Here is a 70,307-nt window from a genome sequence, read left to right as displayed (position 1 = left end):
AACGCTGTTGAAAATCCACCTTTATCTTGTACTGAAACTATAACAACGGGCTGGATGAACAGCGATTCTGCGAATCAATCTTACCCCGATGCTTCAAACCAAAGTCAAGTTTGCGACGTTTATCGGCAACCAGCATGTCACTACAATTGTGGGAACGACAACATGGCGGAGATTGCGAACGTCGGGGACAATTTTACACCTTCGTCTGCTTCCGGCTACGCGACATTCAACGATTTCAAGGGGCTATATCCCAGCTCTAGCAGCAGAGAATCGCCATTTTCCGGATACTACCCATACGCATCTGAGTATGGATCCACGCCGCAAGCGGAAGACCTCACTGGGTTTACCGCGCTTGAACGGTTTGCCATGTCCAGTGGTCAGTATCCACAGCCTGGAGTTGGCTGCCAGAAAACTCGAATTCGCACTAATCTACGTAAGCGAGAACGGAATCTGAACATTAACAAGGCGTTTGAGGATTTGCGTGGAAAGATTCCGAACCTTCCGGCTGATACTAAGGTTTCCAAAATTAAAGTTCTGCGTCTTGCAGCCGACTACATACGGCATCTAAACCAGGTGCTGGAGGAAGCAAACGAACAGGTTCGTTATGTGATCACATTATGTATACGGTATAATTTGTTTAATCAAGCAAGTATTCTTAAAACTTTAAAATAACAAATCGAAAATTATAGATTCGGGTTTTCAAGTTACTCCACACCAGTACCCCTAAAAACGCCTGACGTAAATACTTAGAGTTAAATTGCAGACACGGCATAATAGGTTTATCAGTTGTGTGTAACTATGGGTTTTATGTTTAGGATCAGATTGATTCGGAAACGAACCTGGGCAACATGGTTACACCGCAAACCTCGTCCCCATGTGGTGACGCAGAGTCAGGAAAACGTTCTCGCGACGAATTTAAAGTCGACCCAGATATTGTGACAATCAAAAGGAGGAAAATTGACTGGGTAAGAATTCATAAAAATATTTCAAACAGATAGGCTTCTGCAGTGTTGGCTGTTTTTCGCATCTGTCAAAAAAACATTAATTGTTAAGTTCTGTTGTAATTGGGTCAAGACCGCTTGTAACACAATATTTGTCTTGTTTTGTAGGGTCGCATTCAAGAGGAAATAGCGCGGCACCAGAACACCAATAAGTCGAAGCGCTCGACAAAACAACAGAGCTCGAGTTCAAACGAGGTCACCTTTTCCAACACATTTCCATATCAATGTGTGCCCAACGACGTAACCTACCCACAACCCATTGAATGTCACCAGTCTCAGAACGATTTTGGTTTTCACCAAGCGGTCGCTCATAACGCCGATGTTTATCCGCTTGGTGGCGCTAATTATTTGAACACCGACGCGTCGAGTTCTCCGACCTCGTTTTCAAGCTGGGACACCGAGTAAATGTGTCTTCCTGTCTGTTTTTCGCTTATACTGTGGTTTACTGTGTTTTCTTTCCGACGGAAAAATATATTTACCTCAGCTACAAACACGAGTGATGCAAATCAGGATTGTGCATGGGAGTTTCTAACATAAAATATATCTGAAATGATTCGCAACTGAACGAATTTTCGTTCTGAGTCAAAATAAAACGTCTGTTTACGTTTCGGTACATCAGCATTTTTTATACATTGATACACAATCTTTCAGCCATAATGTGACTTCGTGCAGTTGCCTTTCTGGAAATGAGCTGATAACTTGACGTTGATTATTTCTCAATTAAAACAGTACTTAAATCTAGCACTTCCTGAGTGGGGATCGAGATTGTTTGTCAAACAAGTCATCTTTGTTTACATGTAATTAAAATTATAATTTCCTGTCTGTGGTGAAATATCGAAGTCATGGAGTCATGTTGCGATTTGTCATTTGACAATCCCCAAAATGTCAACAAACAAGGTTTGTAAATAAAACTCGGAAAGTCCAACCAGTGCACTTACAAATTCACCTGGCAACGTGACCGCGGCTCATCGGATCATGTAGGCTAGGTTTTATGTGGGCGGAAGCATTTTTTACCCTCACACAATCAAATGGACTCAGACTAATTAAAAGAAATGAGTGTAGTGACGTGATTTTGGTTCACTATGGTTGTAGATAAGTGTGGTACCGGGCATGTTTTCAATGTCGATAACTGAGAAACGTTCCATTGAATACATCTGGACGCCAATATGAAGAAACTGTTTTTTTGCACAATATATGTATATCTTTGTAGAATCGCGTTTTAAGAGATTTGCGCGTTAATTCCTAAAGCTCCCAACGCCCAGCAAGTATTGTATCAATTTTAATACGTCCGCTATCCAAAATTCGGTGACTTGTTTTGTCATGCACATAAGAACAAACCCTTTCCACGTGATTCACCATGACGACACCTTTAGCCTGTCCCCTCCCCCCAATCGCCCACACGACACCACCATGCCTTCTCGGCAACGACGCGGGCGAAACGGGTCGGGGACGTGGGGCCCACATCGACGTCGGTGGTCCAGGGGGACGCTACGCGTGGCGCGGCACTCGAAAGAGCTTCGGCGCGAGGTATGCATCGGAAATGACTGTGGGTCGTTCGCTCCCTACTTGACAGCGGCGGCATCACGAAGGGAGTCTAATGAAAAGCGGCAAATCCTGTGGGGCAAGAGTAAAATGTTAAGCGCCCTTGACGGCGTTCATTTATCAAGGGAGAAAAGTGGATAGTCCGACGTTAATTAAACGAATAAGAATACAGCAAAAGATGCTAGCGATGCTTAATAATGTCAAGTTTACAGCATGCCTTCAAATGATTCGTGCATTTTCACACAAACACAATGAAATCGGTTTGCAAATACAGTACGTACCACAATGTATGTAAGGAGTTACCAAATTTCCAAAAACCTCCAAAAAAGGGAAAAACACGCAAGTAAATAGAGATGTGGCTTAGTTCACTTATGCGCGCATTCCGTGATGACCTCTGCCAGTACATTCACATTCCTTCATAGCGTGAAGGTTCAAGTTCACAAACCGTCTTTCAAGCCATACACTAAGACTTGGCGATTGAAGTATTAAGACGAAAAGCTGTGCCCCATAACAGACGTCGCCAACCATAGGGCCGTCCACCGATCCTTGTCCATGAATCATTTGTTACCGGTCCCTGCAGAAAAAATAAATCCTTATTTTAGAACCCTACTCGCACGCATTTGTACATTCATGTACACCTGAACCAGTCCTAATAATTGTCGTGGGTTACGCATGACATTGTTCTTCAAAACTATTTCCTTTAGAGTGCATTCGATAGCTTGCTAGTCGGCTCGGGGAAATGGCACCTACGTTATACCAACGTCAGACAAAGGTCAGGATTGAATCATAGTTGATTGCAAGTCGCGTGATGTTAGCAAAAGCTATCGTGAACTGAATAAACATTCTGTAAAACATTAGAGTGGGAGTAAACCATGTCTGAAACTTTTCGGTGATTCATAGTAATTTACAGGAAGATGTTATTACTATCTTGTTATAACCTGTATGACCTTCACGTATCTTAGAAGATTTCAACCGAATATAACCAACTTTAAACGTCTTTGCAAAGGTGTTGCGTGGTAAATTTATCATCACAGATTAGACAATAAATGAAATAGGGTAACGTGGCACTGTGTGCTTGAATTCCTTTAACGCCCGAGATTCAAAACCACTAGGAATTAGGTTTTGCTTTGCATGTTTTCACTGTATAACCAATTAAGCAAGCAGTTTGTGGCCAGATCCCACCACACATTTTACCTCCGACGAAATATGTTTTTAAGTTTTCTCGTTCGCTTGAATCGCGTGCGGAGGATGCGTGAGCTAATCGAGAATATCTACAAAGGTATTGGCTTACAATGGAAGATGGAGAAAAATGCACCAGAGTGATCTCTGCCCGGCGTGGCTTTTGGCCTTCAATTAACTCTTCCGGTGGAAACGGCCTGGGAAAGGAAATGTGAAAACGCCTGCTTGTCACGATATTTTTTGCTGGAACTTCATGCCGTGGCCTTAAAAGGAAAATTCAAAGTGCACGGCCTCAGTGAGATATGGATGTTAAAAAGTTAGGTGTTATACCACACAATTTTAGCAACGGTTAAAAACCAAAAAAATTAAATTGTGGAGCCGTGACACGCACGTCACTAGACTTTTATCGATTCATAGGAGTGGAAAACCAAGTTTACCGCAAAATAACCTGACGTAATGTCTCTGACCCTAAGATGTATAAAAGCCCGACTGTATGCACTTGTTCATATCTCGGGACAAATACATATCCCAATGCGAGCTAAATTCCTGGAACTGCAGGAGAAAGTAAGTAGCATTGTAAACTAAACACGTTTCAGCTGGACAAAACTGCTTCAGGCAAAGGAGTCAAAGATTTCCATACCATTTGTTTTCGCATTTTGAGGTCGTCTTTTTAGTGCAAGAACTCCTCTCGTTGTCGCGTAGGCTTTGACGCTTTACCAAGAAGAGATTGGGAGCAATTAGATTGAGTGACAGGTTGGGATATATGCGGGTAGTTTGAATTTGTGGAGTTGATCGCTTCTTGGAGGCGGTTTGAAGCTAGCAATGAAAGGTGATAAGAAGGACTACGTGATTTGCGACTGTCGTTTTGCAAGGGAGTTCTGTATCGATTGGAAAACAACAGGATGGATATTTTATTGTTCTGCAATTTTTGCATCATTTCTCAATGTGATTGGTGGTTAATTGATCACAAGTTAGCTTTATAAAAAGCTTGTGTTCTGTACTTATTAAAATGTATACCTTCGAATAATGCCCTTTTAGTAAACCACAGTTAATTATTCTGCGAAACCAGCATTGTATCTTAGTACAGAAACGCACACATGGATTTTAAATTTAGAAAAAAACATTAACGCATACACGCAAGTCTTACTACGTTTGAACATGTTAAAAAACTGTGATCACAATGTCGGCAACAGTAAAAATGTAAAATAGTGACACAAGGTCCCGCACAAATCGCGCTATGAAGCAACGCAAGTAGCCAAGTTTTGAGGGATATAGGCGATTGACGGAACGTGCTTTTACTTCGTTTGGCCTAAACGCCGGCCCCAGATCGCCCATGGGCGAGAAGGGGCGTCGACGGACGTGGACCCCAAATGGCGCGTGGTACCAATTTTTGATAGTCAGCATCCGCCTGGGTGAAGGGGTCTGTCGTCGACCAACGGTATCCCTGTGGGGTGGCTTTAGTAACGCTCAACACTCTGTGAGGGTGGGTAAGGCTGTGGCTTACGGGGTCATCCTTTTTCGAATGCTTGTAGCGGTGCTGTGACGAAAGCAGAGCAACGGCAGCAAGCCTTCGAAGTTCAATTGGCCGTTTAGTCTGTTGTAGCTATGGCAAGTGCAGCTCTTTGCCCATCATGGGCCTCTGTTGTTCGGCGAACTTGTGCGCGCAGGGGACGACATTTTTTCTTGGCTCTACACGCATGGCGTATTTTCCTGTGCCGCTGTCGATCTTCCCCTGATTCGGTAAGCCTGGTAAACTGAGATGAGTGGTGCCTTGAGACTAAAGTTTGTGAGTTATGAGTACAAGGTTGTGTTTATGCGCGCTGCAGGTATGCAACCACTAAAGCAAGCACATATTTTGGTTTGTTACTTAAAATCTCTAGCTCATATAATAGATTGAATAGTCAACTTTACGAATCCACCAAGAAAGATCGCGCGTTCATCGCGTTGTCGATTACGTGCTTATTTGTGTAAACTTCTAGGTAGCCTTGACTAATACCCATTGGAAGGTGGAGCATCAGTGTTACGCGTCTGGGGCGATAATCGAATTCCCTCGCTGTGTTGTATTGATGCTACGCAAACATGGATCACATTGTAGTCTGCTCGGTTCAGCTAGTTTTGACTTAAGTGCGTAAAATTACTGAAGTGCTTGTGCAATTTGTTACTTCTTTGAGGTGGGAGAAATGATTAACGGAAGCATCAGTTAGAGATGTTTGTCCATTTACCTACTTCGTTGTACTGTGATGATATTATTACATAGTTAGCTGGATTTGTGTAAAGACGTGATTGGGAAAGAGCTGTTGCATTTACATGTTATGGCTAATACGTGCTCATGTCGCAGTTTACGGTAAATACGTACCAACTTTACGCAAAGTGCACAGACGGTAAATCCAACTTTTGTCAATTGATTCCCGTGTTACTTTGCGATACGCAAATGTTTTTGATGAAAAAGCAAGAATTAAATATACGAAAGGTCTGCTGTCCGCCAACTATGTATTTCCCGGTCGCTTAGCCAGACGCAATCTCGGCAGTCAGCCATTTTCTTCAGACACCCGTCACTGTTTGGCTTGAAGGCCACGTAACACGCTTGATTGCCAAGTGAAGTCCTTGCGTACGAACTCATGTATTTGCGAGCAAAAAAGCGTTGTTTTGGGTTCAGTTATTCATACTTAAGCACAGGACATTTAATATGATAATAATCATGTGTATCGTGTTTTACAACTTGCGTAACAACTTTATATCATACGACGCAATGCATATTCATCACCGCGAAAATTTAAGTTTTGTAATGAAAAACGAGGAATTGTTGAAATGTCTTTTTTACTTTATCCCGTTCTTGATATCTAAATTTTAGGTGTAACAAAGTACCTTCACACACGTAAAAGGGTCAAGAAACACCTCCGCCATATTGTTTTGACGAGTTTTGAGTTCGGTTCCCGACCAACACAGGTAAATATTTGGGAGTGGTTCTATAGTTTGCAAAAAACGTCTTCCAATTTGGAGAAAAAAAATCATAATGTGCTCTCAAAAGTATTTTCGTTCCGTTTTGTCAAAAAAACACGTGATGCATTGTTTAATTTAGGGTGTACAGCAAATGGTGAATTTTTACATTTTATCTCATTTCTAAAGGAAACAAATGAACAAAATAAAAAAATAAAAAATGTTTTTGACTGCAAATTATAGAAGAAACCGTCACTATTACATATAGAAAGATGTTTAAAAGGACGTATTGGCCATAAAACAAATGTTTCATGCTTGTCCTTGAAAATAGTTTTTTTTCATGCAAGAAGAAACTTTTTTAGAGCGTCTTGTTTTTGAATAAATCTCTTTTTGTATGCTTGGCAACAAGGGGAAACCGGTAGCGTTACGTCATTTTTGCAACGATTTACCACATATAATATATTAAAACCTCAAAAATGTACAAAAATACCTCCCAAGGTGCCATCACAATTCAACGACAAAAATCAATCAAAGTCATAAAAACTCAATTTTTTTCGTCATATTGTGTTATTTTCGTAAAAAAAACGAAGTTGCCTTCACCATTGGCCAGAAAGATTGGTTTTTAAGGAGAAGTGAATGATTCACCTCGTAATACGCCCAGTTCAAGAGTCGAAAAACAGTTTGAAAACGGCAAAAAGAATGGAGAAGAGGTTTAACCTTACGATTTGCATCATTAGGAAGAACTTTTAAAGGATCGCGTATGGAAATTCACTGCCTTTCGCGCATTAACATGATGCCGCCCAAAATCTATCTTAACGAGGTGAGAAAAGATGCTTATGGTAATGGTGACAATCGAGTGGTTTTATTGTGCTTAAAAATCAATTTGTATGTTGGACGTGTAAATCGTGAAAATCACCGACAAAACCGCAAGAGAGTTGTGACTTTTTTGTTCGCAATACTTTTTTAATTGGGCGGGTTCGGCCAAACTCGCGACTAACCAAAGCCGAAAGTCCTCCGGGTTGAACCACATTAAAAGCGCAGGTGCAAAGGTGGCCAAAGTGCGCCATGTTTACCGCCGGAATCCCATCAACCACCCCCCTGGGCTCACGAAACACGGGTGCGGGACCACGGCGTAACCCTTCTTCGACTTGACCTTTCGGCAGTTCGACAAATCGGCCGCGCAAATGTCGCACAATGGACGCTTTTGTGGACGCCGCTTGGCACCTGTGTCGCGAAATACGTTGCTTTTAGTCAGTGCGCAGCAAATGATCTACAGTCACAAGCTCTCAACAACTTCTCTACCGATCTGAGGAGCGTTCCCGTTACTAAGGGTTACGGAGAGAGAGTGCTGGGGACTTTGTTTGTCATACGGGTTGACAGGTAATAGTAAACACATCGTGCGCTGCTTCCGATGCCACCAGTTGTACAAAGGCGGCCAACACCCATTTGTGACTATACTGGACACTCCGCGCGCCTTAGTCTTTAGATTGGCCATTTTCTTATCACTTGTAAAGTAATTTGCTGAGGTGATGCGAAATCGAGTGTTTAAAAGTTCCCAAACATGTTTTTTGAACGCAGTCAAGCGTTCCTGAACACATGGAAGGGCCGTCACGCTTTATGAAAACACGCAAAACGGTGCAACTGGAGATGGGTGCTGATGCAAAGGAAAATGCATTTTAGTGTCCCTAGGCACATGTAGCGTTGTTTTCACATGAGTTAAATTCACTTTTTTAGTTTGGGTTTAAATGCTGCATTTTCCGTCAAAGTTTAATAATTATGACGTCCTCGACAAGCTTTTCATGCAACATAATCTTTTTAAGATTTGTAGCCGAAATTTTTCAAGGTAATATTAAGTTTTTTTTCAAGTTTTTGTTTCGAGTATTCGCCCCTTTCTCCTACATCCTTAGATGATATCCATGATGCCGTATCGATTCTGTCGCATCTTCTGGTGGTCTATACACACCCGTTGTTATGATTGCTTCTGCAAATACGGACCCTTAAAGCTTTCCTTGTTCGGTTTGTGGAAATCAATACCCTCGAATCTCTCCAAGCCAAAAATCATCGTTAAAAAGCTTTTCAAAGCCTCTAAAATGACACGCTCCATTTCAATTCAAAAACAGCTTTGTCGGGTCAAAATGTCTACGATCTCTTTAGCGAAAATGCTTCGTGTCATTACGAACAAACAGAGAAGTTTGATTAAATTAGTTTCAATCACTTAAAACTACAGCGACGAAAATGGCCTTGGAAACCTCTTACCCTAGCACGTAAACTATTTAGCCTTTAAAATGCCATATTTCCTTTTTTGTGTGACAAAATATAACGGCGGGAAATTGTTTGTCACCACAAAACGTTGCGATGCCATTTTAAGCCAAAAATGCATTAAATTTTGCCTAAAATCTTGTTTATACGCTAGACGACCGTATTTGGAACATAAAATGCACATATAAATCACACAGTAATTATTTAAACTGGCTCTTATGAAATGCGAAACATGGCGTCCGTGGAAATATACGTGATCTTTACGTACTGCGTGGGTAGAATATCATCACACACTTGTTTCCAGAAGTGAGCGCTTAGAGAAGGCGCCAAAGTCGTTTAACGGCAAATTAACCGCGAGGAAGCGTCGTAGGCACAGGCGTCTGTCATCACCTCCATTGTTAGCTTCGGCATCTCTGTAACCCGGACATACAACAGCTCTTCCGACACGATCGCAATCAAAAGCTGTTTATATACGCTCCAATTGAATACACGTGTCGCCGCCCGCTGCCATTTTGACTGGCACAAGACTCGTTGGTTGGCATTGTATACCGTGTGATAAGTGGTACTCGAAACTGTTAATACGTTTATCTCACACGATGCTGTTGTTTTGATTGCGTTTAATGCTCTAGGTTTCCCAAAGTGGGGGTCGCCGAATTTTGGCCGAATAGTTTAAATGCTTGGTATATTGATAGATTCCGGTTTGAAAAACGTCAATGTCAAATGTTTTTGGACGACAAGATATTTGTTGAAAACACGCATTGTTAGTTGCGAGTGTGTGTTTGAGAAGAAATCAATATCAATTCTAGCAAATTTTTGACGAAAGTCCTATGTTCGATATAGGACACTTTAAGCGTAACAGAAGACAAAATTTTCCTCGCGTTGCGCTATTTCCCCCAAAACGCGTCGCGGAAATTGGAAGATCACAAAAGATCGCGTGTTATTTTTAGCTCACAGGAGCTTGGTCGACTGCATCGATGCCATTTTGGGCACCCGCAACAATGAATTTGCCGGCGGTTCCGCGCGGACGATATGTTCGAAGGAAGCGGGTGTTTTAGTGTCTGTGCAGTATCTTGCGGCCGAGTAGGCAATTTTCGCCCCTGAGTTGTCTGACTTTCATCTTCCAGCGCGACTCGATGACAAGAAACGCACACAAACACAAATAAATAGCTGGATGGCGCTTTGGCGGAACACCGTGGAACGCCTCAATTTCAGTGAATCCCACAAACGGGAAAAGCCATCTGTTTGTACTCGAGTTGCCATCGAGCGTTACCCTAATTAAACGTCGTCACGGTTCTGCAGAGTCTCAGGACCGCTTTACTCAATATTCGCGCGCGGCGTCGATTCAATTATTGCCTTTAAGTTACCGCGACCGACCTGCATCAGTCGGCGCCCACCTTTTACAGCAACGCTTTAATGCAACAGGCAATTCGATTACCGGTACAAATGCTTCTTTGCATGACATGACTGTGCAAAGTGCTTGAGATGTTTGAATAACGCGGTGATAAACTCTTCGTCGCGATTTGAACGTTTGTGTCCAAGCACACAATGTAACGCTTTAAACCAAATTATGTGGTGTGACTAGAGTATGTTTTTCACGATGTGGTGTCAAATGTTTAGGCGTTCAAGGCAACTGAAATAGACACTTAAGAAGAAAGGCGCATATCCGGTGCGGGCGCCGCTAAAACTACAACACGAAGTGTATTAATTGGTGGACTCACCTACAGCGACGACTAGGCATGACCTTTTCATTTTGCGTTGCTGAACCGGGGTCCTTCATCCAGCACCTCGCGAATCGGCCACGATTAACCGAACGTGACAGACGTCCGAGGGAGGAGCAGGGCCACGGAGCGCGGCCCATTGGGGCGCACAGACCGTGGCCGTGGACCAAATCTGCGCTGATGGAGGAACTATACCACCGGGTAGCCTTAATGTATCCGCATAAGGAGCCGATGATATCTAGTTACCGGTACGCGTGTGGGGTCCCGTGCCGACAGTAGGTAGCTTTGTAGTGCTGCCAATCCTGCGTAAACATTTGTTTTGCGCGACGACTGGATGCCAAGCGAGGAAACAGTGTCAACGCCGGGTGTTAAAAACGCGTTTTTTCCTTTACACGTACATCTCCCGCACGCAAACATTTTGTACACGCGAAGTGTCATCTGTGCAAGAAAAGTGTGCAGCACATTTTGCACAGAACTGAAAACCGAAAGTTTTTCAGCTACCGAAGTGTCATCTGTGCAAGGAAACTGTTTATGGCAGAAAATTTTACAACTAAAAATGGGATTTACTATCTATAAATTTTTTGTAGTTATTTAGCTATGAGGTTGATTGCATAGTTTTGTAGATAAGTATTCTGCGTTGCAGAAAAGCAAGCATGGGAATAAATACAATATATTAAAGATGCATCATAAGACAATAAAATCTTGGGAACAAATTTTGTAAAACTTGTCAAATTACCCCTGAGGAGACAAATCGATACCAAATCACACCAAAGTAAATTTATTTTTTGTGCCATGAGTGTCAAGAAATAGTTAAGTGTTAAAGTGTCTCCTCTATTAGGAAAGAAATGCACGGTTAATACTTCCCGTATATTTAGTCCTCCCTACGTTAGGATTGACAAGAGAAAATACGCGTTTTATCGCTGGACGGATGGTAATTCACACGGTTCACCAAACCGCAGACCTGACGGATTTATCTCCAATTATTAGCCTTACTTCTATTGCTAGTGCAAATATCCACCACCAAAATAGAATGAGGTCAATTAGTGGTATTTGCGCCGCGCCCAAATCCGTCCCTACTCCCATAAAGTAAACCAAAAGCTGGCAACCAATCAACTTTTATGTCTCAGCTCGTAGACGGTTAAATATGTTGTTCGACAGTCTCAGTTCAGGTTTGCTTACCCGAAAAGGTTTTTGGCAAAACCCAGGTTGATTTCGGTGCCAAAAATGCCATTGGTGAAGACTCTGGGTATCCGGTTATGCCAAATACTCTCATGGCTTTCCTGTTTTATTGAGCCCGCACCCATATGCTAGAAAGTAAGCGCAAAAGTGTTGACACTCATTTTAGAGAATTTTCCTCTGACAAATCCGCGCATGGAAATGTTTCAAATGGTAAATTAATATTCGATTTACTTTACCAACAGCATATGGCATCTTAGGCGCATTTTTGTCAATTCTTTTAACCATAAAAATCACATGACATATTTTACTATTTATGCAGGTATTGAAAGAAAAAATCCAACTTTGCATTGGTTTGTCATATAACACTTGCTTTGCAAAGCCTACGGTTTCCTTAAATGCTGTCACAAACCGGATCTTCCAGGGCAAGCGTGACCGCACTTAGAAACTGGGTTTATTTGTTCAGTCCGGCAGCGGCATTGTGGCAGCGGTTTGGGACTTCCATTTGTGCCCCAGGGGGGGCCTTGTGTATTCTCATGCCAAGTTTGTAATCATCCGCCTGAACGCCGTTGCCCGCAACCGGAGTACCTCGTTCGCGATTCGCTTTATTCTGGATGGTCTGGTACCGCTCCTTGGATACCCGCGCAGCCAGGCTCCGACAGCTCGCGATGTCGCCGTTCATGACCCGGGACCCCCTAATTCGGGCCCCGACGTTTGCGACCCTAAAAGCACTGGTCTGATATTTCGCGCTTGATTCGCAGACAAAAAGCGGCAGTCGAACCCCGAGTTGGTCAAAACAGGCAAACGCGCTGCGCGAATTAATTGTAGCGAGGCAATGTCGGTTTTGCCGTCGCAAGATTAAGATTGGCGGTGCCGAAAGCCTAGTTTTGCACAACCTCAGTGGAGATGTTGTAATTGTTTTGTGTGCTTCGAATTTTTTCTTTCTCAAATGTGTTGGTTGATTTTTTGTTCACATGTTGACCAGTATTCATAGTTTATAACCAGCAATTACGGTTTTGTCAATTTAGACTTGTTGTATGAAGTTGAGTCAATAGCGTTGTTCCAAATAGACTAAAATATTACAGGGCAAATTATAGGCGATTACTATGATAAATAACATTAAACTTGACAGCGTTTTTGGATTGAAGTTGCATTCTCCATAATTAGTAAAATTATCTTACATTTACATTTGGCGAATAAACTTGTTTTGCAGTAAATTTTATTTTTATACCATTATCCTCTGTAAAAAAAAATATTTTTTTGAAATCTTGAGCTTAATTTATTGCTTAATACTGCTCTTCTGGCAAACTTTATTGTATTTACGTTTCTCAACGTTTCGGACACATTTGTTTCACTTCTTCTTTCTTTTGTAGCGTTTTTGTTTATGTGCCTCAAATGTGTCCACTGTGTTAAACTTAGATACTTCCTCCTGATGAAGGCTGTTGCATAATAGCCGAAACGTTGAGGAACGTAAATACAATAAAGTTTGCCAGAAGAGCAGTATTAAGCAATAAAATATGCCTGGCAGCATCAGTAACAATTGAGCTTAATTTTATTAGCCTTACAATAGTTTTGTAACCAACAGATTGGTCAGATCAGAAAGTGTAAAAAAAATTGTGAAAGAACATAATGTAGTATAAATCTAAGATATCAAAGCCTTTTGTTTTGTGCTTTAATGGGGAAGAAGTCAAAACAACTCTACGTTTGTCAATGTTTGTTGATTTGTCTCCGACAAAAAATGCCCATATCCTGGTGTTGCTTAAACCTTGACTATATTACAGATTATATAATCAAAGACTAAATTTGTTTTAAACAAGCTATTTTTTGTTCAGCAAAGTATATGTTTTTGTGACTAAAATGTTAAGCGTCGAAGAATATTTATTTTGGAGGCCAAAGAGGAATTTTCACCATCATTTTGTTTTAACACAGATTTGCAATCGCACGTCCACGACAAAATAGCCGATTGTAGCAATATTAGTTTTATCAATACCGTGCAGCTTCTGCCCTTGCAATGGAATACGAACCAAGGCCTCTGATTCCAGGCCCAACCGATCCTTACCGACAAGTGTACGGCAAACTCTCCTACGATGAGCGCGCCGGTTACGGCCCCGAGTACTTCGGCCATATTGGTTCGCATTACCACTCCGTTCCCGAAAGTCACAACACCATTGCACACGAGACGCTGGCATCGAACTTAACCCAGAACAATTCCAGTCGCAACCGATCGCCTACATACCCCAATCACCATTTCCAGATGGTCGAAAATGGAATATACGATGGCTATCACCACGCCGAACACGATTGCTACAACCAATCTGCCAGTAGTTCAGCCTCGGAGTTGGGAGACCATCAACATGGACATTATCACTGCCAGTCTGTAGCGTCGGCGAGACAGAGCAACTCACGACTGTCGGCTGATTCCAACGAATCGTCGCATATTGCTACAAGCAATCACAGCGCAACAGAAATGAACAATTGCCGTTCTGTGTCTGTAAACAACTCACCGAATTCCGTGTACCAGCAGGCGGGAAATCATTTAGGAAGCATGACACAAAGAAACGACGTCTCTGAGAATCCCTACATCATGCGCAATGGTTACCAATCGTCCCCTACAAACCATTCTCAATATGTGAGCTCCGTAAGCGCATTGACTGCGAAAGATTACGATTGCTCACAAATCGCAAGCGAGCCAAACACCATCCGGAGTCTTCAAAGTGCTTACGCCATTCCACGCGAGGAACAGGTCAAACCGTTGGCGCTTGATGTCAAACCAAAGCGGCCAGTCGTAGCAGGGGATACAAGCAACCCAGCGAACTCGAAATCACCACCCTCCAAAAAACCTAAAGAGGCTAAACTCGTTAAACCGGCTTCTGTTTCGAACAAAGGTTCAGCGGAAGCTGTGAATCAAGGACAAAAAGGTAAACCAGCTTCAGAAAATGGAACTCAAAATGTCAATTCAAATTCCAACAACAGCAACAACTCAACAATTCCTAAGCCGTGTGGTAATTCCACTATAAAGTTGTCAGACAAGGATGACAAGAGTCGTTCTCAAAAGCCACCGTACAGTTACGTCGCACTGATAGCCATGGCGATTCGGGACTCTCAAGACAAGAAACTCACGTTGTCGGGTATATACCAGTACATCGTCGAAAAGTTTCCTTTCTACGAAAAAAATAGAAAAGGATGGCAAAACAGCATCAGACACAACCTTAGCTTAAACGAATGCTTCATCAAAGTTCCTCGGGAAGGGGGCGGCGAGCGCAAAGGAAATTTCTGGATGCTTGACCCAAGCTGTGAAGACATGTTTGAAAATGGTAACTATCGCCGACGGAGACGCATGAAGAGACCTTATAGACCCACTCCAGGTCCACCTAATTCCCTTCTTGACCAATCAAGAGCTATGTTCGGTTTGGTTGACAGCGTGTACAATTCATACAATTCCTACTCCGGATTTGGCGTCCACCACCATCCTAATTACCACCTCGGCCATTACAAAGCTTACAGTCCCAGCTGGCACACAAGCGCTACCCATGGAACAGGATACAGCGGTTGTCAGAGTCCCGGAGCATTAGATACCCACAGAGTCCATCATCATATGACAGGAGCCCCAGGAACATACTACGGCACCGCTTCTGGAATGATCAGCAGTGGTTACGGGAGTTCGGTGAAAGGTGCACAGTCGACGCACCAGCTCGAGATAACCCCGCGGCATTCGACGGGCTTAGGGTACCCATATACCCCGCATAGGTCCCACGATACTCCTGGGGTTACCCAATGCGCAATGGCTGGGACCGCGGGCGGCGGGCATATGGGTTTCCACAGTACGGCAATGCACCCGTCATATTAGAACCAACGCTTCATGTCCGTTTATTTTACTATCAAATGAGCCCTATTGCGTGTGCAAATTTGTGTTTTCTTTTGTTTATACTCTGCGCTTCTAATCCATTCATATTACCCTATTACCTGATAAGACACTTGAGTACCAAGACAGGAGCTCATTTTTTAAGTTCTAGAATTTTGGTTGTAAGTTTGTAATGTTTCGTAACATGGGCAAATGAACCGAAGCAGAAGCAATATGTTCCGCTTCCTGCGATTTTACCAACAACTGCCGTAAAAAGGCCGAATGCGCAGCAGTCTCGACCAATGAAGCAACTCTATCATGCTAACAAATATACTTCCGTTCAGCAGTGTTTGTCGCCGTTGAATCTGCTGTTTAAACAAGCTCACGGTCGCTGGCAACCCATCGTGCCCAGGGGCGCGTCCATTCCTCAGATCTCTTATCTTTTGTCGCCCCCGCGGCCCCATTTCCCGTCTTCGGCACTTGTCCATAACCCCCGGCGTTGGCTTTGGCGTTGACCCGAATGCCCTGTTACCCACTAGTTGTCTGTTTGTTCCTAGTGACCGACTAAGCCCCTTGTTGGTTTTCCTAATTTGTCCTGGACTCCGGCCGGTCGCAAATTCGGTAACTGTTGCTTTTGGCGTGGACAGTCCACTTATCAAAACGCTACAGTTATGACGCCAAATGGTAACATTGCTTTTCTGTTCATCCGCCCGGGCACTTCCACTGCCAAGGTCTCGTTTGTTGTGCCTTGATGTACCAGGGCACTTTGCGTTAAAGGGCCTTTTTGTTCGGGCACTTTGCGCAAGCACGACGTTGCATTCCGAAACATTTTGCATGTGTTTAACCCTTGCCAGCATCACGTTGTGTCGAGCAGTGCTGTTACGAATTTTATCGGTAAGAAAACACTGTACTGTTTCAACGGTGTACGTCATTACTGTATTACACATCTATTACAAAAATTGCTTTGAATCATATGAAGACACTGATCGAAATTTTATGTTTTAATTTTCCAAGACATTTCATTTATTAAACTGCCAATGTAGCAATTTAACTGCTTACACAGTTCCCCAAGCGCAATGTTTACATTTTTTAATCAAGTTCCAATCCTATCTCGGTGCGTGTTTAAATCTTTATTCGCCATTTTCCGCTGGTCGCACTTTATTTTCGTTGTTGATTTGTTCTTTGGTTCGAAGTTTGTTGGATGGCGTTTCTGCGTCTTTCTGTCGATGAATAAAAGTCGCATTACAAATCGTATCAATACCTACTTGGATTTACATCAAATTCTCAAATAAAATGTATTTAGCGTTGGGTAATACAAATGGTACGATTAAAACTGTCAAAATACCTTACAATCTTAAACACCCAACGGATCGACGATTGACCGAAAGGTGCCACAAAGTGAAAGTATGTGTGCCCGCTAGTTTTATCAGCTAGCCCAGTGCCACAGTCACCAGAAGCACTGATAAGATCTTACAGGTGGAAACAGTATGTACACCTAGTGTCTGCAGCTGACCTTACAATGTGTTCCGTAGAATGCAAAACTACTTTGCATCATTAGGGCAAAAAAAGAGAAAACATACAAATCAAGTGAAACAAACCCGTTACAAAACAACGTGGGTACAGGGCTAATTCGCCTTATGTTGCTGTTTCTTAATTCCATTATCCTTTATGGGTGATTTGATACGTTTAGTGAACAGGTCCAAACAATTTGCAGGCGAAAAGTCGTCTTCGCAAATCGTGGCCTACTGTCACGTGTTAACTATATAAGGCAAGCCTTACGAACAAACAACCTGATCATAAGTATGTTAAATCTATCGATCTGTAGGCGTCCGGGAAAACAGCTTCGTGGTTAATCTTATGTGGATAATATAGGAAGTTTTATCATGAGGTTTCCCAGATTTACGGGAAAGGTAATTTGACAAATTAGCCCAGCAAGTATGACTGACAGCTAAGCGCTGTGGTTAAAATGACGACTCGACACGCGTAAACAGCATTTACATTTAGCTTTAGATTCCTACGTGTAAACCTGATCCCAGCAAGGTATTTCTTCACAAGTTTTTCGCGACCGCAAGAGACACTGGCGGTCAAGTAGCGTTCTATTTGCAAACAGGTCGTCATGGGATTGCGATACCCCAGAGAGACCCTGTGAATCGTCGAAAGCCAAGATCGTACGTGTGGCCTCATGTACAGGAAACTGAGAGAAAGTAAGGTGATCCTAGGGTTGCCGTTGGGTATTCAGGGTTAAAAGCGGGTCTAAGTAAGGGTAGAGGGAAGCCTTCAGCGCCCTATACCGGTAATTAATGACTTGATGACAAAAAGCGCCTTTGAATTTTTTAACGTTTTAGTTGGCTCAATGACGTCACAACAACGTTGCGCAAGAATTAACTTGAAAGATAAACGAATCAGCAAACGTTACCCGGTTCAGACAATTTATTTGTGTGGAGCGTTTGTGTGTTTTTTATTTTCATCCTGATGCTCTTGGCCTGTTGCCCAAAACACCACTTTTGAAAATCAAGAAACAACCTCAGCAGCAAACCAAAGTGCTTCCCTTGAAACTGGCAACCGCGCGTCGCGGTTTATCCAATCAAGCGCTGATACGGAGGGAGTTCCACCGCAAACTAGCCTCCAATTACAGGCAGACGGCAAGCTGCAAGTGGCGGAGTCGGTTATTTTAATAAAGGGTGTCGCATTTTACCTCAGTTTGCTCGACCGTGCAGAAGGTCGCGACTCTTTCGTCACTCAACACTTCGTCTTTTTGACCCAACTTAAGCGATTATGTGCACGTGTCAACAAACAAATGACGTAATCCAAAAAGTTCAAGGTATTTTCGGATATTTTTTGTGAATGTTAGTGTGGAAGTAATGCTTCAATCCGGTCCGAAAAATGACTGGATAGAAACTTGAACAAAATTGAAAAAGATTTTTTGTGTTTTCTTTTGACTTTATATTTGCAAAATAACGCTTCTCATGCAATGGCATTGTGGTGGTATAACTTTGTGTAAAAAGCTTCACAAACGACAACATACAGAGCATCACCCAGCAAAGAGAACAGCACACTGTTCATATGGGAACGAATATGTCACAGAATGCCCAGAGGTCCCACCCCAAAACAGGACCATCAATGACGGCACTATTGACCTTTGCCATGTACGAAACCGAACGGACAATGGCACGGTCACCACCTCGTGTGTTCAGGCCCAAAGCTGTGTGTATACAGTACCGTGTCGGACAAGCGCCAGTCTGACGTCCAGACAAGGTTAAACGATGGCTTTGTAACTGTACGCCAGCTGGACTGGGCAGCCTCAAGTCGTTCAGAAATCCAAACCAAGTTACGATGGTTATGGATCAAGTGAAAGGCTTGAGACGGCTATAGAGAACTCGCGAGTGTCTGTTTGTATAGACGTCGCCTGTCAACCTCGGGGGTCAACGACGGGCGGTCAGAAGGGATTTCTGTGTTATCTGGTCCGTCCTCTCAGCCCTTTGCATAGTTTTGGCCACTTAAGAGATCAAGCTAATTTTTCCCTGCATGTTTCGATGTTTTTGTGGCACTAACGTATTTTTTTTGAAAATGGTAAAGTTTTCAACACAGTGATACGCAGCAAATTCGCAAGTTTTTAATAAATATGATGATCCTAAGAATGCTTTAAAGTTAGGTTAGCACACAATTTCTTTCGTATGGTCAAATCTTCCCATGTGTCTAAACTACCCATTCTCACGATATAGTGACCGACTGTCCCACGGCGTGCACTGTAAGGTGACCTTGAAAAGTGGCCAAGGTCAAGATTTCCGTGCCCGGGTCAATCGCCTCCAGGGCGCCTGACTGACACATGTCTTTGGGTCCCTTGTCCGGCCACAGGCTGTGGTAGAGTGGCCCCTCCTCCACCCACATGGGTTCTATGGTTTCCCGGCCTATTAAGGAGTTCAGTTTTTTTGAAAAAAGTGGGATTGAGTGCTTCGGTTACTTTTGTCATTTGCCAAGTTTAAAGGTAAAGACCAAGTACGCCATCTAGCAAGGGTTTCAAAGACTGTGGGAAAAAAGGAAAATGATATTCTTGAGGGTAGGTAAATGCTACTGTTTGATAATCTTGTACCGTCTAACATACACAAAAACAACCACAGGCTGTTTTTATAAGTGGCAACATTTTGCGCGTTTTTTGGAATTAAAATAACACGCAAAATTAACCAGTGCTTGTGTAAAGCCTAATTTCCACTGAGCTTCAGGATGAGAGGTCTCAGATCTGTGAACGTTCATCCCGGCACACTTTCGGTCGACAGCCGACAACAAACACGTCTTTCATCGCCCTTGTGAACGCCTCGCGCCAAAGGTAATCCGATCCGTTTAGCCCGCGCGACATTGCGGCTCAGTCGTCACCACCAACAGAGTAAAGGAAATGGAAGAATAACGGCGCAAAACACATGGAGATTCGGATTTTAGCGGTTTCCAAACTTAATTGTCCAAATGAAGGAATGATGGGTAATCTGTTTCGGTTTGACATTGATGTTTTAAGATTGTCTTTAATGACGTTATTTAGGATATTTACAACGTGCAATTTTTACCGTTAGCCAAAAGGTAACCATTTACTGCACCCACAAGGCAACGCTTAGACAAAGTCATTGAATTACGCTCAAGTTACTACACTTACACTAAAGTTCGTTGAAATTTGGGAGATATAAAATGTTGCTAACTTTGCAGGTTTCACTTTTATATGTTAAAAGGCGTAAATAAAAAAAGTAGAATATAGGAAAAAGTTCAAACACACTTCGTGACAACCAGACATGCGCCTCTATCCGCAGACCAAGTACCTCTGACGCTTATTGAACCTCAATGGGGCCAACGCAAGACAGGGGCCCTGACACCGTTTTATCATGCTTAGGGGCCTCTTAGGAGCAGGATGTCACCGTACCGTTGATGTATGTCCGGCGGTAATTCCGATTTTGGGCTCGCTTTCATTTGGGCTTTGTTTGTTTGCTTAGCAGTCGAGGGAGATCCGATTTTAAACGACGTGAAAGGCATGGATCATGTTTGGAATTAGGATTTAGTGGTCGCTGCTCCTAGTGCTTCGAATTTGGATGCTTCGAGTGAAATACAACAATTTTGTTGGATGCTCGAGTAAAATACAACAAAAATATAAAAATTTTGTCAAATTGAAAAAAGACACAGGTTCCAATGTTTATCTATGGACTCATTCCTTGAATGTCGTAGCATCGGACTCTTGATTATAGGCATTGTCTTGATACCAACTGCACTACTTTATTAGGAAAAAAAGAATTATCTTTGAAGTTAGAACAATATGTTTCTGACTTGATTTCATACAATAAAGTTACGTTTTTCCAAAAGCCGGCAAAAGCTCGACCATCATCGCATATAATAAAGAGTAGTTAATTCAACGTTTGAAAGGTCCAACCACTAAAAGTTAGCCAAGTTTAACTTTCAATATGTGGAGGAATAATACAAAGCCGTCCTGATTTCATTGCAAACGACAGTTTTTTTTAAATAAGTGCAAATGACCGCACTTATTTTTGCAGAGTGAAATTTGTCACTAAATAAAAAAAAAAAACACTAAAAATCCTTATATAGGCTACGTAAAAATCACGTGACTTCTCCACCACCGTACCAGTAACTCAATACGTGGGAGACGAGCCTAATTCCCCTGTCAAGATTCCACGAAGGTCAGGGTTGGACCCGGAACCCACTTAAACCAGTATTACTTCAAAACGATTTCAAGTTACCTATAGGTCGGTATGTTGAATGCATCAATCTATTTAAAAGGTGAAGCTTGCTGATAATAGGGCGCTGCTTCAAACTGGTACGATTTGTCCACTTTAAAACACATGTACAAGGTAAATGTGTGCATTGAGAATTAGTCATTGATAACCTTGATTCAACTTTTAATCAACTCGTAAGGTTTATTGCAAGGAATCTTGTTTTTGGGCAAGAAGTGCAATGTGTTTTAAATACGTTTAATTAACAAATTGTCCTCATGTTTCAAAAAGATACTCTGCACAATAAGGCAATAAAGTAACGCGGGTATATCGACCTTTTTGAAACATTTCTATCTTCATTGAACACAAAAGTCTCACTTATCTTCGAGCTGTCTCATATATTGACATGGTTTGTCGAAACGCGGGCACTTGTGACAATGTTTACAAAAGGCCACCCGTACTCTTTGGGTCGAAAGAGTGTTGCGTGACATAAGCAAACTCACTCTTGATGCATTCAGTTCGACCTTTGTGGCCTGATGCAACCTTGCTGTGGCGTCACGAAAAATCGTACATTTACTTTCGGCGGAGCGTGCCGAGGTTTGATGGGCCAAGATCCGCTTTACACGTTTGCTAAGCCCAAAAAATTCACCCGCGTAGCCACAGGTTTAGTTTGTTCCCTTGCACGGGAGGAGCTGCCACAGCTGTCGTTTTCATATTTGCACAACGATAATATGGGGCAGCGCACTCGAGAGTTTGTCTGTTTTGTAATCCCTGAGCTAACAAATCGTTAGTGCCGGTTAGGACACTCTCCCATGCCTATGATGTATGAGTTAAACCACTACTTTGGTTAAAGCCCACATAGCCTGTTTTTGACAGCTTTTTAGATAGGTGAAACTTATCTCATATTTTGGTGCTGTTTGGTTTGCTGGATTAGAAGACTTTCGTCACTTCGGATATTTATGATAACTCTGTATGCGCGTACGTCAATTGTAAGAAAAATCTTGACAAACGTTTTTAGGAAACATAACGCCTACTCTTTTTAGCGTTTATCAGGTATAATTGCGGAGAAATGTCCAATAAGTTCCACTTCGTGTTTTTTGGCGTTAGTTGTGTGCTGTACCTGTCTCATTGCCCTGAGGAAGCCTTGTTGAATAACAGGCGAAACGTCGGTGAATAAAGTTACGTTTTTTATATATGCCAGAAGAACAGATTATTAAGTTACACTCTAGCAATACAAAAAGTTTACTCATATATTCGAATACTTAGTATAGTTGACTAATGTCCAAATAGGTTCAACAAACTTTATTTGGATAAACTGTACATTGTTGTTAGCTGTTTATAAAAGGTTTTGTGCTTTATCACTTACAATATCCACTTTTGTCCGGACAACATCACATATAAACGTTTCAGTCCTGCGGTTTTGGAAGAGGATGCGCGGTGGGTGAGCCAAGATTAAAGGCAACTCTAACCCAAATCACCCCTTGAGGCATACAGAGGTGAAAGTGGAAATGTCAAGCGCTCCAACAAGTGGCCCTGTCCGTTCTGTTATTGTTGTTGTTGTTTTGGACACATTTACCCACTTCCCTTTCGGGTTCATCTTCTCTGGATTTAGTGACTTGTGGCTTAGAGTGGCACGCGAACGCCTACGGAGAGTAATGGACGATCTTGCCCGGAATGCCTGGCTCACTTTTAAGTTTTCAGTGTCCATTAAGACTCATCTTTTATCGGTAATACGTTTGTCGGTAGGTGGTGTTCACTGATGCAATTTGTTCCACGTCCGTGAGGTAAACAGTAAATCACATTCAAAATTTTATTTCTTTGTCCACTGTTATAAAAATGACTTATTTTTAGGAATGCAATTGGCAGTTTGTGACATCAAATTGTGATTAAATTTGAAAGAACCAAAGTTGTTTGTTATATCTATTTGTTTACAGATGCCTTTAGAAAAATATGTTTCAACTTACTATCAGTTTTGTTTTGTATAAGTGACTTAAAAAATTGAAATATTGGGATCTAACCAAAACTGCAGATGCAGGCCTAGCGATCACTGTAACTTTTATAATAACACTAAAAAAGCAGCTTTTGCTGATTTTAAGCCAGGCTGATCCATATAGTAAAAAGCTACTGCTTTTTTAGTGTTTTGTATAAGTTACTGATATTTTTCGCCATAGCATTCACTGTTATTCAGCCTAGATACGCAACTTTGCCACGTTATTTCGATGCTAACCATTGCAAGCATATTTATAACAAGGAAATGCAGCGGAAAACGCATAGTAAACATTCTGCCATAAGTAACACTCTTTACCGTGGCCTGTGACCTATACATATCACCGTGAAACAAGCAAAGTTGTGGTTTCGCTGAAGAAGCTGTGGTTTTCCTGCAACGAACAATATACGACTTTGTTTCCACCAACGAGTAAGGTCTAAATAGAAAAGACAACTCCATTACCAATTGACCATGGCCGTACAAGTTGTGTCAGCTGCTTGCCGCTAATCTCCGGCACGACGTTGACATTGCAAGCCGTGCTGGTGCGGTACAAATGTTTTGACGGGCAAAGTGACCACACAGGAAAGGACCCCGGTTCTGTTTGAAGCGACAAGTGCGACGGGCGGATTGGAATTTCCGACTTGGCCCTCTGTGTGAGTTACGACATCTGAAAACGTGTCGCTTTCAATAAAACAAATGTATCGCATCGAGCTAGCGAAGTCAAAGAAGTTGTTTCATTGTGGGTTGATCAAAATTCCACAATCCAGTCGCCAAGTATTTAACATAAAACATGAAATGTATAGAAAAAAGAGCAAAAATATAGAATTCGCCTTAAAAGCAACTCAATATATATTGCAGATTTTGCAAAATCCCCCATTTGTCAGCTGTTGCGCAGAGAAATCGGGGGACGTACTTTTTAAGTAGATTGTGAAATTCGTCGTCGGACTACGATAAGAATCTACGACAGGCCAACTGTTCCACGGGTCAATGGACTAAACCTGCAACCGTTACGATAAACACTAAAACAGCTCTTTCAAAAACTCCAGGTGATTATATGTGCAACCACGTATAAAGGTTTTCCCTTTTTCTGAGTTTGTCAAAATAACATGTTTTATTTTCACATTAAGCAGATGATTGGGGAAGAATACATACCTCACCAAGTGAGCATCGAAACCCAGTAATAGTCGCCATTTTTTTTATCATATAGGCTTATTCTCCACATGGACTTGATGTTCAACTGGCGCAAAGCCTTACTTAGATTTTCGTCACATTACTTGTATTTAGGGATGCCACAGCTAACTCATTTCCAAAATTTATTCTTATTTGGGACGTCCACGTCTCAGTAATTTCGAGTATCCTTATCTCCAATTTTTGTCCTTGAATTGTGACTGATATATTGCTGGAAAATGTAACATGGCGGAGAATAGGTCGTATTCCTTTAGTGGCCCTTATTTTCGGTTTCAAATGGATGACAGCCCTGCTTGTACTTCATATGTTATAAATTGGTATCCACCAGAAGTGAAGAGAGAACTATCAAAAAAGGTCAACATCCACTTGTTAATAATATGGCGACGCACCACCAGGCACCAGAGTATCCAAAATGATACAAAACCTTGAATTGCGCATGTCGCATGACGTGCTTTGTCAAAATAGCGCGATAGTCCATGCACGTCGGGTCGTTGCGCGCCACGTGGTGCGCGAAAGGATCGCGACACACGGCAGCAGACAAGATAAAACAGTGACCCAATTAATGCCCCATGACCGGGACCGTCCATTATAGGACTCGCGCGTCGCATCGCTACGAATGAATACAATTGCCGGCGCTTCGTGCTCAGTCAATACGGAAGATAAAATGCCTTGAGAAGCGGGAGAATCTTTTACACGACAAAACGGGCACTTACTTAGTCGACATTTTGTTGGCTCGCACCTGCGTTCGTGATACGGTTCAAGACCAAAAGCGCGGCGCTGCCGATAAAGACAGAGTACCGACCGACTTAGCAAGCCGAAAACCATCCCTTTGGAGCAGATTTCTTCCGCTAGGCGACGTTTTATCCAGCCTGCAGAGATCCCCAAACACATATTGTAATTATGTAAAAATATGTAGGGAGGCGACATTGTCCAAAGCGCCCGACCATTCAACATGTAGAAAACCTGATCGGGATTTATTGCCTGGAATAGCTTGATCTGGATTTGAATGCCAGCTTGGTAAAAAAATACACATTTGCAGCAAAATCAAAGTTGGGCGGAGGACATACGAATTCACACAATAAACATACTTTGCTTTGACACCAACTCATTATTATTGACGTTCATTTACATACCACGAAGTCTGCATGATTTTGCATGTTCCTTCTTTACTCAATAGCGCCGCTTGTGTCTGCTGATATATTTTCTTGTGCAAGTAAGTTTTACGACCAAAAATGCAAGGGCTCGTAAGGATTGATACGAACAGCCATTCTAAAACGCTTTTTCTTTTTTTGTGACACGCATGCGAACTGCGTGCCAACGTGTTCATTCCTGGGATGGAAGATATAATGGATGCGAGATCGGCAGTTTGTGCAACATTATGTTTTTATTATGATTGTTTGTTAACCAGACTGTAGGCATGCTTAAACTTTATTTAAGATTCATAACAAAATTTTTTAGAACGTTTAGTATATGAATGTTTGGAGATATAGCCTAATAATTTGAGCAGCTTGCGCGATAAACCTTGCTCTACTCCACATTAATTTTGTGAAGTTTCATTTTGGGGATTCTTTCATCATAACTCCAAAATCTGCAATGTTTTTGAAAGATTTGTATATGTATATTTTGCTCGTTTATAACTAGACTTGACATTCCCAGCGTCTACTAAATTCACGTGATTACGTGGTAGTTTTGTTTGTTGTCGCGTCACAGAATTTACTGTCAATACTTTTCGCAGGAAACTTAACCACAATCGTAACAAAACTTTGGTGCTTTTATATTTATGAAATTCTTGACAAAAGAAGAATGTCAGAACGCAGAAAGAAGAAACACAGACAAGGGGTAAGTCTATTTCAAATAAATCACAAGCAATGTAACTTCATATGCAATAAAGTTTTTTTATGAGTTGTTTATTAGAAAGTTTTTGTTTCGGATATTAAAGGGCATCCAACCTGACTAAAATGCATTATGACTTTGGTTCTTTGTAAGTTATCAGGATTGATTGTGTGTTTGTTAAATATTGTACCAAATAAAAATAGTGTATTGTTGCCAATTACCACACATATATAAATATTTAGTCACCAATAACCAATAACTTTCATGTTGATGAGTTATAAAAATACAGTCAAAAAAATGAACTTTCATAAATAATGCAGCACACAATCATTTGTGGAAATGCTGCATGGTGCACTAAGATTGGTAAAAACATTTACACTTGTTTTAGTAGGAAGCGTTTTCAACCACAAATGTGCAATTGGCCGATAATCAGCTTCCGTGCAATGATTTTTGTTTAGTTAACTTAAACATAATTTTTGCCTGGTGGCACCATCAGTTTCTGCCTGAAAAAAATAATATTTATGTAATTTTTTAGAGATCTGACTAACTAAACAAAAATCATTCGACTAAAATAAGAATTAGGCAAGCTAAACTGCAGTGTTTGTTAATTTTGCTGAGAATTATCAGCCACATTCCACATGCCGGGCTGTACATTTTATGCCTTCGTCAAAGTTAAAGTTATAAGCATATTGTGAAATATGGCATAAGATAGCAATATTTCTGTGATACATACAATCAGTTATGCAAAAATAAACCTGCTTTAAGTGGTTCCATCTTATTTAAATAATTTCCTAATTAACTTTATCTAAAAGTAGGTACAAATTATATTCTTATCTGGATTGCTCATTTTGATGCTGATAGTGCTGGGTTCTTAAACAACTGACAGTTGACAGGCCATGCTCAGGCACTGCTGATGCAAACCATATGCCAGGCATAGACAGGATACTGCTACATCCTTTCCCCGAAAACGATATTGCACAGATTTTATTGCAAAAGCTATATTTCTGGAGCATGTACAGATGCATGACATTGGCCAAACTAGCATGATAAATTATAAAAAACTTTGCAATGGTTGACACCTGAATAAATTTGCTGTGCATGCTTTTGTAAATGCAAATGCAAACTTTTTATTCCAAAATCCTAACTGCAGCTAATGACTTCCTTCCTGATTTTCCTCAGTTCAGTGTTTGCCTATCAGGCTGTTCTCACTATAGTATTAAACTTTTTGATCAGTTGAAGAGACTGGAAAAATTTGTGGGGTGATAATTTGTCAATTTTGGTCAGAATGGCACAGTTTTTAGGGGTGCCAATTTTGCCTGAAGTTAAAAAAGAAAGGAATGAGCCTGATGTGGATAGGGTTTGCAAAGAAACGATTCAAAATGGCAAGGTGTTCAAAAACTTTTAATCTAATTTTTAACTGGTACATATTTATCTGGTGTGTTGACTAGAATGTTTAGGTACACTTAAAACAAAGCTGGTTATTAATTATTTTTACCTTGATTAAAAATTCCAGATAAATAACTTTTTTATGAAATACTTGTTGGTTAGGATAGTTTATCTTCATGTTAATTTTTTAAACTTTGCTTTATTCTAGGTTGTAATAGAGGAGCCAAGCAAAGAAGAACTGAAGATGGCCAAACATGTCCGCTTTAACACACCAAAGAAAAACACAACCATGCAAAAACAGAACAAAGAGTATTTTGTAGGTTAGATGCCGGACGGTAGCTTTTGTACTTACACCAGCAAGGGAATATTAAAATTTAATTTCTGTTTCACATCAAGGTTCGAAGGCCGTTGACACATTAATGGAATCGAAATGGGCAGAGACATCTAGCACTGGAAAACCAATATTTGTTAGTCGGGATGATGCAATTAAATTTATGGAAAAGTATGTTGAAAATATTTCCTTCATTGTCTGTAAATACTATTATAATTCAACTGACAGACATATTTGGAGGAATGAAGTTGCGTTTGGAGCAGATATATTTATATATACATATATATATATGTCTTTCACTTATAGCACACTAGTGTGTGATATAGTGGTCTCCACTTGATGATTTGCTTATAAAGTGGTTATCAACCTTGTACATTATTTACAGACCCAGTAAATGAACCTTGATCACTTGTTTTAAATGATATTTTGTTTATTTCTAGGATGCTGGCTAGCAGATTGTTTTATCGTGCAATGAAAGTACCAAAATTGGATAAAGAAGAGGTGTGTGCTTGTTTGTTCTGTTTCGGTACAACCAATGGTTTTTAAATATTTGAAAACTCATGTATTAGTGATTTCATTGTGACTTTTTAATTATTAAAATAAATTTTCAGAAAAAAGCTTTAAAGAAAGCAAACGAGGGAGAAACCGACACAAAAGCCAGAAAGAGAAAAAAGGACAAAGAAGAAACCAAGGATGAGAAGTCAGAGAAGGATTCTAAATCTGACAGCAAGGTGCCACATTCTGCATGTGTTTGGTAAAATATGTATCTTAGCAACGTATAGTTAATATTTTATTGCCAACAGAGCACAGTGTTGACTGTTGCTGGGTAAAAGGTGTAATTTATTGGCGTTTGCAACACTAATATGCTAGATTTAAGAATAAGGCATTTGCATTTGCCACATCCATAAGCCATTTGCCGAATTGTATAGTCTTGTGATTTCCATGTGCAACGATATCTGGTTTTCATGGTTGTCAACATTCTTGTTTAATTTCAATGTAAACTTGTTTTAATTTATTTATTATTTTTTTTGAGTCTGCAATGATTTGGGGTGGTTTGAAAAATAGTAAGACAAAACTTTACTATCCGTTAAAACTGTTAAATCAGCAACAAACTGTTAAAACTTTACTAGTTTTCAAAAATACTGTCAGGTGGTTATGCACAATTAAGCACTTCAAATCTAATTATAAAATATAAAAAAAAAAATATTTGTAAAAGAACAATTTCACCAACGCCAATTTTTTTGTATGTACTGTAATGCTTTCTAATAGTTTTTCTTATTCTGTAGCAGGAGGAGAAAAAGAAAAAGCGTCGATACAAGCTGGAGTTTCATGAGGAACAGATTTTTTGTGATTCCTCTGATATCTATGTGTGGGAGTATGACCCATTGCGCCCTCGCACTCTACTTCTAGGTATGGTGTAAAGTTGCTGTAAGGCTGAACGATTGTGCTGCAGGATGCATAAATATAAGAAAAAAATATTATCTTTGCAAATTCTTTGTTTCTTTCGGAAGATTCAACAAATATTTTCAAACTTTGGCAAACATTTAATATTTTTTTTCTTGATTGATGCGTTTATTTTTGTTTAGTAAACCAATGTGAGAAGTTTAGGTGCCCAAACGTAACCTAACATACTTCATTTCCAGGTGGCGTTGTGTTGTTGGGCGTAATAGCGGCGACCCTTTTTCCGTTATGGCCCAACTCAGTAAGAGTTATGATCTACTATCTGTCTGTACTTGGTGGTGTTTTTGTGGGATCCGTGTTTGGAATTGCAATACGTAAGTGATGGAAGCACTTATGGACATTCATGCACACTTAACAATCTGTTGTACGCAGTTCGTTCCATTACGTTTGCATTCATTTGGGTTGTGACACTGGGAAGGCATCACTTTTGGTTCCTTCCTAACCTGTTGGCTGACGTTGGATTCTTTGACTCCTTCAAGCCAGTTTACACATACGAATATTTTGGACCGGAAGGCGAAAAAACGGAAAAGAGTAAAGGTATACCACTGAAAACATTTTCTTTACGAAATCAACCTGTTCCAGCCACGTTTCTTTGCGCGACACAAGTAGAAACTTCGAAGTCAATTTCAAAATATTAAATAACCTTGAGTCAAAATGCTTGTATTTTTTGTGAACATGTTTCGCTGTAATATGCATTTTCAGTTCCTATTAAAAAATAAAAGCGTTTTGACGCAAGGTTTCTTAATATTTGGAAATTAAAGGTATTCTATTAGGAATATCCTCCAGCCAATGGCAATGCGCCTGCGCATGTGATTGCACATATTTTACACTGGATTAAAACAACTGCCAAGCCCTCGTGTGTACTTATCCTTATAATGTACACTACTTGTCGAGTAACCTTACATGTACTGCGGTTAACAAAAATCATATACATGGTATGGTTTTCTGGTAAAGGGATATCTACTGCCCTGTGCTGGTTACGCACTGTTATATTGTTTGAAAGCCTATACATGTCATTGTTGAAGCCAAGCATCAAAGGCCTTATTTCAAATTTTAAGCACAGTGCTTTCATCGTATGGTTAACTACGTTCTGGTCTTTAATCCTCGGTTATTTTCAAAATCATGAACGAAGAACAAAGTGAATTGAATAGGAAATGAATTCAAGTTACATTGCGCCGCTTCGTTCATTACTACGTACAAAGCAGTGGAAATGAACTACTGGAACTTCCAGAAAATTCTGTCCGTTTTACTTTTTATATTGAAATGAATACGCTTTTTTGCCGAAGAGCACTTTATATGAATTAAGTGACTGACAATATGGTTAAATAGGTGTTGTGCTTGTGTTGTGTTGTCGCCAGACATGATGAAATTTCTAAAAAAATTACCTGGTACAAAAATTAACCTAGATCGTGATTGGTCTGCGGCATGGCAAGTATTTTATACAAAAAGGCCGGTTTTGGGTTTTCAAATATCCTCTGTATTTACCTTGCAACTTGGCTTAGATCGGTTTAGTGACATTTTCGAAATATGTGTGTTTTTCAGATAAGAGCTCGGACAAGGAGGATAACGAAGATGATGAAAATGATGATGAAGTGGAAAAAGATAACGAAAAAGAAGCCGAAAGTGGTTCTTGCCCTGGCTCCAAAGAGGGAACAGACGACGACACGGCCGCTTCTCAAAACGAAAAATCAAGCGACCAAAACTCTGACGATTCCGACCAAGATGGAAGTGTTACGAACCCTGATGATGGCGCTTCGGACGAATACGAGGTTCTTAAGGAATCTTCAGTCGTTTTGGAGCCCGGGTCTTAGTATAGTTAACATGGTAATGAAATACAACTACACTTTAGCCCTTGTATCCCTCGACCCATCTTCGTGTTAACTGCCTATTTCTCTGTTTCGGGAGTTTCCCTATGTGTTATACGATTGGGTGTTGTCCTACAAGGATGTGCTGCTCTCTGTAATTGTATATTTACCACTTGCCACAGATTAAAGCTAGTTACCGAGTTTGTAATGCATTTGGCTATGTAGGCAGGCCTATGTGACAGATAAGGGTTTAAAAAAAACAAACATACTTACATTTCCCTCCAATACTGTTTCAAGGTATTGAAATGGCTTATTTACGGGATATGCTATTATGCGTTCTGGGTCAGCTATATTTTTTCCACAGTATCCATTTAACGATTTACATATTTTAAAGAAGAAATGTCTGGCCCACATTTGTTCAATATAGATTGGAATTCCAGCCAATAGTACAAATTTAATTCTATTTGAATAAGAACTGAAGATGCTTTAATAAAAAGCGAAACATGTTTTCTAAAACCAGAAGCGTGGACACAAAGTTGTTCTAGTAACATTTAAAATTGAATTGATGGTTAACTTGTGTCACGTGAAAGAAGTGCTGCTGGTTAGGTAGATTTCATGAAGTAAAAACATTTTATTACAAATTTAACTGGTTTGAATATTTCACATTTTATTAGCAAAGACTGTTGGCGTTGATCGTCTGTACTCAAAGTGTCCAGAATATAGATGAAAGTGAACAGCGTGTCACCTTCCAACCAACCAACTGTACTCAGTCAAACTGCTTGTGCCAGATTCCAGGCGTTTGCAGCATGAAGAATATTCTGTACAATGCGTCCCACGTCATTACAGTCACGTGGTATTATTATACTGTCGCGTGAGGCTGGTGGAATTGTCAGCACACAAAAATATCTATGAGTCAGGCTAAAAGCTACCGGGTTGTGTAGGTGCGTCTGACGCAGGACATGCTTAGATGGTCTGTGCAGGTATGTGGGGTATACTGAATTCAAAACCTTACGGTATAGTAAAATAGTGGAATCTGTGTATATTAACACAACAGGAGGTAGATTTTGAAGCAAGTTTGTGTAAATGTAGCCAATGACAAAGAAGGATGCAAATGACAGAAAAATAAATTAGTTATTTACTGAACTTGTGTCATTTTTATGATCAGATTTAATATGAATAAGTTTAAACATTGTTAGGGCATCGCAACAAACAACAGTTCCATATGAGCATTGTAGGTAGTTTAACTGGTTCTGAAAAGGCGCCAAATTAGTAGTTGTCTTTCCAACAATGCAGTTGCAAGATTTAAACAACCTGAGGCAATTTTGTGTGTCAGCAACGTTGTATGCCCGACAGGTTGCGTTACGTCAGCAGCAGTGAACACTGAATATGCTACAGGTTGGCGAGAACCGGAAATGACAACAAAACCAAATAGGAGACCAACTTTACTTTTTGGCTGTGGGCAGTTACATTTGATTAATGTCTGTCTGCTTCCGGTGTTCAATATTTTGGCGAAAGCTGTTCACGACAATTCCTAATTTAAGTTTAATTGGTGCGAGCAAACAACATAAATTAGCTGTAAACAAAACGTTGATATCATCGTTTCCATTTATGTGTCAACTGACAACAGGTGGCTGTTCTTCTGTGTAAAGTTTATGCAGACTCCTAATTGCCTAATTACGGCATATTTCACGTTTGCAAGGGGATCCATTTTTGCGTGCTAAACTTCGTATACTGGCACAGCTAGCGCGCACGTTTTAAGAAATTTCGCAGACACTTATGTGTCCTACATACGAAACTCTACATTTGTATGAACACTTTTAGCACAAGGTCCGAATTCACTGCCCCTTTGTGATAAGAAATTAGGTTTTTTAAGTAAAATCCTAAATTAAGTGAATTAAAGCAGGCGGTTGAGTAATTTTTCGAATCAACTATTTTGCATCGTCCACTTTGTGAGAAACGTCGGGTGGTGTCAGGCGATACAAAGAATGACTTTTTAGTAAACACAAGGAAATGCGTCAGTACTGATGCACCAAAGATTGCAACGCCACAAACGCGCACTTTACCACCTATTTTGGCCACCAATATGTGATGATGGGTATCAAGTCGAGGTTGTTGCCAACAATAGCTAAATACATGTCTTGACAAAAACCTCACTAATACGAGTAATGGTTCGTTCACTTGCGAACACAAGGAAGCGTATCATTACCTCATTCATCTCAAAATCGTGCCTTTTGTGTGCAGGAAGAAGGTCTTAGGGTTAAAGTTCGTAATGTCTGGGACCACAGCATTGTTGGAACTGTTTCTGCTTCTCGCGGCATTTGTGGCCCCCTCTTTCGAGCAGACATGCGAGGTGGGATACTATTTCTATGAATTTGGGGGCCCGTCGAGAAGATTCCCACTGTTATAAAAAATTTTTATTAAAAATGGTGTTATTGGGCTATTTGTTGCTAGCCATCTATATTTTTTATGGATAAGGGGCCAAAGGCTGTTGATCAATACGCTACGAAACATAAAACGTTGAGAAGTGCACTAGAACTTCAATATAGGGACTTAAGGTTTAACACAAAGTAAAATGTACAGAAATGATCGAAATTTTCCTCTCAATCCACTTTAAACAAAATGAACAAAATTGAGCAATAAACAGACTTTATCTAATAGCGAAACGTAAAACTTTACCCTATGTCTGCCCCACTGATACCAGTTTCGTGCCACCCCTACGAGGAAATCGAATAGAAGGTTGAAACTTCGCAGCTCAGTTACATTGCTATACGTTTTACAGACTTGGTTTTCCATCAACGAAACCATGTACAGTCGAACCTTTGTCGGCTTTACCGATATGAACGCCATAACAGCGCGGCCACTTGGATACAAATTCTCGTCATATGTGTTTGAAGGAAGTAAGTGGCAGCTTGGTGGTTTGATGCTTTTCATGGGGTGTTTTTTCTGCTTTGTCCCAATGGCGGAACTGATTCACTTTTACAGAATGAGTCATTTTGTTTAAACATAAACTTCCCTTGCATCATATGATGGTCAGGAGCATTATCACAGTGACTATTCAACACATAACAATCCTCACTGTTTTGTGCTCAGCTTCTTGAAATGTTTCAATGTTAGAAAATATTACACGCAACTGATTGTTTAAATCGATTGACTTCCGTGTGAGACAAATATATTTCGCTAAAAAACATGATTCTATTTGAACAAGACACTGAAAATGCTTTATAGTGAAATATATTTGCCTTACACTAAAGTCAATAGATTTTAACCCAGCAAACATATTTTCCCATAATGTCGTCACAACTGATTGTTAATTGAATTAAATAAGTAATACAACTGATTGTGTTGTTTTCGCAGGGCGCCCCTGCTTTACCGTCAACGGTACCAACGGAAACGAGAGGCATATTGAAATTTCATACGAATTGCAACAAGCTGGTGGCCTGTGCTACAGAGACAAAGCGTCTGGATCAAATCAGTGTATGATTTGTTAACTTAGAGGTTTATAACTGCACTAACTGAATTTGAAATGTATTGAGCAGACAAAACTTTAGATTTAAATTGCACCAGATGTAGCCAGAAAAATTAAAGCATAAACTTCCGTCCTCAGGCAGTACAACGGATACCAATAGTGTATGTGGAACGGTACCGAATGGAGCGTCATCTGTGTCTTATGAGTTTTATTGTGAAGGCGGTTCATGTGAGGCTGGGATAAAGTTGTTTTGGGTCAGGTAACTTGCAACAGTCAATCATTTTTGTAAACACTGGTTATTTCGACTGAAAAGAAGAGGTTGATTTACAGAATATTACGTATTTTATTGGGTTGTTGCGATGCGCCGTTTTTTTTGTACATTGCAAACTGAACAAATTTACGGCCATTTGAACAAATAAAATCTACAACTTTAAATTTATGGTTGCCACCTTACAATGAGAAACTTGGGTCATGTGCTGTTTGCGGACCTGACTTGTTTCATATTTTAACTTTTTGTACAGGTTTGTGGTTGAAACTCCGAGAGCTGACGGTTCCTACAACGAGAATTGGTGTTTTGAGAGAAATCAGGCATACCCTTCATCTCTTCTTGCGGTTGGTATAAATGTTTACATACATAATGCACAAACCTACAGGGCGGTGATAAGACCAATATATAACGCGTGGGCTTATTTGGAGGCAATTTGTTTTTCATTTTGTCGCCAATACGCGTGTATGCAAGTGGTTTCTGCATGTTTCATGCTTGAGTGTTCATTCAATAGTCATCCACCAAAAATTTGTGCGCTGTTTGTACAAAACTTTTAATGCAACGTTGTCGTCATGTCTACTTACAACAGTGATTTAAACATCGTTTTCTCTTTTGAAATGATCGTAGAGTTAGCACAAGGTTGGCAAAGAAAATGTTGGAACGTCATTCGAATATATTTTTGGTAATATTTCTATGTTGTAGATTCCGAACAACGTGACTCCCCCTCCTGAGAAATCAACAACAAGTTCAGCTTCCAACATTCGTGGAAAAGTAATTCACACTTTCATTGCTTTCATGTGGTGTGTTCTCACGTTGATCATCACATAAGGATAAGGAATACATAATGAATTGTAATTGTATTATGATGCTGATATTTTCTTGGTTTGTATAAAAATACTTTTTACAATGTAGTTTTTTTTTTTAAAACACAAACTTAAAAATTCTCAAATTTGCGCATTTGAAATCATTGCAGTGGAATTTCGCATCATTTTCAACCTTTTTACTATTTTCATTTCCTACATAAATCAACCCAAACACGAAATTAAACTATTTGTCAGGTTTCTGCACTGTCTTTGCCGTCAACGTTTATTGACACAAAAGCAAACTGAAACAAACACAATGTACATATGCTTGGCATGTTGATAAAAGCGTTCAAGTCCAATATGCGATGAAGTACTAGCGCAGAATAACTCGTCATGTTTTCAGAGGAACCGACGAGAAACAAAACCATTACTTTTTTTCGCGCGAAATAGTCGCGGTAAAATAGAAACGACAAACACGACCGGCCATCAAGACTTGTGACGAAAACAATTAAGAAAAAACAGTTTTACAATACAGCTGTAATGGAAAGAAATTCATGGACGCAGTGTCGTATTTTAATAACCACAAAAAGTACAGACACAGCATTAACCCATACAGCCACGTACTAAACGTTTACAGGCATAATCTTCCCAGAAACGACGAGCCACGATGGGTATCTCAATCACAGTGTAACGCTGTTTTAAGCTCATCTGTAGTTTTTTAGTCTGACTCCCAGCGGCCGTTTAAACAGTATCCATGTTGCCGCTATACGGCGCACAAGAGCCGGTGAGTTATTGCAGGGTTGCCATGATGTTTGTGATCCACTCGACAAAATACGAGGTTCTCATGTAAACCGCCGGCTTCTTTCTCTCGAAGCCGCATCTGCCCCAGCTATAAACCCCGTGAAGTACGTAAAGGCCATTGGAGCGTTGACAGAACAAAGGACCGCCTGAAAACGGGTATAGTATTTTTTAACAATATTAGATTTTCTGCCATAGATGTTATTACGCAAGAATTTCGGTTTTATTTAGGGTTACCACGTATTGTTCGTTCAACACAAGAATTGATAAGCGCAGCGCGAAGCTGTGGACTTTGCGAACAGGTGGTGTTTTGATTGTTGTTAAAGTCAACGCATTGTAATGAATATTTTACCTCATGCGGAATGTACACATAATGCAATATTATCGGAATTCCGCAACGGCACATCGTTTAAACGTAACCATTGACACATGTTAGACATGTTGTGCCAAAATTTACCCGATAGCTTAAAGCGCAAATGATTGCTTCTCGTGAGACTAATAACACATTAACACGTAAAGTTCTGTCACGATGTTTTCGAAATCTTTGATGTCAAATGTTACCGATCGCAAGTGAATTTTCTTCACAGTTTCGAAGCAGATAATTAATGTTTCAATTGTTGCATAACGCAAAAGTCCCACTGAAGTTTCATAATTAATGTGTCATGACATTTAGGCACATGTCGTTGTTGCATTAACTGCAGTTAATATGTCACTGAGAACACGGATACTGGAGTGGTGGAACACAAGAGGTTAAGGGGACCTATAGATGACCTTTTTGAAAGTCCGCAGAGATCGACGCCAATACATGGAATTGAATTGCGGGTTGAAGTTTTGATGATATCCAATATTCTTACTTACTTGGCAAGTAAGGTACAACACGCTCTAATAAAACTGCCAGAAACGTCTCGCAAAATTTATCCAACGAACGAGGACTTTCAAAATGCTTTTAGAGCAACATTATAGCAATAATAAACGACTTTTTTATCATACCCCAAAGCTCGTTTTCACAACGAAATGGTGAAAAGAGTTCAACAGTCGTAGTTGCAACTTAGTTGGAGTACCGTATATTAACGACAATAAAACAACCATTAATGATAGAAACACCCTTATATACAGCACCTACCTGAGTCCCCTTCGCACGGATCATTGTTAAGTGCTCCAGCACACATCATGCATGCGCGTATGACGCAATTCCTCCAATCTGGTAGGTTGCACTGGTTGTTGGACACAAGCGGCACAGATACCTCCTTTAAAACGGTGGCGTATCCAGTACCTGTTTGAGTAAAGTTAGTTAGGTTTAAAGGAGGAATGAGACGTCTACCATAAGCTTTCAATGAATGATTGAAAAACGAGCATTTGAGAACCGAACCAGTCAGCTGTTTTAAAGATAATACAGATTTTAAGTGAGATCTTAATATTTACAAGATATGCTGCATAGGCTTATACATGGTAACCGGGGCTTGATTACCAGACATGTCTTTGGTGCTACTTTATAACGAGGTACGAGTTGACGTTGGCTCCAATTGCTTCGTCACCTATTGAGTGACGTAAGCAATGTCTCATGTGAGTACGGTACTATTTCTATTTTGACCACAATTGCCGCGACAGCGTGGACCACACGCCTTAATTAACACCTGGACACGGTTGCTACGTAATACTGTGTTGAGCTGGACAGGATGTGACCATATGAAAGTGGGTTAATTGTCCGTATATTGAGTCATTAAAATTGTAACGTACTTTTGCCAGTTAAGGTATCAAAAAATTGCTTGTGGTCAAGAAGAAGGAACGTTGAATTTATCGCCTTGAGTTAAAAAATCGGGTCACTAATAATTTTTTCGACGAGAAAAGCTCCATTGAGAGTGCGCATCACATTATAAAACGGTCAATATTAAGAAACGTCCTTTAACAAGCATCTTCATTGAGAGGACCTAGCAACCCGCCAATTTCTACGGATGCCTAAATTGAAAATTACCAAAGCATATAGTTGGTGATTTCCAGAAATTGCATAGGAAATGTATAAACTTCTTAGACCCTCTTAGCCGTACGTCATAAACTTATACGTCCTTTTTAACGCTATGCCACAACAAACGTAATAGCTCAAATTAACCTTGACCTCCGGATAAGTGACCCTCAATGACCGACAAGTCCTTTCTTGAAACCACTTAACAGTACAAGTGGCCAATTTGATTTTAATCAGGCGTACTTTTAAATGCTTTCTTGGTGGCCGAAGTAATTCAAGTATTAGCGAATAAGTAAAGTGTCTCACCTTCGGTGGATCCCCATCCGAGCATGATACATTTTTGACTAGGATCGGGAGATTCGTATGGGGCTGGCATTGTAGCTGGGGATACGTACATGGTGGTAGCTGCAGGCCTGAGTACATGAAGGGAATACATGTGTTAAACTTCGCTGTGTTCATTAAAAAACAAACATTAAAGCAACTATGTACAAACTGAAGTAAAATGCCAAACAAAGATGTCCGTTTGTGTTTACCTGGTTTCCAATGTTTACGTTTTGAGCTAACCGCAAAGAAATTTTAAAGCGTGCACACCAAACCCGCAATCTTGGCAATTAAATGTAAAAATAGCCGAGCTCGTGCGCAGCCTTGGAAAGACTCAACACGCCTCGGGTAGGAGTAAGCATCTATTTGCGGAACTATGCGCATATGCCAATTATGCATCAGGTAGTTTAAGGTTATCTCAGACGGGAATTCGATGCGCCTTAATGGCCAATACAGGTGAATTTCCACCCCCAAGGAAAGAGGAGTCTGCTGTAGCCCCCGGGCCCGTGATAACTTGTTCGTCGCTTTAAAATACTTAGACCAACTATTGTTATTGCTATATGTCATGTAGGTAATCACCAACGTCTGTGTTGAGAAGTCAATGGAAAAACTTGGGAAATAAGTTTAAACAAAAATTCAAAAAGAAAACCGATCCATTAGGAAATGCTTTTTTAAAAAAGGGTCGAAAAGCTGGTATGTAACAGATTAGCGTAACTTCTGTTTTTTCGGTACGTATTAAGCGTGGCTAGTTCAAAGATGGCCTATGCAAAGATGGCATGTGTATAACGCCATATGAGCATAGTTTCGTAGCCGCTTACTTCTTCAACTTGATAAGAGCCAGATCGTTGAGGCGGGGTTGATCAGGGGACTTGCAGTGACTGTGATGGCAAATCACGTGACTCACTCCAATCACCTGCTGTCCGATGTCACGGTACAGCGGCGATTTATGGTACTTCCCCAAAGTAACTACCAGCTCTTGCGACGATCTGTGCGAAGAAGGCGGAATGGATATATTTATAGGTATGAACACAGACCATAGGAATCCGCGCCTTCATTGTGGGAATTGCTTAAAAATCCATTTTTAGGAAATGCTGTAGGCGATGTAGGAAAAGCAACACAATCGTTGCATGTTGTAAATATATTTCAAAAGTTGACGTATCGTTAGTTTATGCACCAGAAGGTCAGTTATTAAAGACTACATTATGCAAGAAGTTTAGACGGACATTTTGTACACAACATTTAAAGTAAAAAATATTGGCATCCCTACCTTCAAAATGAGAATAAAACCAAACGAGAACGAAAATATTTGAAAGGTATTTGAAAAAAACAAATAAAAACCACAAAAAAAATTTGGGAACTAAAGCGTTTTCAACCATACAAACTAACTTACTTGATTTGGCAGTATTCCAACACACAGTGTGCAGCTGTCAACACCCACTGGTTATCAATTAGAGTTCCCCCGCAAAATTGTTCCTTGTACATTCCCCTTGCCAGGTAGGCGACCGAATGACGAAGTTGTCCGGCGGGCCCACCCCCCACAATCCGCGTAAGAGGGGCCGCGCGATGACCCAACCTCCGTCTCATTTGGAACTCGCAACAAGGGGCATACGGGTTGGAACGACAACACGAGTCTGTCAAGAAAGACATTTGCAAATTTACATTTGAATTTTTGCTTTAAAAAATACTTTGGAAAAATTAACAGAGAAAAAGACCCTCAATGAATTTGCTATTTTTTTACTAGTAGAGGTGATGATGCGTCATTTTATCGCTCTGTATGGCTAAAGATTTGGAATGGAAATACCAGAGGAAATTATTAAGCACGTATATAAAATACTAGGTTTTGAAGAAAATTGAGGTTTTAAGCTTAGGTGAAAAATTGATTCGTTTTGTGAAAGTTATGATTTCAATATGTGTACTATATTAAAAGTATTAGCCCATACTTTAGCAGCTGTCTTGCAAACCGGTTTTAAATAACAGGACTAAACATTTGTCTTGTTGTAATCGTCAACTGGATATGTATATGATCATAACAAACATCACAACAAAAGTGACAGAATTAAGATAGCATCGATGTGTGAAATGGATTTATCAATTACCCTTTTTCAAGCACTCTCCTCGTTGAAGCCGCAGGAGTTCAACACATAGAAATCCGCATGCCACATTTACGTCTCTACGTGCGTTTTGCATGCATTACACGCGTCAAGACTGGGGGTGTTTTTACCGATAAGTATCTAAATTGCACGTGGCGTACTCCTGTGAACCTGTTCGCTGCAAGGAACCAGAAACGCCAAAAACCGCTTTACTTCGAACTGTTGCAATAAAGTGTGTTTATCGCCTTTCGGCAGCCTGTATGCGTCACTGCAAGTCAAGCAAGTTGACCTTCGCTTGCTTGTATTAGCTCAAATAAACGTGAGCTTACGCATCACAGACAAGCCTTAAAGGTGTTTTTTCAGAAAATAGCAAAGGCTTTGTCGGCGATATTAATCATTACGCTCGCACATTTCAAGTAGGTTGGGTTTAACGTGGGTGAGGCTTCGCAGAAAAGGACCGCTCTCATTATTACATTTATTAAATTTGCTTTTGGAAAGTGTGGACAACGAGTTTGCTGCGTTGAAACTCAATAACGAAATATATACGTTGATATCCAAACCTAACATGCTGTGTACATACGATAACTGCCTACAATGAAGCCATAATTTTTGTCACTTAAACATCCCGAGCATAAGCATATGAAATCTACGAAAATAAAAAAATTGTTGGGATTGTAGCGACTACTGCGTATTTATCGAACCGTGAGAAGCCTAAGAATACACGCTCACCTTGATCGTTGAGAACGCATCTTGATGTTGTGTGCTGCCTTTGCTTCTGTTGTAAATCCCCTATCAGCTTAAGCAAAACGGCCAAATCTCTAAAAGCAGACTGCCCATGGCTGGGCTCTGGAGGTGTCGGCGTCCGTGGTGTAGGGTCTGGCGGAATTCCTTCGATTTAGAAGTGGATTTACATTAGGAATTTAATGAACATAAATAATTAGCTCCATTGACTAGCATTGCAGACAAAAATAAGTGCAGCTAAAATAAGCAAACCGGGGCTTGTGTAATGAATATAATACAAAGTATGTGTTTGGTTTACCAATTTGTGAAACATATCACAAATCTAAGGTCGCTTATAGTATAATGTCTACCACTGTTCTGTCCTGTGCCACACAGTACCACACAAGACCTACCCATTAACAATAATCGACTTCGTTCCATCTCCTCTTGCGACGAAGAAGCTGAAAGGTTGTCTGTAAACGGTGGAAGAAGATCAGTAGTGGATGATGTAGACGTTGTTGTCGGCGTGGTAGTGGTTGGTGTAGTTGGCGTTGTCGTTGTCGTACCAGTACTCATTTTTTGAGGAGTTGGAGCCGTGGCTGCTTCAAGTACCAATTGTTGAAGCCAGAGTGGATCTCCCCTCTGGCCAATACTTGAACGCGTGGTTCCTGTAGTTGTAAGGGTCGTGATGGCAGTGGAAGCAGTGGTGTTGTCAGACCATTCGTTTGATGAGTCCATTCCAGACATCTCTTGCTGAACAAGGGCTCGGAAACCCGACTCGTTAGTTGGGAATGAGTTGTTTTTACCAAAGGACGGTAACGGAGGTTCGACAAGTTCTTCTTCGGGGAATATCCCGTAGGTATTCCTTCTTGCAGGGTCATTTGCGTTTTCTGCAATATGGTGTCATAATTTAAAGCACAGAGAGATTGCAAATTACACATATACAGTGTAGAAAGCCTTTATAAGGTTTAAAACCATCATGAAGTTATGTTCTCTACGTCCCAGATGAGTCGAGCGCATTTTAGTTTAGAACCTGCGCAGGTTAGTAAATCAGACTTAAATCTGCTATGTACGTCTATTCAGCAACTTCTGATATTGATAAAAGAAAAATATACGACATTTAATGAAGTAGCTAATAAAACATTTCAAATACCTTCTTCAAGTACCGTCACCAGTGGGTCATCCCTAGTTTCAGGCGTGTCCTCTTCTTCCGGGAGCGGAGGAGCGATGAGAATTTCTGTTTTCCGGAAGCACCAAGCCTTGTTCTCGACTCCGTGATGCCAACAACATCCCTTCTTCCTACATACGGGAGGAGTGATACCTGGATGGCCACATTCCACCCTCTCCGCTTCCACAGAGTAATCGCACGTCTCTCGTCCCGTTGCCTGGCGACCGACTCCGCGTGATGCAGGAGCTTCTTCTTCTTCTTCATTAAGAGCTTCCGTCGACGCCGATGCTTGCATCACGCCAGAGAACGAGTGGTGGCGACTATTAGATTCGGTGACGGGGGTTTTTTGAGTGTGGCTCCTTGGTGCTTTTACACGATTGACGTTGCCACGCATCGACAGCAAAGCGAGAAACTCCAATATCTCCCTATCTGTTTCGGGACTGAGAGAAAATAATTTGGTTTTGATCTTTTGTGAAATGACAATTTATATTGGTACGCCTGGCCATTCTTGGCAAGGAGATTGACTGTGGAAACTTTTTGTGCTATATGGTGATTTTTTAGTAAAATAAGGGATTTTTGTCGTGCGATTGCGCACCGAATTTTAATCGTTGCAGATTTAAATCCGAAACAGCATGTAGCTGGTAATGAATAAATGGCCGTTTTTCTTGCTTTCTGTTGTTGGGTGGAGTATTTACTCATGCAGTACCTTTTGTGATAGTCATGACTACAGAGAAACTTATTTCAGAAAGCATTAACATCAGGTGTCGTTTTCAAATCACTACACACATATTTTTTGCTTAGCTTTTTACAAAGTGCGCTGAAATGTAGCATCGCCGCCAAATATCTTGCTTACATTTCTATCATGGTCCTGTAGGTTCTAGCAGGAGAATTGCCGTTGACGGATGTGGATGGCACAGCTGAAGTTGTAGTCGAAACTGTAGTGGTTGTGACTGTAGTAGGTTTTGGTGTCGTGGAAGCAGTGGTTGAACTGAATAAATAATAACACATAGTGTAAGTGTCAAGCTGCAAGAAATCCGTAAGAAAAACAATTTGAAGGGCGAATATTTGTTGAAAGTTAAGTTTAGCAAAGCACTTTCTCCATACCTTGTCGTTTGCGGCTTGGGTATAATTCTTTGTTGTGCAGTCAAATCTAAATATACAGGGGTATTATTGGGGGTTCCATAAGATACATACCTAAAAATAGCTTTTCAATTATTATGCATCAACAGTTTAATTATTCCAAATATGTTTCAACGCAAAAGAACCAGCAGGGACGACAAGTCTTCAAAATGCCCATGGTGTGCTAAGAATTGTCATGGTATAAGTAAACTTGATGTTGTGACAGAAGATTTTATTTTGTGAAAAACGCGACTTAAAAAGAAGCTGTAAAAACATTGGTTTAACTGACGAAGAACTGCGTGATGTCCCAAGTTTCGTTCACAGTAGGTGTTGACCAGTAATCAATACAAGCATTGTGTTGGCATGTCCAGTCAAAACAAAACAACCATTACAAATCATTGCTACAAGAGCTGCAGCAACAAAGACGCCAGCAACAACAATAACAAACCCACGGACTTTAGAAATCGTCGGTGATCGTCGGGCACTCGTAAAGACACGAGTCGGCGAACTCTTGACAAATAGTAAAAGCGAGTGTGATTTGACAGGATGTGGCAATATATCGAATCACCACTTGACCAGGCGACGGTCGTTGGGCGCATAGAATGCAGCGTAGTCGATTTAGGTGTCCGGGCTTAATACGAGACATAAGTATGTCGGTAATGACGACGACCTCTATACGGTTTTACGAGCTTTTTTTAAAGCGTTGACTATCGAAAGCAATTTTTTATTCACGTCATATGAGGACAACTTTATAGGAAAAGAAATGGATTTCAAATAAATAAAAGGACTGTGTGTTTTTCTTCAACACCAACGTAACATATGCTTTGAATTCCACTTCCATGAATTCCCTCAAGTATCATACAACATATCGTGATGGGAGATAAAATAAAGTATAAGAAACTAAACAAGATTACGACAGACCGACATATTGTAACATAGTTCCCAACTCAATTTCCACAGTAAACTACATGGATACATTAACCCAGGGGAACTTCAGGGCGATTGCTTCATGTTTAGGATGCGCAAATAGCAATTTTGCGAGACTTGCACCCAACTCTTTGCATTCACCGATGTGTCTTCAGCCTTTCACGTTCCCCATACGTCAATAACGAAAGTTTCTTGGCATCGAAAAGTGCAGTCTTGTGGTTTGATTACATGCCTGACGCGAAATGATGCATAATTTCTGCGAAACACCATGATTTTCCGGGGGTCGCGCATACTTTGGACTCCGGGGGTTTCGTTCCGGTGTCTGCAGCTTCGTGGCATGCGTTGCCAGATCGTTAAACGCTCGTTAGTATGTAAACTTGATCTCGTCCAAGCATCCCAACGATCATTCGCATTGTAAAGTCGATGCAAATAAAAGCAGACGAGGCAATGTCGGATCGACTTCGGAGAATTAATAACAAGAACCGAGAACTCATTGGCACTGAAAACGTCTGAGCATGAACGGATGGTTGGCGTTGCCCGTGGCCAAATGATTCCGACTATATTACGACGATAAGTTGTAACAAAATCCAGCTAGTAATATTTGAATTTAGCTTTGATGTATGCATATATCTTCTTGGGGCATTATGAGTGCGATGTGGAAAAAAAACTATTCCCTAGATTGGTTGTAGCCCTATAATATTGCACAACTAGTGCTAATATTCAATTTGGTCGCACTGTGGACAACTGTAAATACCACGAATCGAGTCGCGTCACAATCTAGCCACAACACACGACAACATACAATAAACCTAATGTACTCACCGAATTCTTGGTGAAAGCACATCGGGCCGTAAAGAACAAACTGGAAGCAGCATCCCAGTCTCTGACATGCGTGGGCAGATGTAAAAAGGACTCCGCACGGTCTTCTGTACCTCCAGTGAACATTACATGTTAGTGGAGAGGCTTCCGATCGTTGGACAGGACCACGGTAGGGAAAACTTGCTAAATATAAAGAGGTTTGTGAGCAAGAACGTTTGTGCGTGACTGAGATTTGTGTTGGGTTTTTGTTAGGGGTGAATATTAAGGTTACGGTGACCTGGATTGCGCCGTTTCGTCAAAGGGCAATGACTTTTATTGCTGTCCCAAAAAAGCGGGCAAAGTTTCACGGAAAGCAGTTGGACACGGTCGGCTTTTGGGGAGGTAACTTGCCGCTTTGTCGGTGATCCTTCATCGCCAAGGAGGGCGGGTTTGTTTACATGAGGGCGGGATCCTACGCAGTTGTATATACTGTATCCTATTGCTCTTCCGCGTCTCCATCACCATATTACTGGCGCTAAGGGCGTTTTCGGTATACCTCTCATGGGGCTTTTCATTGTGGGTGGGCATGGTGGCGGTTATTTATTTGATATTTACGCGAACTCGGCATTGTATTTTTTACGTGCGCAAAGTTACGATAAAAATCGATTGGGTTCATGGAATTGGCGCTACTTTGTTCCGCAAATTTGTCGCGCATATTTACGTAGTAGGTAACCTGTTGAACAAGTCTGCGATGAAACTGAAAACGAGTTTATAACCTGTGACGATCATACAAAAGGGTTTTACGACCAATATGCTTTGACAAGTTTAAAGAGTGATCAGGCATAGCGACACTTAAATCTGTATCAACGGCTCAAATATTTATGGACTTATAAAATATTGCAAGCTGTCGTTTCGCCCTTCACTTCTAATCGACTCAGGCATGTTGTTGAACGTCATCGGTGACGTCATAATGCGCCTCTCCCAACGCTTCTAAACTGAGGGACAAGGGGGCGATTAACCGGGTATCGTGAAGTATTAGACGGCTTAATGAGTCACCTCGGTATGCGATGGCACAAAAAAAAAGCTTGTAAAAGGTTGGATCGCTGCATTGAAGAAGTTTCGTCGAGGAGAAAAACGTATAATATGTGGCAACTATAACAATGAAGTTTAAAAATCACTTTCCTTTACGAGCAACTAAAATTTATTGGTTTTCGCCATAATTTTAATTTAAATATTATGTATGACGCATTTCAGCCATCTTCGTCACATACATTGCGAAAACAATCCAACAAACAGGTGAAACCTAAATGCTTGAGATATGCTCAAAGTTTAAAATGAAACTAAGTTCACTTCTCTTACATTTTCACAATCTTCTTAATTTTGTCAATGGGTCAAATGAATGTGCTTTGGTTAAACCATTTGCACGTTGTAGCATCAAGTTTTTATTGCTAAATTAACGGGATATTTTGGCGCCAAACACATAAATTTAATTAACACTGCTTGATGTCCCTAATTTTTAGTTAGGGGCGAATTAAAGTCCCCAATTCCTGGACTTGCAGGATTGGAAACCACGTTGATGACTCTTAATGACCCGGCCTATTTATACCATGGGGGAAGCCACAGAATCAATATAATGCTGTTTGGGTTTCGTTATCTGCAGATGAATCGTGCACGTGTTTTGCAAACCCTCCTACAATAAGCATGATTGCATGCAAATTTGACACCGAATTATTTTCCCAGATTATTAAAATAGCATCGGCAGAAATAAGCAATTGCGCACGCTGAAATTTTTTAACTATTCGCTGCAATTCGCGTGCAAATTAACAATCTCTTAGCGATAACAAATGTTAAACGGTTTTGTTTTCCCGGCTTCGCCCTTATAAGGAAATGTCGATTTCGCTTCTGTGAATGCATACCCACGTTGAACAATGACACAGCGTAAAATGATGGTTGTTGCAATATGTCTGTGCACGCCACTCATTTAGTTTTTCGTTAAGTTATATAACGCATTAGGTTTTATTACCACACACTGCGGGATTGCATTTTCTCTTTGTTTTCCTTTGTTTTCAAACAATTTAGTGCTGAGAGGTTTATTTTGTTTTGTCAAGAACAATTATTAGTTAAAATACATGGGCAATGTGATATGTTGGGGAACGTATTCATATCTCAGGCGCCATTACAGCAATAGATTTGCAACGTACTGCGTTTACGAAATCTGTCATTGCGCAACTGTTTCAATCGCGACGCAGATGACACACAACAAGCAGCACAACCCTTATCATTGCATCTCTAAATGGGCGGCAGTGTTCGGTGACGTCTTTTTAGTATTAACACAAACAACGTAATCGTGGGAGATGTCGCCGGATGTACAGCAATGCAAAGTCGGCGATTTTATCGCTCGCGTTGATCTGCGAACAACTCACCTTCGGCCAGCAGAGCGAATTGAACGACGGCGGCAACAAGACTGAGAAATACCGAGACAGAACTGAAGAACATCATGACGACCACCTACGTCTGGCTGCGAATTGCCTGCAATTGAAACGTACGTAGTTTAGTAATATACTTTACAGAGTGGAAAAAAGTAAACCCAATTGTTGCATTAGACTTTTTTTTATGCGGTAACAGATGGGTCCAAAACGACAAGGGCGTTTTGTATGTAATACATATAAAGTTGCAAGTAGCAATTGTAATTTCTGCACTTATTGACAACAGGGCACTTTTTCTAGGAATCGATTTCGTAACATGATGATCGGTGCACGACCAGAACTACGTCAAAACAGTTCCTGAGAGCAGGACAAAAGTTCATATTCCCCCACTAACGTGCGACATTTGCCAGGAACCTGGGATCACGTGCATTAAAATCAATTTCTTAAAATATTGATCAACGTGTTGGATAAATCAAATGCTGTATTTTAATTATGCTCGCAATCGCCAAAGTCCAACCATAATATTATCTTCATTTATTTGGGCTTTTCTTGCGTTGCTATGTGCATGTTGAATAAGTGGATTATGTAGCTACGCAAGCTTGAATTGTGCTAACGCACCTACGATCGCATTCGAGTTACATTGGACTAAAAGAGCATGTCTTGGTGATTACAAAAGCGTAATATTTCAAACTCTCGGATGGCGGCTGTGTAATTTATACCATCATTATCATATTGAAGGGCAGTCCGATATGTTGGAAACCGAAGTATTAACTTCGAACTGTTTTAACCTTATTGGAAAAAAATTTAACTTCCATCTCTGCTTTTTGACAAAATTAATGATGGCTTATATAGCGGCAACCATATAATGTGCTTTTAGGTTACAAATATGTGCACCTTCGGTGTTATAAAACTACAGTTCTTAGTATAATTTTTATAAATTGCATAAAACATGTTTTGCAACACTATCTATCACATGACCGCTTTATCGGTCACGCCAAGGCACAGCGTTGAGACGCCATTTCACGTTTCAGTAACAGATAGTAATACGCTGTATTTATGCCATGTACAGCATTGTGGCCTATATACATAGAATTACAGCCAGCATTTGAAGCAGTATTCAAACATCCCAAAATAAAGGCTTATATTTTAAGCCACCACACAAAAGAACATGAAAACTCACCTACTTTTTCTTGCTTTTCTTGCACGAAAATTTAACAAGGTGTTATCTTGTTTGGTAGCCGCCGTAGTAGCGTTACCAGCAGTGCATCCAAGAACTTGCACTCCGCTTGAGCCAACCAGCGACTTTCACCACGACGGCAATGTTCTAAACTGATTTGTGATCGTTCGTGGACGGCGTGTCGCGCTTTTAAACCCGGCCCCGGGCGCGTTTTTCGCGACGCCGTTTGTCAGATGAGAATACAGGACCGGCAATTACCAATTAACCACGGCGTGTGGATTTGCGTATTCGGTACATTGGGCAACAAAGTGCAAACAAGGTCGTTATATGAGATAGATGTTGCGGTTATTTGAATCGATACATTGAAACCGGTAAATTGGTATTTTCAACTGATAAACAAAAGCTTACCAGATATATATGAGGTTGACACGTTCGAAAGGACTACATATAGTCGTTACAATGCAAAACTAAACAATAAGTATGTTCAATTTAGACGATTGTAGTATGTGAAAAATGGTAAAAGAAAAGCCTGTTAGGTCATTAGCTTAAGGTTTGCTTTTTCCTTTAGTCATGTTTCTCCTATAGTGCTTATATAAATCCGTACCAGTCTTTCTGCAGTATTAGTGCGTGTCTGTGTAGCTCAATACAGTAATGTCGACTTTCTCATAGCGTCAGCTTCCACAATATTTACAAACTTTTGAAATCGCGTGGATCAAGATCAGTTGCCATTCGGCATTTCGTCTCGCCCCTGGGCCATGGCGAGCACTTGGTAACTGTCTTCGAAAAATGAAAACAAAACTACGACCTGTATCTTAATATCAGGGTCAAAGTAAACGACCATCTAAATTAGCCGCCCAATGCGAATGATAGATGTCAGGTCAACGGGGTGGCCGTCTCGAATGAAGCCTGTTTCGGGCGAATACGGCATGCCAATCGAATTACACGTGCTTGCAAGTATACAAATTGCTATATCCTGCAAGATTTTACTGCCCGGGGCAACGCCGCTTCGTGCCCAGATGCCATGTGCATTGGGCGACGCGCACGTACCGACTGAACAGTTTTCCAAAATTACTTCGCTTTCACTTCAGTGACTTCGGGAATCACAACCCATTCAATGCCTTAAAAATTCGTGACCTCAATTGACTGCGTTTTTGCATTCCACAGCTGGATTTTGTGGTAGCCTACATACATTGGGCGAGTTACGTGAAATTACCCTAATATTTACATAAACGTGTACAGACATTGTGTTTGCTTTCTTCTCTCTTTGTCGCCCACAGGTGTTAAAATATTCAACATTAAAATTCAAAAAAATTAAGTTAATTGAGAACAAACATTTTCTGATAAATATTAATTTTTGCTTAACATGCAATACGTTCTTGATGTCTGAAAAAAATATGACTCTACATACCTTGTAAATTGCTTTGAGCAAAGTGGATTTTCGTAACTTAGCAACACGCAGTAAGCAAGAGAATTGAAACTTGTAAGTTCTGTTCAGAAAAGTTATTTGAGTTTGCTTTGAGTATTTGGTGTATAATTATTCTGAAAGTGCACCTCATCGTTTTCTGCGTTCTTGGTAAGATACACGGCAAAGGCAATCCGGTGTTTTTGTGTTTATTGGACAGGTTGACACTAATAAAAATCGTCCAAGACCTTTCATTGTAGTAACACAATCTATGAATTATTGATAGCATACTTTAAATCTTTTATTCTACTTTGCTTTGTAGATTTGAACTTATGTGACTACATCCCACCCTCACCATGACGAGTTCAATTATGTCGGATATGGATTGGGATGAGGGTATTGCCATGCCTGTGGCGAATGCAGAAAACAAACAGCTTGAAGATGAGGTAAAACTAATGAATATCATTGTAACTGTATAAACTATTGGTATAAGTTTTATCTTTATAAAAAACATAAAACACTTAGTTGTTTTCGGCTATGCAAAATGTTATAGCCTTGTGTCAGATTTGAAAGTTTGAATTTTTGTCGGCAAATGTTCATTGGATGGGCTAGCCAATGCTTTCAGTGTATGTGATGCATTAGTTCTTTCTGCATAGATTGTCGAAAAAAATTTGGATTTATCTGACATTTTTGTTAGACAATATTTTTATCGACTCTCAATTTCCACAGCTGTTGCATATGCAAAGAGAAATTGGGAATTATTCTGCAGAGGTTGGAGATCATGATGATCGGATTCACAGCATGTCCCAGCACTTAAAGAATGTTCGACAAGAACTTACTCACAACTTGGTGAGTACAACAATGTCAATAGCATTTCTGGCGTACCGTACCTATTCTAACAACAAGATAATATAAGTGACCTAATTTAGAGTTTATATAAAGTTATTTAGAGGCATGAAATGTATTTGAGAATATCCAACGAATTTGTTACTTTTATACACCCATTATACTACAGAGGCTCAAAATTAAGCTGTTCCAATTCCATTAAACATTGTATTTTTTCAGGGACTTTTGAACGCTCATAGAAAGGAAATAGAAACTGAAGAACACTTAAGTGCGATTGCTGAGCGAGAAGATGGCAGACTCCACCAGGAAATGACAAGACTACAAAAAGAGCTGGATGGCACAAGGGAAAAACGGAACAACTTTGAGGTATGTATATAATTTAAGTAAAAGCACAATTGCATATCTGTATTTTCTAATGTATATTTCAATAATAATCTTCAATTTATAATAATATCATAGAACAAAATATTCATCCAAAGTCAGCAACTGGAGGAACTAAAATCACAAATGAATTGGGACCAACAAGCATTGGAGGCCTGGCTTGAAGAGTCAGCAAGAAGAGATGAAGATGCTCTGACCCTACAGAAATATGCAAGGTCCAACACCATCACAAGTTAACGTTATAATCAAGAAATATAAACTATTGCATAAATGGTTTAAAACAAAAAATATAAATAAGTGAGCTGTTGGCCAAGTTTTTTTTTTAGTTTAATGATTTTTGGTTCATATTTCAGTCATGATCATTCGAAGCTAAAGGAGCTGGCACTTCTCATTGAACATTTAACTGAACAAGTCCAGAAAAAGAGAAAATGTCTTGACCAGGAAACCACAGAAACACTAACTGCCCAGGTAACTTAAGTGTTAAGATTGAACATTATTGCACAATTTAGCCAGACTTCCTTTTTAACCATTTTGAATCACATCTAAAACAAGTTTTAACCATGTATTGGGATGTATTTTGGAACAATTTAATCCTGTTTATGCCTGTAAGCACTTACTTAGCCTACAAATCCTTTGATAGAGTTTTTTCCTTACAGATTGAACTTGACAAGACAGCTGAGGAGTTTAGAAAAGCCCACACAGACCGACACAATCTCATCGCTCAGTGGGAAATCACCATTGAACAGATGCAGCGGAGAGACAGGGAAATGGACCATGCTGCTTTGGTCAGTTTGAGATGCAGAAAAAAATAATGTCCATTGTTTGTATACATGTTTATCAAATGTTTAACATGCTCTTGTCTCGCGTTGTAGGAATTAGCCAAAGTAAAAGAGGAAGTTAGACAAAGGGAACAAGTTATCAAAGGTAAAAAAATGCCTTGGTTTTTGCTGGATTGCTGTAATAATGAAGACTTCTTCTGTGAATAAAGAAATTGTGCATTCATAACTTTTGCACCATCACCTTCTGAAAATACAACTTAATGTTTGTCACAACATGTTAGCAGATACAAATGCATACAAATAGATTGACACAACAGCTTTGTACTGTTACCTTACATAGCTTTCCTGTCAATATAGAAAAACAAGCATTCCTGGAAAGTGAAATGGAAAACAACCAGGAAATGGACAAGAAAATTGCTTTCCAGGAGCGTCTTGCTGCAAAACTGCGCATTGATCTGCAAGAACATGAAAACACAAGAACTCAACTACAAGACGAGGTTTTCTAAAGTTGCATAATAATTTTACTTTGTGGATTTAAAATCGAGTTTATGGTATTAGGTGTTCCAATGAATGTACTTATCATGTGGAAATTAAGTTTTTAGAAATTGCTAGAAAATTTTGAAACTTACGTTTTCTGTTAAAAGACAATGATTCAGTACGATTTACTAAACTGCAGATAACTGGGAATGCCTTTTTTGTCATTTGAATTTTGCGACACAAACGTAATTGGTAATTAAACACATTTATGTTACAGCTGGACACATTAAAATATACTGTGGAAAGAACTGCGTCAGATCTAGAAGGAATGAAGACCAACGTGGCTTCGTTGCGAAAGGAAATCGTTAACAAGCACGAGAAGTAAGTGTGGGTTTTATTAACGCAACAAAAATCAATTGAAGCAGCATTTCTTTAATTACTGTACTATGTATATTTATGTTCGCCCGTCCTTGTTTTTTTTTGAAAGTTGTCACCTTGTGGGCACTGAAAATTATCAATCTTGCTGTGCAATGGGAATATATTCTGGCAGCGCAATACATTAAAATTCTGCAGTACGCATTTTATTTTATGGAGCATTTGCTAATGGCAGCAAACAAAAACTTAAAAATTTTGTTTTTGATAGTTGCTTACACTAATAAAGAAAGAACTGCAAGTCTTTTTAGCCATTAACAATTAACATACGTCATTTACGATATCCGTAATTTTACCAGATTTGTTTGATGTGTTTGTAACTATAATGGAATTAAATATTCGTATAAGTCAGTGTTTCCCAACCGGTGGTACGCGTACCACTAGTTTCCGTACGCGACGGCATTCCATACGCGACGGCATTCCATACGCGACGTCATTCCAGGTGGTACAGGAGCACCTTTTCGTAATTTGCGGATATAGTTCGAATTTAAAAAACCGTAAGTGATCTGAAAATGTTTGTTTTCTTCATCCCCTAAGTTGCCTTGTTACACTCAACTAGGTGATACGCGTCGAAAAAGTTTTACCTCCAAGTGGTACGCAACCACAAAAAGGTTGGGAATCACTGATATAAGTGGTCTCATAAAACGCATGCTTTGCAGATTGGAGCAAGCGACCTTGACGAGGGAAGCTCTCCAGCAAAAATTGGAGGCAGCGGGCAAAGGAGCTTTATCTGCCGAGGAACGGGCGGAAGTCGCGGCGTTTGAACTCAGCTTGGAGGAAGAAAACGTCATCAATCTGGAGAAGGACCTGATGAAATTGAGGGAGGTGCAGTTCAGAAAGAAGCAGGTACGGTTTACCCTGAGGTTAATGAGCAAACGTGAGCATAAAGCGTCTGGAAGTTAAGAAATGCTGATGCAGTTCTTCGTGTTTGCTGCCATTTTTGATAGCATGGTTTATTTTTTTTACACGAAATTTCTTATTGTGGAAACGTCTTTGCAAAAAAACACGTACTTTAGAATAAGTGTTTCCAAACACACGTCATACATAATTTCATCCTGGTATGAAACCATACATTAACTCCGTTTGGTCATTTATCGTTGAGAAATCCCCTCTTGTTTCGCTACATTAGCCACTTACCGATGTGGCGTTGTGAATATAAACCAACCTATAGTGCTGAAGGTTGGTATGCAACACTACATTGTATCTGGCAATCATATTTTACAAACAACAAACGCTATGTCATCGATATATGCAGGATTTGTACAACGTCAGCACACAGGAGAAAAATATTGCTGCTGAGATTCAAGGCAGTCGGGCCGCAAACCGGAATCTTTCGTCAAGACTGAAGAAACTAGATCAACAATCTATAAAACAGCAGGAGATCGTTTACAACCAGGTAAGTCAATTGATTATTTCGTGTAACTTCGAGTTAAGTGTGGGCATGGCAAAATCCTAAATTTTTGCTTGTTATTAATGCCCTGTGCTTTACTTGGCACAATACAAAGGTATTACAGGAAATCCGGTCCAACGCAAAATCAGGCCTATATTTTTAAAGCAGTACATTTTCTATAGTTAGCAATGTTACTTCTTTTTACAATCTTTACAAGATACAAATTTATAACTCTGGAGTAACATCATTTGATTTTAAATTAAGCAATCAATAAAACTTGGTACTTTTCTGGCCGTAAAACCTATCTCTAAATTAAATTGCCTATCTACCCTCCACTCATCATGCCACAGTATGTGGCGGTTGCTCGCAACACTTTGTATTAAATCCTTTACAGTAAAAACTTAACAAATCCGACCTTTTTGTTCACAGGACTTCACCATACAACAACTTGAACGTCGCTTGGCCAGGATTCAGGGTGATATGAACACAGAGGAGAAGAAAGTACTTGAGGCCAAGATAGAGGAACTTACCCAAACACTGGATGATCGCAACGCCGTTCACACGTTACTCACAACGCAACTGAAACGACTACAAGTAAGACACCGTTGATGGCTAAGGTAGTATTCATTCTGGCTACAAGGCGGAAGGGCCTGGTAATACAATTGCGTCATTATTTTTACCGCTCTTTGCCGTTACTATTGACAGCATCAAACCCACAGGTTTTTTGTGTGAGGACAAAAAGTCGTATAAAACATAGCTTTGAAACCCAAATGGGTCTCGTTTGCTAATAATGTCCATATGCCGACTTTTCTGGTGAAAGCAAAACTCTAATGTAAGCCTTAAAGTTTGACTGGTCTCTGTATGTTGGTTTAGGACGACATTAGGCGACAGAAGCGTGACATGGAAAGGACTGGAGAAGAAAAGGCCGACTTGACGAGCAAGATCGAAGAACTCAACCTCCACAATGAGATTTCGGTGAAAGAACTGAAAAGCACAATCACAAAGTAAGGACTTATTATGTTGCACAATAATGGGTATAACACATCGCACATAGCAACCGGTGGTATATCAACGGATAGATTTTGGCAATAGGTTTAAACAGATTAATGAGCACACTTAAATTAAGTTGAATACTTAAAAGTAAAGTTGAAAACTGTATAATTCCGTTGCTGTCGGCTAAATGTTAAAGAAAGAAATCTTTCACATTTTCTGTTGTATTTTCATTTAATAATTTCAACATAAATGCTATACCAATTTTTTGTCGAACCTGGACATTACAAACTAAGAGAAAATGGTCCATTTTTGACCAAATTTCCCCTACTAGGAAGCAGGAAAGTATGGTGGAGGACAACATCCTCAAGTTGGAAATCAAGAGGATTCAGGATGCTTTGCACAGACACGCGGATGAAGTCCTCAATTTGGAAAAGAGGCAACTTCAATTATCGACAGGTAGTTTATTAAAAAATCTTATTTTCACCGCGTGTTACAAATATACACAAAAAAGGTAAAATGACATAAGGGATGGTAAAACCTTAGAGATTATGGAGTATTTGACTAAGTAGTCAGCGCAAAGCATTTTAGGGGTTACATGGCACAAGTTGTTTCGGTAAAACTGTCCAACTTTGGCGTAAAGTGCGTAAACCAAACAAACAATTACGGTCGTGTAGTTGGAATGATCAGGTGCTCTATAGTGTTGAATGTATCTATGTATGTATATTTTTGCCATTCTTAGGATATCTTACATAAAGTTTGCGGGGCTATTCTTAATGAAAAACCTAACAACAGACATATGCTGTTAGTTTTTCATCACGAAAACATGTTACAGCATTTGAATAAGAACTGATGATGCTTAATAAAGCGAAACATGTTTTCTAAAACTGGAAGCGTTGACACAAAGTTGTCATAGTACTATTTGAAATTGAAGTTTCACTTGTGCCATGCGAAAAAAGTGTTGCTGATTAGGTGGATTTCGTGAATTTAAAACATTTTCAATGTTACAGCAATGAAGGAACGCAAGCAAGAGATATCCGTACACAAGGACATGCTTTTCAGTCAGTTGAAGGCGGCACAAGAAGAACGTCAAACTCTGAACGCCGACCTTCACCAGAGAACCGAGAAAATTGTAAAACTGCGAAAGAGGTAAAATTATGAAAAAAACACAGTTTCTCGACAAAAATTTGCAGCCCAAGACACTAAAAACCCAACCACGAAGCAATGTGGCAGTTTTTTTTTGCAAATAGCCCGCAAGTTCTTCTGCATATATGGATTTTTAAATTTCTTCCATCCAAATGTTACTTTTTTATCAGGTACGAAATCTTGATGGTTTCCATGGCACCGCCCGAAGGAGAGGAGGAAAAGTCTCAAGCGTATTACGTCATCAAGGTGAGTGACGTCACAAGGTTAAAGTAAGCAATTACGCTTAAGTGTGTAAAGAGCAACACAATCGCCACTACCATGGTCGCCACACAATACGTACCACCAACATTGCGTCATAAGAGAAATAATAGAGAAATGCTCATAGTATATTGACGTGGACCCGGTTTTTAGGCAGCCCAGGACAAAGAGGAGCTGCAGAGAACAGGAGACGAGCTTGATGCTCGCATCCGGAAGGCGGAAAAGGAGATAAGAGCTTTGGAGAACACCCTCAGGTTGATGAACAGTAGGAACGAGACGTACCGAAAGTCATTTAACAAGGTTTGCGATCAGTTTTTACATTTTCAACACTCTGTATGACAGCAAGGTGCTGATACGTCTTACGTCAAGTTTGTAATCAGAAGAACTTTCAGCGAATGATTTTTTTGCAGACAAAAATTGTAACGATTTTGATTCTGTTTAGTGAGAACTGGCTGTAGTTTCATTCGAACTGTGGTAATTTTTTTTGTTTAATTGACATTTCAAAGCCAACCGAATATGATACAACCTTATCCAATAACTAAACAACAGCTGCTACTGTCAGGCAGTCACACAATATACACACAACCAACAAAACGAACTCTGTGTCTTGCAGGTGACAGAAACCAGCGAGGAATATGAGATGAAGAACCAACTCGATGAACAACTCCGCTCCGTCATGGACAAATATAAGTACAAGAGGAGACAGATCCGTGAACTTCAAGAGGACTTGCAGGTGACTGGTTACATATTTGATAATTACGTATTTTTTTAGCTACGAAAACTATGTAGGAAAGTGGCAACCTCAAGTCATCTTCGGGCTATCAATAAAACAAACCTGACGTGATATTAGGCAGGTTAAATCGCTGGAGGGCGCTATAACGGAGTAATGCTAAGTTTATGGGCACCTGCATGATTGGAAACACAGTGAAATGCGTTGTATCGGCAAACTCATTTTTTCTTATAAGCCAGTGATTCTTAACCTTTTTTCTCTCATTTTCCACTTTCGGAAAAAACGGAATCTTTATTTCCCTCCAGTATTTAAATTTTTAAGTTTAGAATATAGTAATTGCATTTTCACCGCATTGCGTGACCAATTTCCAATAAGTGTGCTACACACAGTGATGACAGAACATAGAACATTTCTCTTGTCACCTCTTTTTGTATATTTCGGTGCCAACCAAGTACCAACCTACAACACACCGGAAATTTCCCACCGGTTAAAAACCACTGCGCACGTATTTTAATTACAACAAAACTCACATTTTTTATTAACCTCGTGCACAGGCAAATCCACACGAATTTAATATTAATTTTCTCGCATAGACGATGAGCAGTGCAATGGATTCGTCATTGCGTGACGAAACAACCTTCCTAGACATGGTACAAGATCGCAAAATGAAAATACAACAACTGCAGAGAGACACAGAAGAACAGAAGGAAAAGTTGGAAAGAGTCCAGAAGCAGGTATATAAGACATTTGGTAAACTTTGCCCCGACTGTAAACAATTATATGACCACATTATACCCGCATGGCCTGTTGGCCCGTCTCTCTAATCTATACACACTTTTGCCCGTGAGTCGAGTTTGTCCACGTCTGAGGTAGGTGGTGACAAAAATTTTAAAATAAAATTATCTGTACATCAAGGACATTGCCGCTTATCTGTAGCTGCTATAACGACAAACAGCGGTTAACTTGGCCCAGTACGACAAAGTGTGCCTGTGTTGGTACTTACAGTTTGTCTCGTGTGCGGGGTTTTACTAAAAATCATTAACATCCTACCACCGACCTACCCGGTGTGTTATCGAGAGGATTAGTCACTATCACAATCCAAGGGAACCAAAATACCTTGTTTTGTGAAGATGTGATAAACAATCTCTTTAAAAAAGTACACAATAGCGATTGCAATGAAAGTGTTTGAATGTAAAAATTACTACTGTTATCATCCTGCAAAAAAAAGCAATGTCCGTATGTCCAAATTAACTCAAAATTTTGCAGATTGCTCGCACCGCTAGGGAGACAAGAGTCGCGCGAAAGAGCCGGGGTCCCATGCTGGAGGAAAGGGATATGGATTTACGGGAAGTTAGAAGCAGAAACAGATCCATCGCCAAAGGCATCGCAGAACTTGTGCAACAGGTTGGTGTTTGCTGAAATGTGAACCACGTTTAGGTTTTATAAGATTACCCTACGGTGTGAACCTGTCATACAAATTGCACAGTCGATAGGAAATGTTAATGTGAAACCAAGCGTATTGAGAAACTTTTGACTAAAACTCCAAACCAATAGCACAATTAGCCTTTATATAACGAACCCTAACCTTATGCTCAAAGCTGTCACCAAACCCAAATGTGTTGAACGATGATAACTTATAAAACAAAAAGCAAAAAACGGATATATGTTGTTCACATTTATCTGTTTTTAGTTCCCAGATATCACGCAGGCGGTAGAGGCGTATTTCCAACAGGCCGGTTTGCCCGTACCCACCATGGCTCCGGAATCACGCTCAAGTTCAAAGACCAGCTCTGTTCGTTCAAGTGCCCGTAGTTCACCTCGCAGCTCAGTTTCGTCAGCCAGGTATAGTTGCTCAAAAGTTTCATGCGATTATGTCAGCTGTGCAAGGGATAAGTACAATTTCAAAATCCTCATTCGAGAACATCTACATCAGGGGTTTTTAAACCCTGATCTATTAGCACTTATCTTTTACTAAAGTTATGTTTTTGGATTGCGTAAGTTTGTCAATAATTTCCTTTAGTTTATCTGCATAACTAACGCACAATACTTCCCAGATCGGTGACCAGTCCAAAGCCGGTTGACCTCGGTCTCGGCCTCCAAGTGACCTCGCCTCCAGGGTCAAGGCCCGCCAGTGCCGCTAGTTCACGAGCCAGCGCACGATCTGGTCCACGTTCCGGTCGAAAATAAGAGTCTATACTGGGTGGGAATGGTGGTTTTACGCGCTTTTATCGTTGTTTTTGTTGCGTTAAATAAAGACTATTACTGCACATCAACTGATATTAACACCAGTAAAGGAGAATCTGCCAAGACGTCAAAAAAAATTTAAAAGTCGAATTTTCGCGCTGCCTATCCAAAAAAACGTTAAATCCAGAAATTATTGTTATTTTGGTGCAAAATGCCTATAATTACTGCATGAATAAAGTCGTGTGGAAAACCACATAAATAAATCTAATTCTTAGTCATGGTTCCTCAGCCTGTGGATTACATTGGTAGGTTAAGCGCCTGAGAAATGTCCGCGAATTAAATATCTTTTAGTGATGACGAAAGTGCGTCGTTTTCCTCACAAAAATCAATACAAGCTACATGCTAACACAAAAAGCGATCGTTCTACTACGTCATCACGATTTGTCATATGGTCTGAAACGTAATCCGGTCACTCTCGAATCGATTCGTGAAACCATGAAGGACAATCGGGGACATGCAATCGTGCTTGCAGGTAAACAACATCACAGTCAAATGTCTTCTGCAAAGTCATTTGTACAAACCTCAGTGCACAATTTAGAGCGAAGCAGACGTTTTCAAGTGTTTTTAGTCAGCTATTATTTTATCAGTTGAGTTCGTCTAACAGGTCCAAACAATTTATATACCGTAGTTCAAGAATAATTCTCCTTTTTTATGTAGAAAAAAAAAAGGTTTTGAAATAAGTTGAGATTTGGCTAAGAACAACGCAGCATGTCAATGTTAGTAAATGAAATTCACTATAGCCTATTGTGTCCATAATATGAAACAAGGTAATCGCGCTTAGCATATAATTGCAAGTATACCGAACTCTGGAATTATATTGTGTTTCCTGCGGCCAACAGCATCACATTACATACTGTGTATAGCTCAGTAATACTCTACCCATCCAGGCGATGGCCAGTTTTGCAATGAAAAGGGTCAACTATAAAATATTGATGTTGATCGGGCACCTGACGAAACCGCAAACCATCCTGGTTTTGTTTTGAAATGCCACGAGGTCGCCGGAAAGGTCAGTTTGATATCAAAAAGCGATAAAAACGTAAACATGTTGTTTACAGTCGGTATCTCAAGGCATGAAAAGTGAAAACAAACGACAACAGCAATCTTACAAAGGCATATTTTTGAAATGACGCGTCACTGACGTAACTCGCAGCATGTTGCTGTCTACACAGCATGTCATTGAAGGATTGTGTTGAAATGCACAGCGTGCATTAGTCTCGCCTTTTTCTTGAAGGATTATTTATGTATTGCAAAGCTTATGTGGCACGCAAAGTTTGTATTTGAGTCAGCATTTCACAAATAAAAAACATGTTAACGCAGAAATTCTCCGTTTTGTTTTTCATGGTTGTAATAATGCCAATAATTAATATGATAAGATACGAAAAGGATAATTATTTTACAAACTTTGCATCGTAAACCTCCCTTAGAAACGTTTCTATGTAAAATAGTGCCGGTAAGTATAAAACTACAAAGATCCTCGAAACATTTAAGACCTTAAATTCCTGCGAAAAACATGGCCGTGTTCTTCCAAATACAACACATTACGAGATGGACATAGGATCTTACGGCGAAGAATACAATTTGTAAGAACCGGGCGGAAAGCAACAAGGAACAAAAAACATGGATATGTGCGGAATTGAGGACTTGATGGCCAACACGGTACTGGTTCAGGCCAAGGCCGACAATGCACAAAACTCAAAATACCGAAAAAATTTTAAGTTACCAAGTAAGTTAAGATGTAAAATGGCATTTTGTATTAAAATGCTAATGGTTGTCTTACTGCTTATATTTTAACCTACCCACAATTACTATGTTACGAGCTATCGTATGTGGTAAATACGTACTACTTCAGCTCCGAAAAAACTTTTACTTGGATTTTTTTTACCAAAAACTACTAAGGTTCTGGCCATAAATACCGATAATACATTAACGCCGTTTTCGAAACAATTTTAAGTCATCTTTGGGCTGTTAGACAGACGAACAAGGTGTTCTGAAAGTTCGAGGTGGCGCTGATAGTGGGCCTTTGCACATGTTCAATATATGAAATGTGTCGTATCAGTCTTTTGTCTATGAACTGAATTATCCTGTGATAGGCAAAGTGGAGCCAATAATATGAATTATGTAAGCTGCATACACAATGAATTATCCTAGTTGGGCACTCTTTAAGAAGACGGATTTATTTACAACTGATGAAGCGAGAAGCACTCGCGAAAGCTTGTGTATTTTAGAAAATTAAAACCCCTTAAAAGAGTGCCAAACAAGGATAATCCAGTTTGTACATAGTGTTTGAGTTACATATGACCGCATAATGGCCAGGTGATTGGCAACATCGATCAAACGCCTAACTCATTTTCCAAAAAGTAAACCAAGGCCGCCAAGGCGATTGGGATTCCTGGTAAGGATATCCTGCGTTTGAATCCCGGTATGACAAAAAATGACACAACAACTGAAACCAATTTTTACAGCTATTTCTGACCCCAACGATATGTTGAAAAAGCTTGAAATCGAACTCCATAACTTGATGCCAGACTCCGTGCGAACAGATCCAGCACAAAGAAAACGTTTCGAATACAACTTGTTCTGCGAGAAGCAATGCATTGGAAAAGAGATGTTCAAAAAGTTCTGCAAAACGGCCGATCCCAAAATAAGGAACGCAAATGCTTTGATAGACGCAATATGGGATTTTGAGGCGAGTCAGCACTTCTATGCTTGTAGACAACTGTTGGCATTGAAATCGCGGTTGCTTGTTTGTATGAACATGTTGGGTTTAAAATTACTGTACGTTGAGTAGTTTTATATACAGATAAATAGGAACGACACAATAGCAGCATATTAAAATTCTTCTACAGATAGGATGAAAATTCTTTCGAGATTATTAAAATAACCACAATAATACAAAAAGTTATGTTGCCTTCTGCTATAGCTTGCCAACGAGGCTGAACGGGAGAATTCGGCCCGTTGCGTTGCCAACAGTTACCTTCTGCCCGGCGCACCTTACGAAATAAAAATTATATCTGATAACGTCAAGAAGGCCTCCACGTCGGTTATCCTTTCGGATGACGTTCCAAAGTTCGACACGCTCAGGGACCTTTTGGGGGACGATTTATCAAAGGGTTAGTGAAACTTATTAGGTTATTGATATGCCTGAAATGACTTATAGTTCAACATTTACTTTTTAAGATTGAAGTTCGTTTAATCGATAAAGAATAATATCGTATAGGAATATCGGAATTTTTTAACAGGTGAGGAGACAGAAGGACAGAATTTAAGTTTACAAGGCGTTCTTCAAAGCAATAAACCAGATTTGGTAGTTACCCATCTAAGCGGACAGGAAAAAAGGTAAAATGGCCCCTAAAAATGGACTCTTTTAAAAACCGTAATAAAAAAAAATACTGAACTACTATAGCAAAAGCAAAAACACTTTAGCAAAAGCAGTAGTAAATTAGTCCGCAACACGTTTCAGGTTCTTTTTTATCAAGCTTTTGCTTGACCAATGCAAGCACCAAGTATATCCTTTTATGGTGGACGACGTCTTCGCACAATATAAGAAAAGCGAACAGTTCAAAACTTTCCTAAGGTGGAAAGCAAAAGAAAAGGAGTCGGTTATCGAGGAAGACTTCTTTCCGTTCCGTCTTCTCGGAAGAGGTGGCTTTGGTGAGGTGTATGCTTATCAGGTAAGGATTATCAACACAACCACGGGTGTATTTCATCCATGTTCAGGAGTTTGAAGTAATTTAAGAAATTGCGATGCATGATGTAAACAGGCATTGACATTTTATACTCTGTTTCGAGTTTCATGTGACAAATCTTATCGTAGACTGATGTCTTATCGTCAGTATAAACCTTGCTTTTGTTTCACCAACAAGGTCTATAAGCATTGTGTATGTGTCTGTGTTCAGGTTTAAGCGTGTCAATGCTATCCACACATACGTTTGAGTAAAATTCTTGCAGAGTAAGGGCGCTGCAGGAATCTTCCAAATACAATTTATATTGATGTAAACCAAAATAAATAGATAATATTTGGTTGTGTTGGTCCAAGGGGTTACTTTATTCACTAGATAACTGCAAACAAAAACTTCACTAACTGTATTTCGTTATTCTATTACCAGGTGAAATCCACTGGAAAAATGTACGCGTGTAAAAAGGTCGACAAGAAAAAGATGAAACAAAAACATGCCGAGAAGGTGGTGATGTCGGAAAAAATCACTCTTGAGATTGTTAACAGGTATGGGGGGATAAAATGGGTGGTTGACAAATCATATTGATGAGAATCTCCATAGTAAAACTACACTATGATAAATCATTTAAATTAAGGCAACCTCTACCTGTGGATCAGATTCTACTTGGTATTAGAGAGATAATCTCATATTGCTTGAAACGCAATCCGAACTTAAACGGTTTTTGAGTCGAAAAAGCGGGTCTCAAGGATTAATAAAAGCATTATATTTTAGTCCCTTCGTGGTGAGTTTAACATACGCATACGAAAACAAAAACCACCTAAACCTGGTGATGACCTTGATGGGAGCTGGTGACCTAAAGTTCCACATATACGAGAAAAGTAAGTTTGTATATAAAAAATTGAAAATTGTTCAAAAAAAAATTACCTAATGCTTAGCTTTGTTGGCGGTTACCTGATGAGAAACTGCATTAGGTGCTCATTAAGGGAAGGCTATAAAATGGCGAATTTCCAATACAGGAAAAAAATGATGATTTTATGCATGATTGAAACTTTTTGAAGCGCAGTTAAATTACCATAGCCGCCGTTGACGTATTTTAGCCAAGGACAAAAAGAGAGGTATTAGCGCGGAAAGGACGAAGTTCTATACCGCCCAGATCACACTTGGACTAGACCATCTCCACAGCGAAAATATTTTATACAGGTTTGTCATGCTTTTTTCAATCTCTTGTACTTTTCGGTCGTTAATGACACAAGCATTTCGCAGAGATATGAAACCTGAAAATGTTCTACTTGACGACCGTGGAAACGTGAGAATTGCAGACCTTGGGCTTGTTGCGATTCTTGGCGAAGGGGAAAAAACATCGGGTAAGACTGAAAGCATCAAGGTGTCATCTTATAAATTAAATCCAACTAATTCTTGAAAGTCAAATCTGTACATGCATAAAGTACTCAAGGAGCTCGTTTATGATGAAGCAAATAAGCATTGTTTTTTTACCTGACTTAAATTCTGCAAGATGTTTGGTTAATTTTTGTGGGAAGATAGTATTTAAATTTATTTTCCATTTTTTACGCTTACGTCACCCCCAAAGTGTCACGTTATTCACGAACACATGCACGTGCTTACATGCAATCCTATACAGCAAAAGCTTTATGAGCACGAAATAAACATTCTATTTTAATCGATTGCAAAACTTTTAACCTACTTGTATAAGTGTAATTTTTATCACTCCGATGTTACGAAAATTATAACTTCATTATTTGAGAGCTGCAGACAGGGTGTATACACGCACTGTTTCGACCTGTAAGGTATCATCAGTGCAGCTGTTGATGTGGTATTGTGCTAGCTGGTAGACTAGCAGGCACACAGATTTCCACTTTGTGGTACCTTTCGGTCAATCGTCGATATGTTGGGTACCAAACTAGGTACCAATCAACACAGACGAACCATCAACTCATTGATTATTATGGCTCTTTTGCGCATATTTCATTATTTGGTTTGATAATTTTCTTGTCACATATCCGCAGGGCGTGCGGGTACGGTTGGGTTTATGGCTCCAGAGATGCTCGAGAGTAAGAAATATGCCTACGGAGTGGACTGGTTCGCTCTTGGCTGCACCATATTCGAGATGGTTGAAGGGAAGGGTCCGTTTGTTACAAAGGGAAAGGTTGGTGGTTTCACTTTGTCGTAACAATAAGCCAGTGGTTTTAAAACTGTGCGTCGCGAAGCACTGGTGCCTCGTTTAAGTTTCTAAGGGAATTAAAAACAAAACTATACTGAATGGAGATAATATTAAGTTAAAAGTTAGCCTTCTGCGATCAAATATTTCTTTAGCAACAATTCGTCGAGCCCAGAATAACCCTTTACTTGCCGCGCTCATATAGTAGTAATTACTGGTGTGTTGCTAATTACCGCATCAAAAAGTTTGGCGAGTTGCAGTGCGGGATATCTTTCCAAAGGGGTCACACACAGATACTTAGGAACCACTGATATAAACCATGTCATACAATCACGATTTTGTGTGCATTTTACAAGGAATCATTGATAAATAGCGAGGATTAATTATCTGTATCGCAGTGATAGTATTTTCGATCGATAAAGGCGAAAATCTATGAGATATCGAACAACACAAGCCATTAATCCGCTATTGTGCGGATTTGCCCCAAAGAGCTTTCAAAAATATAGATTGAACATTGGTTAACTTGATTGGTCAATTTGACTGCTGATAACGTCTGCAACTAGGAAACGTAATAAACCATCCCAAAAAGCTCGAAAGTTTGATGAAAGAAAGGAGAAATTTTGCAATAGTCAACGCGAAGACGTTTTGACATAAGCAAACATTGCTGGACTTTGGGAAGTCGAACGACGAAGTAGTTTCTTTCTTAGAACAAACGAAAAATGAGCATTGGAGCGACGATTGAGAAGACAATTCACGAAGAACACACGTATAAACGCATACACGATGACGATCTGTTGGATCTTATTGACCAGTTGCTTGAAAAGGACGTGAACCAGCGACTGGCAGGCGACGAAAAGTATAAAATAATTACACGTTTGTATTTCAACCGCCGGTTCGATTAACGGCTTTGCATCAACTAGGCCTGCTTTTTGAGGATAAACTATCAAAAATTGCATATTTTTGTTTTAATGCAAGTTACGCTGATAAACATTACTCTAATTCTTTTTACTTGTTGTATGTGGGATCGAGGGATCGCTACCTTTGATTATTGGCTGTTTTAATTAATTTATAAATAAGGCCTATGCATCCCCTCTTTTCCATTTATGTTCACTATTACCATTGTATTGATGCCCAGGTCTGCGGAACCGATTAAGAGACACCCTTACTTCAGCGATATTAACTGGGAAAGATTGGAAGCGGGCCTGATACCACCACCTTTTGTTCCAGACCCGAATCAGGTTTATGCCAAGGACGTGTCTGATATCAGGTACAAATATGCAGTGATTTGTATATTATTAGAATATAACCTACAAGTGGCTTTTCCAATATTATCTAACAAAACAATCAATCTCCGTTCTACGTACAGGTTGGGCAGCGAGGCGAAGGGCGTGGTTTTGACAAATGAAGACAAAGACTTCCACAGGAAATTTGCGTCCGGAAGGTAATGACAGCGAGAACAACTGGTTGTAATAATTTCCTAACAATATTTTTATGGGTCGGCATGCTTGCTTTTAGCTTTTTAAGTAAATTCGGAAATGGTGTTCCTTGTATAGAAGTGTTTGCTAAGACTCAGAGCTGCGTCACATTATAATTGTTCTATTGTGCAAGCAGTGAGCTGCATAAAAGTGTGCACGCTGTTTCGACCTTTTTAGTCTCATCAGTGCAGCTGTCAATTGACGACGGTCTTGTCGGCAAACTAGCCAGACAGAGATAATTCCACTTTGCGGTGACTTGGCAGCCGATTGTCTCTGTTTGAATAGTTAACCACACTGATGAGACCAAACTTGGTATTATTAGAAACTTAGTATTTTTGTCACGTATGTAACTTGGAGTTCCGCCCTTGGTGTTGTTTAAAGAGTACCAATACCATGGCAACATGAAATGATGGAAACGGGGTTATTTCAACAAGTGATGGACCGCAAGCCAGGTGATGAGAAAAGATCATCGCCAGGCAACAAAAAATCTTCTTCCGTGTGCCAATTGCTCTGAATTCACGTTCCTGTTTGACATTCGAGGAAGAAAAAGACAAAGCACCCCAAAGGAGTTTAGACGTAGGAATTTCACCCAAATATACCGAACTTATACGATGATGTTAAAAAACAGGTCCCATCACTTTATTTTCACGATCTGCTTGATAAGATGCGCCAAGCATGGGATGATTTAAAATTAAGCTCACTCAACGTTTTAAAATTCTTGTCATCGCGTTCTTATGGAGGTTTAAAAATGTAAATCGATATTTTTTAATCATTCGCAATCGGGATTGAATCGCTTTCGCATCAGTGGTTTACCGTTTCTTAGGATTATCTTCAGATTACTCCATGTGCAGTTGAGATTATCACTTCCCTGCTATATGAAAAAAAATGATTTTGTTCCGCAAGGCATTTGCTTGCTGCGAACGCAATGTTTTTATATATTTATTCATATTGCGTTTTTTTTCAGCCGATTAGATATAAGCTCCACGCTGAGACAGATATTTTGTTACGATTACTATAAATACTGACAAATATATCCATATGGTATGGATTAAAGCTCGGTGCTGTTAATGCGCGGCCCATATCAGATAAAAAAATGTAAGCCAGCCTAGCCTACTTGTACTAAGGTTATTATGATTTTCTAAAGCAAAACTCAGGTATATGTGACCTTGTTTTAAACCTCTTCGTAAACTGCAGGGACTCCTACTTAACACCTGCAAATAACAGGGAGATACGGTTTGTATTCTTCCCAAAACCACACATGAATTTAATTGAAAGATTTTTGCGTGCCAAAGTTTTTACTGTTTTGTTATTTTTAAACAGACCGTGCAGAAAGTTTGTCTGCATTGTGTTTACTTGCGTCCAATACTGTGCGTACGCATTTATCCTCAAAAGAATTGTATTGTTATAGTCACACACCACGACTCTTAAGCTTTAAAAGCGACCATTTTTATCATACAACGTGCGGAACATTTCTTTGTCGCAATGTTTTTGTTTTGCAACCGATCTTTTGTTGGACACATGTGTGGATTTAATAGGACTTCTAAGAAAGAAAAATAATCCCCCAAAATCAATAAATTAGGCGAAATTCCATATAATGATGTGCATCAGTCAAGCAAACCATTTGTCTTTTTGCTGTGTTTTTACTATTTCGCCGATGTTGCCAAAGAATACACGGACAATATCAAAATATATCTTTACTGTAGTATTTCCGAAGCTAAAGTAAAAAGTATACGAAAACAAGAAAATCAAATCGCTATCATCATAGAAGATTTGTTAACGCTTGGGCGGGGCCTTCTTTCCCGTTTTCTTCGGGGCCAATACCTTTACTATGACAAAAGCTGGCTCCAATCTTGTCCCAAGAAAGAGTGGTTGCGTAACTTCTTGAATAACGAGTACATATTCTCCTGCACAAAATATTGCGGCATATATAAGCAAGTTTTGTTATAAGATGGTAATAAAAGTTACCCATTTTAATTGCACGGAAGACTACAAACACGCATTAAGGCATTAATTCAAAGGACAAAAATGCACCACTTTATTCAGTAAAAAAACAAACTTTTAGACACACGTAAATGTATGAACAAAATACTAAGCATGTAAGAAAACAGATTTTAATGACCTTTGTTCAAGAAACTGACCTTCGCCTGCATATAAACTGTTGAGCAACTGTGCGTACGGGTCCACCGGATCCTGCACTGGTACCGGGGTCTCTTGCTTTGCGCTTACAATCTGTCTGTTTTTGGCCGATACCTTGCCTGGCGTTTTGATCTCTCGTGTCTTTTTCTTTGGAGATTTGCCTTTGTCACATAACTGTTCTGATTGTCTGGCTAATTAAACTGACTTCGATAACCTATAAGGTTTTCTCGGCGTCCATGGTATTGTACTTGAACTCGCAGATTTTAAATATATGTTTGTCCGTACCAATGTGCACTGTTGTGTATTTCATATGAACTTGTTTTCGCCACATTTTCACAATACCTTTCAACTACTCGGATGCAAGATAGGAACAAAACGTAATGG

At 40.0% G+C, this 70,307-nt stretch overlaps 7 protein-coding genes across 11 annotated transcripts in view; 5 read left to right on the top strand and 2 right to left on the bottom strand.

Annotated features, from left to right (window-relative positions):
- The first annotated feature begins 13,745 nt into the window (after positions 1–13,745).
- LOC145908428 (uncharacterized) lies at positions 13,746–16,795 on the top strand. Its single transcript, XM_082995707.1, has one exon. It carries the CDS (start codon positions 13,824–13,826, stop codon positions 15,657–15,659), a length of 1,836 nt encoding a protein of 611 aa, XP_082851833.1. The 5' UTR covers positions 13,746–13,823; the 3' UTR covers positions 15,660–16,795.
- A 9,474-nt stretch (positions 16,796–26,269) lies between these two features.
- On the top strand, positions 26,270–31,547 carry LOC145908375 (translocation protein SEC62-like). Of its 3 annotated transcripts, none has more exons than XM_082995640.1 (9): positions 26,270–26,369; positions 27,958–28,069; positions 28,146–28,251; positions 28,521–28,581; positions 28,692–28,811; positions 29,367–29,490; positions 29,724–29,855; positions 29,914–30,078; positions 31,084–31,547. In XM_082995640.1, exons 1-9 carry the CDS (start codon positions 26,334–26,336, stop codon positions 31,350–31,352), a joined length of 1,125 nt encoding a protein of 374 aa, XP_082851766.1. In that variant the 5' UTR covers positions 26,270–26,333; the 3' UTR covers positions 31,353–31,547. The 3 variants fall into 3 exon arrangements, with proteins under 3 accessions (XP_082851766.1, XP_082851765.1, XP_082851764.1); XM_082995639.1 differs by lacking the exon at positions 26,270–26,369 and adding an exon at positions 27,547–27,750 and having other exon boundaries at positions 29,370–29,490; XM_082995638.1 differs by lacking the exon at positions 26,270–26,369 and adding an exon at positions 27,548–27,750.
- Positions 31,548–33,591: 2,044 nt separating this feature from the next.
- On the top strand, positions 33,592–36,110 carry LOC145908129 (uncharacterized). Its single transcript, XM_082995323.1, has 6 exons — positions 33,592–33,696; positions 34,126–34,243; positions 34,701–34,820; positions 34,951–35,071; positions 35,334–35,424; positions 35,780–36,110. The coding sequence occupies exons 1-6, from the start codon at positions 33,616–33,618 to the stop codon at positions 35,903–35,905; spliced, it is 657 nt and encodes a 218-aa protein (XP_082851449.1). The 5' UTR covers positions 33,592–33,615; the 3' UTR covers positions 35,906–36,110.
- An 83-nt stretch (positions 36,111–36,193) lies between these two features.
- Positions 36,194–49,531, bottom strand: LOC145908128 (uncharacterized). Of its 2 annotated transcripts, none has more exons than XM_082995321.1 (13): positions 49,388–49,531; positions 48,205–48,310; positions 45,806–45,985; positions 44,042–44,087; positions 43,791–43,925; positions 42,923–43,377; positions 42,183–42,659; positions 41,779–41,937; positions 40,350–40,590; positions 39,778–39,945; positions 38,945–39,051; positions 37,802–37,951; positions 36,194–36,827 (listed from the first exon to the last, which is right to left on the bottom strand). In XM_082995321.1, the coding sequence occupies exons 2-13, from the start codon at positions 48,278–48,280 to the stop codon at positions 36,670–36,672; spliced, it is 2,352 nt and encodes a 783-aa protein (XP_082851447.1). In that variant the 5' UTR covers positions 48,281–48,310; positions 49,388–49,531; the 3' UTR covers positions 36,194–36,669. The 2 variants fall into 2 exon arrangements, with proteins under 2 accessions (XP_082851447.1, XP_082851448.1); XM_082995322.1 differs by having other exon boundaries at positions 49,392–49,531.
- A 1,310-nt stretch (positions 49,532–50,841) lies between these two features.
- On the top strand, positions 50,842–60,482 carry LOC145908132 (coiled-coil domain-containing protein 39-like). The gene is made up of 23 exons (XM_082995326.1): positions 50,842–50,957; positions 51,109–51,232; positions 51,516–51,635; positions 51,852–51,998; positions 52,092–52,228; positions 52,367–52,481; positions 52,670–52,798; positions 52,886–52,937; positions 53,150–53,289; positions 53,547–53,650; positions 54,361–54,547; positions 54,957–55,097; positions 55,521–55,685; positions 55,965–56,095; positions 56,416–56,540; positions 57,092–57,230; positions 57,398–57,473; positions 57,639–57,785; positions 58,099–58,218; positions 58,809–58,949; positions 59,482–59,619; positions 59,906–60,057; positions 60,270–60,482. The coding sequence occupies exons 2-23, from the start codon at positions 51,143–51,145 to the stop codon at positions 60,400–60,402; spliced, it is 2,829 nt and encodes a 942-aa protein (XP_082851452.1). The 5' UTR covers positions 50,842–50,957; positions 51,109–51,142; the 3' UTR covers positions 60,403–60,482.
- A 1,594-nt stretch (positions 60,483–62,076) lies between these two features.
- Positions 62,077–68,301, top strand: LOC145909425 (rhodopsin kinase GRK7-like). The gene is made up of 14 exons (XM_082996818.1): positions 62,077–62,182; positions 62,922–63,145; positions 63,380–63,569; positions 63,699–63,795; positions 63,920–64,130; positions 64,566–64,681; positions 64,908–65,014; positions 65,234–65,336; positions 65,400–65,500; positions 66,161–66,300; positions 67,020–67,168; positions 67,448–67,579; positions 67,679–67,753; positions 68,169–68,301. The coding sequence occupies exons 1-14, from the start codon at positions 62,077–62,079 to the stop codon at positions 68,299–68,301; spliced, it is 1,884 nt and encodes a 627-aa protein (XP_082852944.1).
- A 1,089-nt stretch (positions 68,302–69,390) lies between these two features.
- LOC145908191 (MORN repeat-containing protein 1-like) overlaps positions 69,391–70,307 on the bottom strand; it is a 6,379-nt gene continuing 5,462 nt past the window's right edge. The window contains exon 11 of one of the 2 annotated variants that reach the window (XM_082995406.1): positions 69,391–69,691. In XM_082995406.1, coding sequence (XP_082851532.1) covers positions 69,561–69,691 — 131 coding nt within the window. In that variant the 3' untranslated portion in view covers positions 69,391–69,560. The remainder of the gene's footprint in view (positions 69,692–70,307) is intronic. The other variant, XM_082995407.1, reaches the window with a different exon arrangement.

Source organism: Ascidia mentula, chromosome 7, assembly GCF_947561715.1.
Source record: "Ascidia mentula chromosome 7, kaAscMent1.1, whole genome shotgun sequence".
In the NCBI taxonomy this organism is placed as follows: Eukaryota; Metazoa; Chordata; class Ascidiacea; order Phlebobranchia; family Ascidiidae; genus Ascidia; species Ascidia mentula.
This window is presented reverse-complemented; position numbering and strand designations above follow the sequence as displayed.

Coding starts and splice junctions, on each gene's coding strand:
- LOC145908428 (XM_082995707.1), top strand. CDS start 13,824: ATGGAATACGAACCAAGGCCTCTGATTCCAGGCCCAACCGATCCTTAC.
- LOC145908375 (XM_082995638.1), top strand. CDS start 27,649: ATGGCACAGTTTTTAGGGGTGCCAATTTTGCCTGAAGTTAAAAAAGAA. Junction 29,491..29,723: donor CCCTCGCACTCTACTTCTAG/GTATGGTGTAAA, acceptor CTTCATTTCCAG/GTGGCGTTGTGTTGTTGGGC. Junction 29,856..29,913: donor CGTGTTTGGAATTGCAATAC/GTAAGTGATGGA, acceptor TGTTGTACGCAG/TTCGTTCCATTACGTTTGCA.
- LOC145908129 (XM_082995323.1), top strand. CDS start 33,616: ATGTCTGGGACCACAGCATTGTTGGAACTGTTTCTGCTTCTCGCGGCA. Junction 33,697..34,125: donor CTTTCGAGCAGACATGCGAG/GTGGGATACTAT, acceptor TACGTTTTACAG/ACTTGGTTTTCCATCAACGA. Junction 35,425..35,779: donor ACCCTTCATCTCTTCTTGCG/GTTGGTATAAAT, acceptor TCTATGTTGTAG/ATTCCGAACAACGTGACTCC.
- LOC145908128 (XM_082995321.1), bottom strand. CDS start 48,280: ATGATGTTCTTCAGTTCTGTCTCGGTATTTCTCAGTCTTGTTGCCGCC. Junction 45,986..48,204: donor ATTCGCTCTGCTGGCCGAAG/GTGAGTTGTTCG, acceptor CTTTATATTTAG/CAAGTTTTCCCTACCGTGGT. Junction 44,088..45,805: donor GTGCTTTCACCAAGAATTCG/GTGAGTACATTA, acceptor CTGTATATTTAG/ATTTGACTGCACAACAAAGA.
- LOC145908132 (XM_082995326.1), top strand. CDS start 51,143: ATGACGAGTTCAATTATGTCGGATATGGATTGGGATGAGGGTATTGCC. Junction 51,233..51,515: donor ACAAACAGCTTGAAGATGAG/GTAAAACTAATG, acceptor CAATTTCCACAG/CTGTTGCATATGCAAAGAGA. Junction 57,231..57,397: donor ATTGTAAAACTGCGAAAGAG/GTAAAATTATGA, acceptor CTTTTTTATCAG/GTACGAAATCTTGATGGTTT.
- LOC145909425 (XM_082996818.1), top strand. CDS start 62,077: ATGGATATGTGCGGAATTGAGGACTTGATGGCCAACACGGTACTGGTT. Junction 65,501..66,160: donor CGAAGGGGAAAAAACATCGG/GTAAGACTGAAA, acceptor ACATATCCGCAG/GGCGTGCGGGTACGGTTGGG. Junction 67,169..67,447: donor CGACTGGCAGGCGACGAAAA/GTATAAAATAAT, acceptor ATTGATGCCCAG/GTCTGCGGAACCGATTAAGA.